The sequence below is a fragment of the Phocoena sinus genome, chromosome 3, assembly GCF_008692025.1.
Source record: "Phocoena sinus isolate mPhoSin1 chromosome 3, mPhoSin1.pri, whole genome shotgun sequence".
NCBI classification, from domain to species: domain Eukaryota; kingdom Metazoa; phylum Chordata; class Mammalia; order Artiodactyla; family Phocoenidae; genus Phocoena; species Phocoena sinus.
This window is the reverse complement of record NC_045765.1, coordinates 24134459-24191528: the sequence shown is the minus strand read 5'-3', so window position 1 is coordinate 24191528 and position 57070 is coordinate 24134459. Positions and strand designations below refer to the sequence as shown.

Sequence of the window (57070 nt, the reverse complement as noted above, 5' to 3'; positions counted from 1 at the left end):
CGAGGCAAGGAATACAACTTTGTTCAGAAAGCCAGCAGACCGAAAAGATGGTGGACTAGAGTTCCCCCAAAAACCATCTTACTGGGGTCTGGATGCCAGTTTCTTTTATAGAATCAGAGAGGGAAGTAAAGTAAAAAGGTACAGAGAGAGGGAAAGGCGAGGAGGAAGTAAAGTAAAAGGGCCATCAGTCTTGCAAAACATCTCCTGGAGTGGCGGGCCTCCGGGAGGGGATGTGTTAGTTTCTTCTCTCTTGCAGCCATTCACAGGTGGGTAGGGTTCCCTGAGGCAGGCCATTATGTATGATTATAATAACAACGAAAAGCAAAGCCTAAAGTCAAAGAGACAGATCCAACATGGAGTCAAAATTGGCTCTTCCCTGTTACACTGGGAGCGCAGTCTTGACCGCTGGACCACCAGGGAAGTCCCGGGCCAATGTGTTTTAAGTTGATGTAAAACCGTTAAGGTATATGTGTGTCATTTTTATGATTTCTCCCTTGAACCAGTTCTTTCAATTACCTAACCAAGTGCAGACTATCGTGTTTTCGTGCAAGAGGATTTCTCAATCAGGGCTCATGGCGCAAACCCAGGGAGGTGTAGGTGACGGTTTGGGGGCTGTGGTGGTTCAGGCAGAAAAGGCTTCTCCTGGGGAGGTGTTGCAGCTGCAGAAGAGGTGAAGTCGGAGAGGTGCTTCGGTGAGGAGCGACCCTCACGTGCTGAGCTCACACTGCTTGGGGTCGAGGTGGGGCTGTGAACCTTGGGAAGAAGTGGGGTGTGGCAGTGCGGCTCATGCGTGGCAGCTGTATAGTTCTTATAACTAAAAGTCACAAATTTGTATTTTGTTCTTGCCCGAAACAAAGGTACACATTTTCTCAATGTGCCAGGGCACTGGCGGTCCTGATGCCTTTTTAAGAAGCTGCTTCCTTAGCTGCTCCAGCAGATAGATGTCGCAGTCCAGAAATGTGAGGGGGCCTGTGTGGAGAACATTCACCCAAGACCCGAACCTCCCCTGCCCCCCAGCAGTTGTCTTCTGTCAGTTTTGTGGTGATGAGGTCATGCACTTTATTCTGACCAAAATAACTTATTTTTATCTCAACTCTGGTAGTAATAGCTACTGAGAGTTAGGCATTCTCCACGTGCCAGGCAAGGAGTGCTTGTTCAGGTCTTGTCTTTTTTAATCCTCACAGCAATCCTACAAGGTGGCTGTTACCTCGTTTTTAGGAAGAAGAAAACAGAGATTTAAGTAACTTAGTCACAGAGCTAGCACGCGGTGAAGCTGGAATTCAAACCCACGTCCGCCTTGACTCCAGGGTTATGGAGAATTGTATGGTTCTGGCTTACTCGCCACAGTCATCTCTGTCAAAAGGCTAAACCGACCCCCCTACCTCCCCCAAAAAAAGGGGGCGGGTGAGAATTGAAAGTAGTGAGGGTACTGTCGTTTTCTGTTTTCTTCCTTTTAAACAGCCTGCAGGACTTCCCTGGTGGCGCAGTGGTTAAGAATCTGCCTGCCAATGCAGGGGACAGGGGTTCGATCCCTGGTCAGGGAAGATCCCACATGCCTCGGAGCAACTAAGCCCATGCGCCACAACTACTGAGCCTGCGAGCCACAACTGCTGAGCTCATGCGCCACAACTACTGAAGCCCACGTGCCTAGAACCCATGCTCCGCAACAAGAGAAGCCACTGCAATGAGAAGCCCGTGCACCGCAATGAAGAGTAGCCCCCGCTCGCCGCAACTAGAGAAAGCCCACGCACAGCAATGAAGATCCAACGCAGCAAAAAAATAAATAAATAAAATTTAAAAATAAAAAATAAATTACAAACAGCCTACAAAAGAAAGCCAAGTTGAACATTGGGGATCTTCTTAAGCAAAAATTTAAAACCCTTACAATATGATTTTAATTACACAAATAATACATGCTCATAGCTCCACTGAAGGAAAGGCAGACAAGAGCAAAAAGGGAAAAATTAAAAAGGAAAATTAAAGTTACCCATAATCCCACTAATCAGGGATCATCATTGTTAATGTTTTAGTGATATTCTTCCGTAAACAAAATCGGATCATGCTGTTAACATTATTTTGTAGTTTACTTTTTTCCTCACATAATGGACGCCTTCCAATGTTAATAACAGTGGATCGCCTCATTATCTTATTGGCTACCAGATAACAATAATCATATTGAATATCTCATGGTGGATCACATTCAGCCTCTGCTCCCATCTCATTCAGAATCTCTTTTCTCACCTGTAACAGGGACAATTTAAAGGGTTGTTTAGCAGAATAAATAAGGTAATGTTCGTAAAGCTGTTAGCACAATGTGTGACAGTAAAATGCTCAGCCTAATACAACTAGCCATTATTATTCATTCATTTAAGAAATAATAATTTCTGGGAATTCCCTGGTGATCCAGCGGTTAAGACTCCGTGCTTTCCTTGCCGAGGGCCCGGGGTTCAATCCCTAGTCAGGGAACTGAGATCCCACAAGCCGCGCAGCGTGGCTTAAATAAATAAACTTTTTCTTTTTTAAAGAAATACTTTCTACCATGTATTAAGTGCTTACTTTGTGCCAGACGTTGTGCTGAGGTTTCATTGAATCCTGACGCCAAACTGATGAGGTGGGTACTCTCATTATTCCCATTTCACAGATGAGGAAAGTGAGTGACCAAGAGGTTAAATATCTTATCCAAAAGCTCCAGAGCCGGGAAGTGGTGGATATCCAAACCCAGGCAGCCAGTATCCAGGGCTCTCACACTTTCCCACCACATCACCCTCTGCCTTGGAGACATAAAAATATTTTCCTGGCCTATCCTCTGAGCCCGGCACTGTGCTAGGCCCTGGGGCTTCTACGCCAGTCCCTGTGCATGTTTCCAAGGTAGGCATGAAGCAGGATAGTAGCCAATTCTCCTAAATCCTTATTAGAATGACAGAAACCCCGGCTGAGGTTCTCTCACCATCTTATCTGGCGATGTCCTTGTAGCTGTCTTAATTCCGTTGAGCCACAGGGGGCAGAGGGTAGGGGTAAAGAAAAGCCTTACTGCCCTGGTTGAGAGTGAACGATCTTGATAATCTTGGGTTGAAATGATCTACCCTCACATGGCTGCCCCTCACCAGTGAGGCCCTGTGCTCCTTGGGAGCAGGGCCGGGACTTCACTCCTCCCCGGATCTCTTTGATCTAGCCCTGTACCTGTGGCTCCACGTAGGTACCAAATAAATGGTGAATAAATTAATGAGCAAATGGATGAATGTGTGGGTAAATGACTTAATGAATGTGATAGGGAAGTAATGAATGAGCCGAGAAGGAGCCAGTGAGCAAGTGAATGAATGACTGCATGAATGAATGAATTCGTCAGGGGGCTTTGGTCTGATGAACACTGTGAGGGCTGCTCTGAGAAGCCCTCTATGACCATCTATGTGCACTCGGTCATAATGGCGTCTGCCCCTGCCATGCCCATGAAAAGTGACTTCCTTTCTCCCCCCCACCCAGATTCATTGAGATATAACTGACCTATAATATTCTGTAAGTTTAAGGTGTGCAACGTGTTGATTTGATACACTTACATACTGCCTCATGATTACCACAGCATTAGTTATCACTTCCAGCACCTCACATAATTACCATTTCTTTTGTGTGTGTGTGTGTGGTGAGGACATTTAAGATCTTCCTTTCTTATGACTGTTCCCCCCACGTCCTTACTCTTGGAGCCTATAATGGGTGGTCTTTCAGTTGCTATTGCTTCAACAAATTTCACCCCACTTACTGCTGCTACCCTGGCTTCTGCAGACAGCCCAGGTGGAGCCATCCTCCCTGAGTCTGAAGGCCAGAGGGCTCCAACACTGACCTCAGGGGATCTGGAATTAAACCTTAAACAGCACCCAGCACGTCTAGAGATCAAGCCAGATGCCATTGTTGATCACGAGTGTGAGTAAATGCTGGTATTTCATAATTTCATCACCATATGTTAGGGAACGCCCGTAAACTGGGAGAGAACAGGGGACCTGCCTGAGTCGGGCAAGTCTTTTTTTTTTTTTTTGGCTCCACCGCGGGCATGCGGGAACTTAGTTCCCTCACCAGGGATCATCGAACTCGTGTCCCCTGCAGTGGAAGCACGGTGTCTTAACCACTGGACCGCCAGAGAAGTCCCATCTCTGCTATCTTTCTATCTGGCGTCTGGTACAAAGTAGGCGCTCAACACATATGAATTGAATGAGTCAATCCATTCAATGAATCCATTCAACCAATCACTGAGAGTCTCCCGCACAGCGGAGCCGGGATTGGAGGCCTCTCATTCCCAGAGGCCGCGCAGAGGGACTCTCAGTCTGACGAGAGGGGTGGTGCCGGCGACACTGGGTTGCCTACCCCAGACGGGAGGCGGAGCTCGGGCACCACCAGGCGGGGCGAGGCGGGGACAAGGTGGGCAGGGCGGGGTGGGCGGGGCCGGAATGAGTGGGGCGGGGCAATAGCTACAAACCCGCAGGCGCGCTGGTCTGCAGAATCCCGGCTGCCCTAGCCGGCTTTTAAAGAAGACCCTCAACGGAGTTGAAAGGGGAGAGAGAGCACAGCTTCGGTTAGCACGGCGCATTGCACGTGCTTACATCAAACACGGAAAGCTTACAGTTTGCGTCATTGGGAGTTAATGGCAATAGGCTGACTCTGGTGAGGCCTGTCCTTAGGGCTGTCCTGGAGCAAGGCCTCCGCTCTCTTTATAGGTGGCTGTAATTGAGCGCTATGCGCCAGACACTGTTCTAAACACAAGAAACGGATTAACTCATTTAGTCCTCGTAACAACTCTATGAGTCATCTACTTAAGATCATCCCCATTTCACAGATAAGGAGCCAAGGTCCAGCAACGTGAAGAGGCACTTGGGTTCAGGTCTCACTGCAACTCCAGCTCTTCTAAAAAGGGCTAGAAGACTGGGGTGAAATGTTTGTTTTGTACGCGGGCCTCTCACTGTTGTGGCCTCTCCCGTTGCGGAGCACAGGCTCCGGACGCGCATGCTCAGCGGCCATGGCTCACGGGCCCAGCCGCTCTGCGCCATGTGGGATCTTCCTGGACCGGGGCACGAACCCGTGTCCCCTACGTCAGCAGGCGGACTCTCAACCACTGCGCCACCAGGGAAGCCCTGGGGCGAAGTTTTGCAAAGCCAAGTGGTTGGTTTGTAATGACGCTCAAACATGCGTGCGCCTCAAAATCTTTGGTGAGGGGAAGTGCTTGCTCTAAATTCAGAGACCCAGATCCCGACCTAACGCTGTCTGATTTTTCAGGGTTGTGGTGGAACACAAAAATCTGCATTTTGAACAGGCTCCTCGGTGATTTTGAAGAAGCAAGTTAGCCGACTGCATTTACAACAATGTTAAATCATGATGTTAAATCACCCCTACCATACGCCTAGACGACCTCTGCGGAGGGTAACAGGGGCAAAGAGTTTGGGGTAGGAGAGGGACTACTGATAATGTACCTATTAAAAGAACATCAACAAGCTTTTATTGCAGGCCCTACAAAAGTGCCCCTTCTCCCCAGCGGCACGAAGTCACCGGGTTCCAGGCATGACTCCCGGAGCCGCCTAGCGCTCCCGTGGCCCCCGAAAACGAGGCACTGCGATCCCACCCCATGCCGGAGGGGGCGCTATTCAGTTTCGTTCCGATAGGAATGGAGCATTGCTTTCTTTCTGCGCTTGCGCGGCAAGGAAGCCTCACTTCCGGCCTTGTGCGCCCAGGGTCTGAAACCTGCGGTCGCCAGGTAGGTGAGTGTAGGGGCCGCCTACATCCCTGGAGTTGTCTCTGCGTGACCCCCAACCGTGCAGTCCGAGTCCTCCTCCCACAGTTAGCCTCAAGGTCCCAGTGCCACCTTCGGCCCAGATCCGTTTAGTCAAGCATGTGCTCCCCACGCACGCTTTGCTCTGTGTAACACCCAGACCCCTCACATCCTTCGTTTTCCTTCAGTCGCCTTCTTCCGAGGCCACCTCCCTAGAGCCCTTGCGCAGGGATGGGAGAAGTGTCCCGGATGCAGAGAATGCCCCGGTACCCCATTGAGCGTCCCTTCGCTCTCTCCCTTGCCTTTCTTTGCAGACCGTCACCATGAAGTTCAACCCCTTCGTGACCTCGGACCGCAGCAAAAACCGCAAACGTCACTTCAATGCCCCCTCCCACGTGCGCAGGAAGATCATGTCGTCTCCACTCTCCAAGGAGCTGCGGCAGAAGTACAACGTTCGCTCCATGCCCATCCGCAAGGACGACGAGGTCCAGGTATGTGTCCTCCGGGCTCTGGTTACCCAGCTGCGTGGCGCTCGGGCGCCGCCTTTGCCTGAGAACGTCGAGTGTGCTTGGACGTGGAGGACTGGCAGGTAATGTGACCCTGCAGATGTGTTAGACCGGAGATGGGGCCCAGAGTCACCAGAGAGCGCCTGTCCAGCCTAATTTAGAGCATTCCAACTCAATTCTTTAATAATAATAATTTGAGAAGTATACTGTCCCAACCAAGCAAAACTCTTGTTTTCTTATTTTGTCTGCGGAGGCCGCTAGTTTGCCAGGCGTTACCCAGGGTGGCTGTTTGAACCAGACTTTGCAGGGGAATGTTTTGCAATAAGAGTAAGGTCTTGTTATCATTGAGTTTAGTGGAAGCTGGGCACTTGATGGTGCTGGACTTGGCAGGGAGAACGGAGAAGCAGCAGCAAGTCAGAGGCCTGAAATTGTGAGAGTACGGCCCATGTGAGAAAGTATAAGCCCTCTGTTCTCTGTGACTGGAGCTTAGGACTAGGCTGTGTAGTAGAGAGGGCAAGTGAGGGTGAGCAAAATAGACAGGGGCTCTGTTCATTCCTTGAGGGAATATTTACTGAGCACTTACCAGGCAGTGTTCCCTAGAACACTAACAGTGCACAAGATCTACAGGCCCCTCTTAAAACCTCAGCACTATTGACTTCTTGGGCTGGATAATTCTTTGTTGTGCTGAGCTCTCCTGTGTACTGTAGGATGTTTAGCAGCATCCCTGGTCTCTCCCCACTAGATGCCAGTAGCACCTCCTCATAGTTATGACAAGCAGAAATATTTCCAGGTATTGCCCAGTGTCTCTGGGGAGCAAAATGCACCCCTGCCACCCTCCCCCAGTTGAGAACCATTGTTTTAGAGAATAAAGTAAGGGATTTGGTGGATCACCTAAGGCACTGGGACTCTGAAGCTTTGAGGAGGAAAAGACTGGAAGCAGGGGATAAGTTAGGCTGAGATTGTGACAGGAATAGCATAGAAAAAAATAATTCAGAAGTATGGTTCAACCTCTTCTCTCCTGGATCCTTCCCATCAGGCATGTTCTAGAATGGGGGGGATTGCAAATGCCTCTAGGGTCTAGTTAGGCAAATTAAAGGAAGTGGGCTCTTTTAAGGGAGATAGTCATATACCCTCTGCCCATCGCTGCACTAGGGAAATGAAGACTCTTCAGTTACGTTCAGTTGTTGTCAGATTCTTCAGTTTTGCAAGAGACCTGGAAAATCTGGATTCTTTACTTTATAGAAACTGCTTTTGGCTGAGATCACCAATAACCTCTTATTTATTTATTTATGTATGTATGTATTTACTTATGGCTGCATTGGGTCTTTGTTGCTGCGTGGGGCTTTCTCTTTCTTGCGGTGCGTGGGCTTCTCTTGTTGTGGGGCACGGGCTCTAGGCGCCTGGGCTTCAGTAGTTGTGGCACATGGGCTCACTAGTTGCGGCTCGCGGGGTGTAGAGTGCAGGCTCAGTAGTTGTGGAGCATGGGCGTAGTTGTTCCACAGCATATGGGATCTTTCCGGACCAGGGCTTGAACCCGTGTCCCCTGAATTGGCAGGCAGATTCTTAACCACTGTGCCACCAGGGAAGTCCCCACCAACCTCTTTATGACTAAATTCAGTGGTCACATCTTGGTCTCACTGTCGTTGACTTTTGTTTTTGTTTTTTTTCTGGCTGCGTTGAGTCTTTGTTGCTGCGCGTGGGCTTTCTCTAGTTGCGGCGAGCAGGGGCTACTCTTCATTGTGGTGCACGGGTTTCTCATTGCCGTGGCTTCTCTTGTTGCGGAGCACAGGCTCTCAGTGCGTGGGCTTCAGTAGTTGTAGCACGCGAGCTCAGTAGTTGTGGCTCACGGGCCCTAGAGTGCAGGCTCAGCAGTTGTGGCGCAACGGCCTTAGTTGCTCTGCGGCATGTGGGATCTTCCCGGACCAGGGCTCGAACCCGTGTCCCCTGCATTGGCAGGCGGATTCTTAACCACTGCGCCACCAGGGAAGCCCTGTCCTTGACTTTTTCAGCAGAATTTGGCATAGGTTGCACCACCTTACTTCTTGAAATAGCTTCTCTTTTTAGCTTCTGTGACACTTCAGGCTCACAATTTACTTGCAACTTCCCAGACTCCTTTGCTGGCTATTTCTCCTCTGCCTGGTCCCTAAATGCTGGATTTTGTCACAGGGCCTGCACCTGGTCTTCCATTGGCTGGCCTACATGGTCTACCTAGGTGGTAATATTTATTCCTAAAGTTTTAAATGTCTGCTCTGTGCTAACACCTCCCTCTTTTACATCCCAGTCCAAACTACTTTTCTGACCACAGAGCTGTAGATCTAACTGCCTGCTGAACATCTGTATTTGAATATCTCACAGACATCTCAAGCTTCTTATGCATGAGATCCTGATATTCCCGCTGCCTCTAAAATCTGATTCTCATCCCATCTTTCACACCTCAGTAAGTGACACTTCTATCTCCCCACTTAGGTATATCATAAACCTTTAAATTATTACTAACTTTCCCTAACCCCTCTCTTCTAATCTATCACTAAGTCTTGTTGATTTTACCTCCAAAATACCTCTTGAATCTGACCACTTCTTCATATTTCCATTTTAGTTCAAAGCATCTGTCGCTTCCACTGTTACTGTAGTCCACTCTCCACAGAGCGGCATTGTTTGCAAATCAGATCCTGCTTAAAACCTATCCGTGGTGCTTGATGTGCTGACTGTAAAATCTAAATCTCTGACAAGGCCCTGCGTGAGCCAGTCCAGGTCTAATTCTCTGACCTCATCTCATCTTATTATCCCCCACATGCTCTGTCCTTCAAACACATTGGTCTTTTCAGGTCCTTAAATGCACCTAAATCTTTTCTCCCTCTGCGTCTTTGTCCAGAATGCTCCCTCTGCCTGGAGTGCTCTTCTCCCCTTTACCTGGCTAACTCCTCCTTTTGCAGGTCTTATATTAATGTCAGTTCCTCAGAAAAGCCTTCCCAGATACTTTACTCAGTATTTTAGTATAGCATCCTTTATTCTTTTTTCATAGCATTGAACACAATTTGAGATCATTTTTTAAAAAAAACTGAGGCATAATTTACATACAGTGAAATGCACAGGTGAGTTTTGGCAGATGTAAAACCATGTAGCGTCACCCTAATATGACGTAGACCATTTTTTATCATCTCAGTATCTTCCCATGTGCCCTGTTCCAGTTAGGATTATATATTTGCATGTTTACCTCTCAGCTGCCTACTACCCATCAGACTAAGCTCCGTGAGGCCAGAGAACTCTTCTTTTTTGTTGCCTGACCTCAGTGCAGAGCCTGGCACACAACAGGGGCACAATCAATATTTATTGAATGGATGAAAACTGTTGACGGGTTGGAATTGGAAGATGAGATAAAGAAAAGGAGCGCAGGGGCTTCCCAGGTGGTACAGTGGTTAAGAATCCACCTGCCAACACAGGGGACATGGGTTCGAGCCCTGGTCCGGGAAGATCCCACATGCCACGGAGCAACTAAGCCCATGTACCACAACTACTGAGCCTGCGCTCTAGAGCCTGCGAGCCACAACTACTGAGCCCACGTGTCACAACTACTGAAGCCCATGCGCCTAGAGCCCGTGCTCCGAAACAAGAGAGGCCACTACAGTAGGAAGTCCGTGCACCGCAACGAAGAGTAGCCCCCGCTCGCCGCAACTAGAGAAAGATGGTGCGCAGCAACGAAGACCCAACACAGCCAAAGATAAATAAATTAAATAAATAATTTTTTTTAAATGTGTAAAAAAAAAAAAAAAGACAAGGAGGGCAGGGGAGAAGGAGCTGCCGTTTTTTTAATGCCTGTGGGGTTATGAATGGTTTCTTTTTTAGATATGAAGAAAATGAAACTCAGGTAAAGTAATAAAGAATAATATAGAAAATGAGTGTCTGAGCCAGGAATCCAGGTCTCTTAACTCCAAAGGCCATACTGGGTAAGCACTTCTCTGACCAGGAGAATAAAATCGTCCCAGCTAGGTTTGTTAAAACTGCCTTTTCTCTCTTGGGATCTTCTAAGTCTCACCTACCTCTTTCTCTGAGCAGTTGACTATGCCTCCTGTTTTACAGAGGAAATTCGAACTATTGTCCAGGATGTTGCACAACTCCCGGCTCCACACCCTCTGGCTTACCTGCAGTTGCACCCCTCCCATCTTCATTCTCTCCTGTTACAGTGAAAGAGAAATCCCTGTTTCTGTGTAAGCTATCCTGCTGCCACTGCATGTGACATCCACCACTCTCTTACTGCCCTCTTGAGATCCTTCTATCCATTATCCCCCTTCTCTACAGTTTCCTTTACCTCTTCCTCCATACTTGTTCCTTCTCATCAGCATTTAAACATATTCATGTTTCCCCCTCTTTAAAAATAGAAAATTATCCCTTAACTTCCCATCCACGTTGAACATGTGTCCTCTCTCTCATCCTCTTCAGATCCAAGCTCCTTGGGTCAGTCTTTTTTCACCTTCGTCTTCTCACCTCCGGTGAACTTGTTGCCTTATCGTAACGGCTTCCATCCCACTGCTCCACCGAAAGCACTGTAGCCGTGACCACCAGTGACCAGCTTGTTGTCATCTGTTACTTTATCCTTCCAGTAGTTGACCATCCTAGGGCATTTGGCCTTCTTGTCTTGGCTACTCTAACACCACACTTCCTGGTTTGCCATTCTTCCTGGCCACTTCAGTCTCTTTCGTAAGCTCTTCCAAAATGTTGGCTTTTCTTAGATTTCTACATTCCTGTACCACCAGCTCCCTAAGTAAAATCAAGCTTTGAGTTGCCATCTCTTTGGATGACTCGCAGGTCTTTGTTACCAGCCCAGTTGGCCTTCCCGCTGTGTATGGAATTTTCATGTTCCATGCCTCTGGGAAAGGCACATCCATCCATCCAGTTGCCCAGCCAGACTCTGGAGGTCATCCTCGCCTCTTCTCCCTCACCTTTCCACAGTCGATTGAGTCTTATCCTGTCTCCCTCCTCTCTGGGTCTAGCGTTTGTCCACTGCTGTTTATCACGGGTGTCCCTTTGACTCCTTTTATTAACACCTTTCTTCAATCAGGATGATACTTAATAGGGGCTTTTTCACCTACTTTTTCCATGTGAGGGTCTCTGGTCACGTAGACTGTGGTGGATCTTCAGTGAGGCATGCGTGGCTCTTGTCTTTTCAACCTGAAAATCGCCTTGGTGAGTAAGCTGAACAATATAGGTAGACATTTTAGGAGTATTGGGATTCGCCAATTCTTTACATGTGGTATTTCCTCTGTGCTTATATGGCTACTGTTTAATAGGCTCCTGCCTTTAGGGAAACCATAATAATCTAGTTAGTTTTTGAGTAGAATTGGAGCATGAGCTGATTTTTAGTTGCAAAAATAGCCCACAAGATTTTAATTTAACGTTTTTTTTTCTGACTATAAAATATTTGTATTAATTGTAGAAATCTTGAAATTTAGAAGAACATAAGTTAAAAAATAGTCATCAGTAATTCTCCTTCCTTCCTAATGGCAACCATAATTGACATTTGGATATATCGTCATCTCATGTTACATGCCATATACAAATATGAAGCATATACACATAAGATTCAGACTATATATATAGCCTTGTATTCTCCTTTTTTGTCTAAAGGTCATGTCTTAAGCATTTTCCTTGGTCATAAATTGTTTTTTGAAAACATGGGTTTTAGATGGTTGCCTGAGAATCTCAATATAATTTTTTTTTTAATTGAAGTATAGTTGATTTACAATGTTGTGTTAGTTTCTGGTGTATAGCAAAGTGATTCAGTTACTAAGTATAATTTCTTTAACCATTCTCTGTTTAGATCTTGAGAGTGATTATATATTCTTTTTATTTTACTTTTTGTAAAAAATTGAGCTATAATTGATGTATAACACGTATTACTTTTAGTTATTTATTTTTAATATTTATTTTTGGCTGCGCTGGATCTTCATAGCTGTGCGTGGGCTTGCTCTAGTTGCGGCGAGCGGGGGCTACTCTTCGTTGCAGTGCATGGGCTTCTCATTGTGGTGGCTTCTCTTGTTGTGGATCGTGGGCTCTAGACGCATGGGCTTCAGTAGTTGTGGCACACGGGCCCTAGAGCGCAGGGAGTTCAGTAGTTGTGGCATGTGGGCTTAGTAGTTATGGTGCACAGGCTTAGTTGCTCCACGGCATGTGGGATCTTCCTGGACCAGGGATCGAACCCATGTCCCCTGCACTGGCAGGTGGATCCTTAACCACTGGACCACCAGGGAAGTCCCTAACGTGTATTAGTTTTAGATGTACAGCGATTATATCTTTTTACTCTCAGGATTAGTCATGTGATGACTATCTTAGTTCAAGGAATGTTTTGTTCAGGTAAGAGAAGAAAAAAATACAGGCAAGGAATTTTCCACCTGACTTAGAATAATACAAAGCAGATTTATACCAAAAAAAAAAAAAAAAAAACCCCAGCTGATTTTGATTGAATCAAAATTTGACTGAATACAAAAAGTTCTATTTTTAGCCTGTGTGTTGCTGATAATTAGTTTCCTCACTATGATGTTCAAGCATTAGAAATGGGGAGAATTCTCTTTTTTATTTTCTCTCAGGTGGTTCGAGGACACTACAAAGGTCAGCAGATTGGCAAGGTAGTCCAGGTGTACAGAAAGAAATATGTCATCTACATCGAGCGGGTGCAGCGTGAGAAGGCTAATGGCACAACTGTCCACGTGGGCATTCACCCAAGCAAGGTATGGCCTGGGACTGCGCAGTGGTAGTGGGCGTGTAGCATAGCATTCCTACTAGAGTTGTTGGCTGTTGGTACTTTCTGCACAGGCGGCCACGGTAAGGACTTCCCTGGGAGGAAGGCTTGGTTGGTTCACTGGCTTAGTGATATCATGAGGGATCCAGTTCCTTTCCCTGTCTGTTTTGTCATCCTTGGTGAAGGCCCCGTCTGCAAGCTGGTAGCAAGAGTGTTCCAGGCATCACTTTCCCACTAGAGAGTGTCCAGAGGGAGAAGAGAGAACACCTCTTCCTTCGGCCCTCACACCCACCTGGTGGAATATGCTGTTCCTCCTTTAACCTCCCATTTTATACGTTGTATTGTAGGGTCTCTCCTCCAGAGTTTCAGATCCTTAAGGGCAGAATGGTTGGGTCTCACTCATCTTTATGATCTCTGTATTGCCCAGCAGCTGGTGGGAATGCAGGTATTTTTAAAACAATGCATTTTGCCAGCCAAGGGCAAATTATACTGCCGACATGGATAGACAAACCATCCATGTGGGTAGTATAATGTTTCACAAGCTAAATGACACTTCGTACCACTAAATTATCTAAATGGTCTTCTAGAGCCACAAGAGTTAGGAGCTGGGCATTGGGTAGCAGAAGAAGGAACCCAAGCTACTGTTGTCGAGGGAAGATCTGCTGTATAAGATTAATTGTGGTTGTAAGTCCTTTCTCCTTAAAAAAAAAAAAAAAAAAATTCAATATCTGTTTGTTCTCTTATGCTAACAGGTGGTTATCACCAGGCTAAAACTGGACAAAGATCGGAAAAAAATTCTTGAACGCAAAGCCAAATCTCGACAAGTTGGAAAAGAGAAAGGCAAATATAAGGAAGAACTTATTGAGAAAATGCAGGAATGAATATAACCTTTAGTGCAACCACGGTTTACCTGTAGATTCTTTTGCCTGGTGTGTATTCCTTTGAAACTTTTCCAGGTGTCTCTGGAACGTTTCATTTCCTTCCTATTTCGTTATTGATATGTGGCTCTGTATATCTACTTTAGCTGTTTCGATTAATAATTTTATGAATAAAAATTGGACACGTTTTCTTGTTCCAAAACATATTTATTGCCTTTTAGATAAAATCCATCTTACTTTCAATTCCCCACCGCCAGTCTTTCACATGCTTAATCCACAGGGCAGCAAAATACAGCAGCAGTGAGGTTAAGACAGCCCTGCTCCTGCCTGGACCCTCACGCCGATGGGGCAGACAGGACAGGGCTCTGGTCCCTGAGGCAGAGGTTGTCCCACTCGGTGTAGGTCCGGCTGTGAACTGGCACGCACAGAGGGCAGTGCTGCTCAGCACTCACACTCAGGCCTGCCAGTCTGCTCTCTGGCCAGCTTCCTCTCCCTCACACCCCAACCAAACCCAAGGGCGTGCAGCTCACTGACCCAGCTGCCCTGCCGAAGTCTTGACCTTGCTAGTGCTATTTCCATGTGACTGAAATGCCCTCCTCTTTCCCGGGGTTCAACTCAGAAAACTGACAGTCTACAGGCAAGACTTGGTTTACAAATAGATTTTGCTTGTCCTTCTATTGTTTTCATAATTTAAAATTAATTTCCAACATTTAAAACTTATGAGATCACAGAGGAAATCCAGATCTTGTGCTTCATCTAGCTGCATGAGGCCCTGATCCTGGGCAGCATCGGTTGTGTGGAGCCAGGGTACCCTGTTGTCTACCCCCAGTGGCATCTGAGTTTTAGACTCCGGGTCTAACTTCTAGTCATTCTTTAAGATTAGCTTCAGAGCCACATCTAAAATCCTCCCTTGCCCCTGGGATAATCTATTGATGAATGCATTAAACAGCCTTTTACGGCTCGCTAGTAACACAGGGTTTATCTGACGCTCTGGTGTTTCTTAATAAATGTTGATTGAATCAGTTATTTCCCATTTTGACTGGTGAAGAAAATGAGTTGAGGTTAATTGTCCAAATCCCAGAGAGCCTAAGAGATAGAGCTGGGATTTGAACCCAGGCCTCGGTGCATCAGAGGACATTCACCTCCCACAGCCATCTGCCTCCGGTGTTCCTCCTGCTCTTAAGTCAGCCCTTCACTGGAGTCTGACAAGAGCCTACACACTTATATGGAACAGAGAAGAATTTACGTGTCTGTAGCAGTAAAAGCATTAGTGCTTAGTGGGAAAAGCATTGTCACCAGTGGTCAAGCTCCAATCCCAGCTCTACCACTGGACAGTCAAAGGCCTTTGAGCAAACAGCTCATCTCTGAGCTTCCATTTTCTCAGTAGTAAATAGATGGTAATACCTTCATTGCCTTCCTTTCTTATGTTAAATGCAGAAATAAAATGCCATGATCAAATGGGCTCTTTCTGAGCACACTTTGATAGTGGGAGTGTATAAATTCTAATATCGCTATTATTGTTCAATTAACTTCTATTTCAAGTTCTGACATTCACTTTGCACTCAAAGAAGGAATGATTTTTCACAAAAGATTGCTAAGAGCACAAACCACAGAACTCAATATGCACGCTCTGACTGTGGCATTGATTTAAGAGTAGGCGGAATGATACTGGCTCCGTAGCCAGACGGATCTTGATTCAAGTCCTGCTGTGGTCTTCAGACAGCCATTTTTATGACCCTCTGTTTCTCTAGTCTATGTAAGAAGCTGGAAATGCTGATCTTCAAGGCTGAAAATTAAAGTAGCAGTCCATCAGATAGATCCCCCTGATTTTAGGAGTCACGTGGGTGGTTGCTAAAATAGTCTCCGCCTCTTGCCTGGAGATTCTGTGATACAGTACGTCTGAAGAGAGAACTCTTCAGGTCTCGTGTGCATCTGTTTTTTTCACATGGCCCTTGTATGATGCTTATGACTAGGTAAATTTGGGAGATTGTGGATTAGGATGTATACATACACACAGCACATAAAATAGAGCAGGTGCCCAAAACATGGTGGCTGTGTTAGCACACTGAACCGTACGTCTAGGGAGCATAACAAGTAGGTCAACCAGCAAGGGCTGTGGTTTACTTTTCTGATTTGAGGTTTTGTCTTCATTCTCGAACAACACATGTTTCAGGGCCCCAAATTTGCATAAAGGTCAGATTTCAAACGATTTTATTTGTAGTAGGATGACATCTTCCGATGCCTGGTCTGGGCCCTAGGCTCCAGCCATTACACTCACCATGAAACTTAAATTATATTTCCTAAGAGTTATATTTGGTTTCTTTTCAGCAACTTTGTTCAATACAAGTGATAAGAGCTTTGAGAGCTGTAATCTCCCCCAAGTCACACCAGGCTTTTTATCATCAGCCATGTGAATAATAGTGCATGATCAACAGTGGGAATTTGACATCAACTGAGAGCTCTAATCCCAGCTCAGTCAGCTTCTAGCTGTGTGACCCTGGGCAAATGGCCAAACCTCTCTGGGCCTCAGGTTTGTCATTTATAAAATGGAGATGAAGAGTACCTACCTCTGGGACTTCCACTGGTGGCGCAGTGGTTAAGAATCTGCCTGCCAACGTAGGGGACATGGGTTTGAGCCCTGGTCTGGGAAGATCCCACATGCTGTGGCGCAACTAAGCCCATGCGCCACAACTACTGAGCCCGTGTGCCACAACTACTGAAGCCTGTGCGCCTAGAGCCTGTGCTCCGCAGCAAGAGAAGCCACTGCAATGAGAAGTCCGTGCACTGCAATGAAGAGGAGCCCCCGCTTGCCGCAACTAAAGAAAGACGGTGTGCAGCAACGAAGGCCCAACGCAGCCAAAAATAAGTAAATGTATTAAGAAGAAAGAAGGAAGGAAGGAAGGAAGGAGAAAGGAAAGAAAAAAAGGGAAAGAAAGGAAGAGAAGAGTACCTACTTCACAGAGTTGTCAGACTTACTACTTGAGATACTGCGTGTAAAGCACAGAGAACTCAGCAAATGTTAGCTATTGTCTTTCTGAGGAGATGGGCAGTGTGTTTGTCTGAAGGAGCAGAGGGAAAAGTTTTTTTCCAGGGAGTTTGGATAAAATGCTGGTTCTTGAACAAAGGGGGAGGGTTTAAAGGCATCAATATGGTGTTTGGGCTGCTGCAGGAAATGGGGACTGCAGAATGCCAGCTGGGTGGGCCTGCTTATCAAGGTTTTGGCCTGGGGGGTTTTAGCATGTTTCCTGGAATGAGTTTGAATTAAGCAGTTTCCTACTGACCTTTTCATCAAATTTGCAGATGTCCATTTATTTGAGTGAGTCCCCTTGTGCTATTTTGGGAAGACTCCAAACTTTTAAACTTCACATAACTGATTCTGAATGTCTGCTTTCATAGCGCACTTGGGTTGAGATGTTCAGCTACAGAGGTTTTCATGTGAGTTGGGTCGGCAAATAAGTAACCAAATCTTCTGGGAACCCGGCAGGACTGTACTAACCGAGAGTCCTTCATACTCTGCTGATGCTACAGCCTTAGAGCAGTTCCAATCTGGTAATGGCTTGGGTCTTTGTTCATTGTTCTTTTAAATTAGTTTTTTTTTTTTTTTAAAGAAGTAATACTTATATACATAGTACAACATAAAAAGGTACAAAACGGGCTTCCCTGGTGGCACAGTGGTTAAGAATCCGCCTGCCAATGCAGGGGACACGGGTTCGAGCCCTGGTCCGGGAAGATCCCACATGCTGCGGAGCAACTAGGCCCGTGCGCCACAACTGCTGAGCCTGCGCTTTAGAGCCCACAAGCCACCACTACTGAAGCCAACGTGCCTAGAGCCCATGCTCTGCAGCAGGAGAAGCCATGGCAATGAGATGCTCGCGCACCGCCACGAAGAGTAGCCCCCGCTCGCTGCAACTGGAAAAGGCCTGCACTCAGCAACAGAGCCCCAGTGCAGCCAAAAATAAATTAAAAAAAAAAAAAAAAGGTACAAAAGGTATACAGTGAAAAGTAAGTTTCCTGGGAATTCCCTGGTGGTCCAGTGGTTAGGACTTCGTACTTCCATTGCAGGGGGCATGGGTTCAATCCTTGGTCAGGGATGGTTGGGGAACTAAGACTAAGATCCCACAAGCCGCTCAGCATGGCCAAAAAAAAAAAAAAAGGTAAGTTTCCTTGTCACGCTGACTCTCAAGTCACTAAGTTCTCCCCAGAAGCAGTCACTGTTTCCAGTCTTTTATATCCTTCTAGAAATATTCTGTGCATATATGATTGGGTTTTTACTCAAAGTTTGATCCGTAAAGAAGTCTTCATGAGAACAGCAGGTCATCCAAATTTAAGTAACTGTATGAGGTTGATGTATTTCCTGAACACCATAATTACAATATAAACATGCACCAGTAATACATATTCTGTGTCCATCAGAAATAATGAAATCAACCACATCCTAGCCTATCCCCAGTAGGAGGGCAGCTAATTCTGCAACAGGTTTTAAAGGTCTCCTCTTAGGCCTTAGATGTCTCTATCTTGTTAAGTAATGTATAATTTAAGGTTTTTTTGTGTTTTGTTTTGTTTTGGTTGACTTACTATTTGAAATAGGAGAGGTAGCATGGCTTAGTGGGAAGAACAGGAGCTACGAAGACCTACATTCAGATGCCAGTTTTGTCACTTAAAACAGCTAGACTTTGGGCAAGTTACTGTGGGATCTTCCCGGACTGGGGCACGAACCCACATCCCCTGCATCGGCAGGCGGACTCTCAACCACTGCGCCACCAGGGAAGCCCTGTAAAGTGGATTTAATAACATCTATATTAGGTGTTGTGAGCACTGAATGAGACAGGTAATTCAAAGTACCTTGTTTAATGACTGGCACGCGGCCATTGAGAAATGGTAGCTGCAATTATCAGTGGTGTCTGCCGGCAGTGTACGTTCCCTACCTATGTGCAGAGCAAACAAGTAGTGAATTATGCTGGAATTTCAGCTTCTCCACTAACTTCCAACGTTCTCAATCAACTTGGAAAGGAGCTTTATGACTCCGTGGCTTTGTAACCCTGCATGCCTGTTTAGGGTTCCTTGGGGTTTGCGTTGTAGTGTTTTATAATCCACTCTTGTTTATTTCATCCTACTGAAGTTGCCTCCGAGAATTTTCCTCTAATTTAAAAATTATTGAGGACCCAAAGACCTTATTTATGAGGGTTATATCTATCGATATAATTTACCATATTAGACATTAAAATTTTAAGATTTTTAAATCATTAAAAAATAATAAACCCAAAACATGTTAACAGAAATAACATTTTTAAGGAAAATAGCTATCTTTTCCAATACAAAACAAAAAAATGTTGCAAAAAGAGTGACATTGTGTTACATTTTTGCAAAATTCCTTAATGTCTGGTTTGGTAGAAGGCAAATGGATTCTTACAATGCTTCTGCATTCAGTCTGTTGCAATATGATGTTTTGGAAGCAAAGGAAGCAAATTCAACCTCACACAGATTGGTAGTTAGAAAAGAGAGGGCTTGGTGGACCCCCTGGGAGAGTCTCAGGGACTCCCCAGCAGTCCTGGGACCGCTGCCCAAAGTCTGGTTTATTTCCTGCAGGAGACTTTAAATGCCTTGAAAGCAGAGAATATTTCTTCATTCAGAGGGTCACTGAATGCTAGTTCCTGGCCTTCTCCACAGTTTTCACTTGGAACACGTGATAAAATGTTTTGGACAGACTGACTGATAGAGGGAGCTATTGGCCAATACTAGCCCACAAATATAATACCGAGATTAAAGATTTTTCTCTTTCACAGAGGCTGAAACAGATTTCCACAGAACTGGTGTCTGAACAGCCACATCCCTGTGCTCCCCAACATCTGCTTCTCAGAGAGGCTGCCAAGAAGGCAAGGCAAAAGTTAGACTTACCAAGATCAACTTAAAAACATCCGCATTTATTTTTAAAAGGGGAAAAAATTTTACAATAGCCCAAAAAGTGGAAGCAACCCAACTATCCAACCACGGATGAATGGAGAAACAAAACGTGGTATATACATACAGTTGAATATTATTCAGCCTTAAAAAGGATGGAAATTCTGATACATGCTTCAACATGGATGAATCTAGAGGACGTTATGCTAAGTGAAATAAGCCAGTCACAAAAAGACAAATGTTCTATGATTCCACTTATATCAGGTATCTTGAGTAGTCAAGCTTAGAGAAACAGAAAGTAGGATGGTGGTTGCCAGGGGCGGGGGAAGGAGAGAATGGGGATTTGTTTAGTGGGTATGAAAATGTTCTGGAGATCAGGTGCACAACAGTGTGAATACTTAACACTATTGGACTGTACACTTAAAAATGGTAAAGAAGGTTAAGTTTTATGTTATGTATATTTATTTTGCCACGATTAGAAATAAGTTTTTAAAAAAAGAAATGGGAAGAAAGAGCAAACTTTTTTCTCTAATTTAGTTCTGGCTGATTTCACCCTTTCTTAACTATTCAATTCAGTTGTACAAGTGTTTATTGAGCACATTCTATGTATAAAGTGCTTCTAAGGAACAAAGATCAGTTAAACAGTGCCCATAATCAAGGAGTTTGCCCTCTAGTAGAGGGTTGGTTAATTTATACACACAAACAAGTAGAAGGCCACAAGACATGCAATAACAGAATGAAAATAGGTCTTGGTGAAGGTGATGCCTGGACTGGAACTTAAGGACAACAGAATTTCTGTTGAGACTGAGTTGTTGCAGGGGGCAGGATGAGCACGAAGGAGACCAACTAGTTTCCTGCCTTGTCCTTCAGGTAAAGGCTTGGAATCGCGTTTCAAGAGATATTAAAGATCTTTGGTCCAATTTCTCATTTAATCCAGGAATCCATTCTAGTTGAATAAAGAAAGAAATCAGGAGGCAATTCCAGGTAAGGAAATGTGACTATTGCTGGGAAAACATGGTCCAGGGTAAAGCACATTGGATTGGTTTATAGATTTGCTTTCCATCTTGCTTCTGCCTGAGAGCTCTGTCAACCTCTCTGAGAACTGGGTTCCTCTGTTCCAAGGTTGTCACACACTACAATGAACATATGTGAAAATCCTTGGCAAGCATTTGAAACTCCATGTTACCTTCTCCTTACTACTCTGGCTAATTTCTACTCCTCTTTCAAGGCTCAGCTCAGGACTGGCTGGGATGGAAAAGTTGTGCACTATGGTCCACTGTACCCAGTGGCCTGCTCACAAGTCCATCTCACCAGCCTGTGAACTCCCTGAGGGGAGGCGGTGTCTGTTTGATTTCTGTAACCCCCAAACTTGGCACAGTGCACAAGTCATTCAGTAGGTAAGTAGCTAAGAGCACTGGGCTTGAAAATCACACCGTCAAAGGTTAAATCCTGGCTCCGCCACTTAGTAGCTATGTGACTCTGGCCAAGATCCTTAACCTCCTCCCTGGGCCTCAGTTTCTTCAACGGCAAAGTGGGGATAATAATGAAAACGACTTCATAGGCTGTCGTGAGGTGTTTAAAATAAACTCAAGCACTTAAAGCTCATGGCCCAGTGCCTGGCACACAGGACTTCTGAACAGAAACTTACTATTAAGTTCTTTATATGTTTGTTGCATAAGATAAAGCTGTAAATACCTACACTCTTTTCTTAAAAGGGTCACCTTCGTATCAGAAAACATTGCTGAGCTCCTGGTGACTTACCCCTACCTCTGGGGCTCTGGGGTGACGTCCCTCCAAGGAGCAGGAGCCCCAAGACCGGCCGGGGGAGGGCGGGGCTCTGTCTCCCGGTCCCCGGCGGGGCGGAGTCCGGCGCGAGGTCACGTGGGGGTGCGGGAGGCGGGTCTTTGCGCGCGCAGGTCACGCGGCCGGTGTTGACACTTCCGGGTGGGACCACAGTGAGGCGGCGGGGCAGGGGCTGGCACCTCCCGCAGCAACTATGGCGTATACGGGCCTCACCGTGCCTCTCATCGTGATGAGCGTGTTCTGGGGCTTCGTCGGCTTCCTGGTACCCTGGTTCATCCCTAAGGGTCCCAACCGGGGGTAAGTGCGCCAGGCCTGCCTGGGGAGGGACGCACGGTGAGGACCCGCAGAGCCGGGCGGGGGAGGGGGCGATTCCGCACCGGTCGGAGACCTTGCCCGGGTGATCCTGCCCTCCAGTCAGGCCCCGACCCCCGTGCAGCCCCTCGACTTCCTTATCGCAGCAGCCTCAGTGTCTCCCGGCCTGAACGTGAGGAGGGTGACTTCCGGCGGGCCCTCCTTGGGAAGGAGTTGTAGGGGAATTTTTTCTCATCACGTCTCTGTGTGGGGAGGGTGCAGTCGGAAATGGGTTTATACCGACTCAAGGAGAAGTTGGGGTTCGTCCCTAGACGTCTGTCGCCCTTTTAGCCCTGCCGTCCACCCAAATGAGGCCTCGTTTGCCTAAACTTTAAAGGAACGGATCAAATAAATAAAACAGAAATTGATCTCTCTGCCTCACAGGCTGTCGCAGTTGCAGAGGACAAGCTTGTGCGACAACGTTGAGCCCAGGCCTTCCATCTAGTGGGCGCCAGGATCTAGCTGGGGCTTGATCTAGAGCGAGATTAATTATCAAAGAGTCGGAGGTATTGTTTAGAAACCCCTGCGTCATACCTTTCCAAGGGCTCTCCAGCCCTTGTATGTGAGTGTAACAAGCTCTTAGAATGATTGGTTAAGAAAAGACTTTTTTCCCCCAGACTTCTTTGTTAGAGCTTTATCTGTTTTGTAAGTAAACTTTTTTTTTATCGTAGTATGAAACAGAGTCTATCTTCAAAGGGGCTTTGGAACACCCTCTTTCTGGTTCCTCTTTGCCTTTTAGTCATTTTTTTCTCAGCGGCAAGATCATGTGGGGTGAAACTTAGACTGAAGTCACAGATTTGGGGGAACACCATCTCTTGTTTTATTCTTTGAAACGAATTGGTGGCTTCACAGTGCTCTGCATGCAGAGTAGACATTCAGTAAAGAGTTATTGAGTGGATAAGTCTATTGCCTTTATTAAAGGAAAGAAAATGCTATTACTTCCTTAATGTTTTGTGACCTGAACCCCTTTTGCTCTCTGGAATAAACTGTGTTAGACCTGTTACTTCCATCGAGCTTACAAGTAAATCATAATTTGTTTAAAAAGGAAAAATGGTGGATGAATTTCTGTCATTTCACTGTATTAGGTTCCTCTTCCACACCCCACCCCTAGCATCAGTTATATAGGGTCATCTTTCCAGCCTGTAATAGATGATTTGGAGTGTCAGAATTCTGGGGTTATTAAAACAATTTGTATTAACCAAATTTAATTCCTTGGGCTTGTTTCTCCTACTGAAATTAGAGAACAACATGGTACTCCTTTGTTGTGTTTCTGTCTTCAGCTGTTTCATTACCCACTGTCTGCCTTTCCAGCCGTCATACTCAGAAAACATTTATTAATGTTCTGGTAGTGTTGACCACTCCTTTCTTGAAGACCCCCATTTGGGGCCCACCATGCCCAGCCTTGGGTCTTGATGCCACTGGTGTTACCCGGGGTAATGAAACGCCTCCAGTGGTCCATGGGCTACTCAGTTTCTAGCCCTAGTGTCACTATTCAGGTTTGACCTGCTAGTGATATGTTATCTGGATCTAATTCATAGCCTCCACCTCAGTCCTTGTATTTCCTGCTCTTGGCAGGATTGAGCAGGTCTTAAAACACTAGGTGTCTCCTTGGAGTTACTGTATTACACTTTGAGAAACACTGCTCCCGGCTGGATGATCCCTATGACCTTGGATAGTTTAGTTAACTTTTCCATGTTCCTGTTTCCTCATTGTAAAATGGAAATATTAGTACTGAATTAGTATTCGTTCCCCTTTACCTTCTGAAAAGACTGCAAGTGATTTTTTTTTTTTTTAAATACACGAAGGAGCTGAATTGATTCAAGGACTATGGTGAATTTTTAACGCGGGAGAGCATTTCTGATTTGAAGGATTAAAAACATCTTCATTAAGGAGCTAAGTAAAGGTGCTGTGTGAGAAGGGAAGAAAGGAGACTTTGCTGTTAAATCCTCTTCTCTGAGACCCCTGCACATCAGAATGCAGAAACCTGGGTGATTAGGAGGTTTTCAGGACCTCATGAAGCTGGGGGAAAAAGGGAGCAAAAGGGGAAAAACTCTTCTGAATCTATGTATAACCTAAAGCAAGCCTCTTACTCTCATCTTTTCTACAACTGAAAAAGGGCTGGATGAAATGAAGTCTGTACCTGGAGTACTGGTTCCTGACCGTTCCTATTTTTCATGATTTCCCATTCTCCTCTTAAGGAATCCACAGATTCTCTAAAAGCTTCAGATTTTTTCACAGTGGCGCCCTTAGCAGTAGTCGTGGGGGAGGGAATGGGGACAGAGCACGGGGATTAGTGTTACAGTTCAGTCAGCTCCAATTTTTTCAGACATAACATTTTTGAACATTCAGAAAAATAGAGTAGTACAGGTATTGTATAACACCACCTAGATTCAATAATGCTGACATATTCATATTTGCTTTATATTTGCTTTGTCTATGAATCCAGGTGTGCATACATACATACATAATTTTGCTGAATCATTTGAAGGTAAATTGCAGTTATCATGACACTTCACCCCTAAACGCTTCAGCAGGCAATAACTTAGAAGAAGCACATTAGGAACCGATATCTTAATTAAAATTTTTTTTTTCTTTTCTTTTTGGCTGCGTTGTGCCGTGCAGCTTGCGGGATCTTAGTTCCCTGACCAGGGATCGAACCCGCACAGTGGAAGCGTGGAGTCCTAGCCACTGGACCACCAGGGAATTCCCATGAGAGAGCGTTTGATATCGAACTATTAATTAAGTAGTACAAAGGGGCCTCAGCTGTTTCCGATCTCTGAGTTGGTCTTTTGGCGAAGGGAAAGACTGAGGAAGGGATTCCAGGTTGGGGCAGGGGAATGGAAGAAGATGAGCAGAAGCTTGGGATGGAGAATAATAAACATGATGTGCAACCCCCAATACCCGTTTATATATGTACTATAAGGTACATGTTTTGAAGAATGTGCCTTCAGGATATATCCAGAGTCTGACCAGTTCTCACTACAGGCACTGCTACCAGAGTGGTCCATTGGTGCAATTCCCCACTAACTGGTTTTTCTGCTTTTCCTTTTGCTTTCTCTTCCCTAGTCTATTTCCACCCTGCAGAGAGATCCTATTAGAATTTGGGTCAGCTTTTGTCAGTCCTCTCCTCAAATCCCTCCAAAATAGCTTCCCTTTTCCTTTCAGAGGCTACCAGATACCTCTGACCTCACTTCCTACCAGGCTGTCCTTGCTCAGCTCAGCCACACTGGCCTCTGTCCTCTTTGAATGCCTGATACCCTCTCACCAGGAACCTTTGCTTTGCTAAAGTTCAGGGGTTTTCATCCCTTTTGTTGACTCCTCTCTCCCCAGAGCCTGGTGCATACAAGTCACTCTGAATCTGTTGAATGGACAAGCCAATGTATTAACCACAGAAAATATATGCACGCACACAGAATTTCTAAAGGATGAGTTAAACATAATATACATAGGAGTTCAGATATTTGCCCCCTGCCTTCTAGGAGATAGTCTTTCTTACTCTATGGGGTGTGGAGACCCCCTCTTTGGAAGTCACGCCTGTGAATGATGGGGGGGGCATTGAAAGGTGATAAGCTGCAGAGTGATGTAATGAAAGGAATATTTTAGAAAGATTAACCCAAGGTGATTGTAGGAATGAATGAAAGATTGTATGGATAGAATGAAAGGGAAGGAAGAAAGTTTTGAATCTGCCAGCAGTTAGCCAGGCAGACCTGATAAATTTTGATTTTAACGATGGGAATAGAAAGGAAAAAAATCCACATAAGGAGAGCTGCTTCAAAGGACTAATCCACAGCATTTGATGACTGGAGGTGCAGGGGAGGCATGAGTAAAAAGATGACAGATTGGAGGGGTGGGTCAGATGGGTGGAAATGGCAGAGCTTCTCTGGAGTAGGAGATTTAAATTTGGAAAGAGAAATGCGAAAAGAATATCATGAATTCAGTTTTTTAAACGTTGAAATTCAGCTGATCAGAGACCCCGGTTTAACTATTTTTCAGACAGGAATGGAGATGGGGAGAGGTCAAGGCTAGAAAGTCATATTTTGGTAACACGGAAGGGCTAAATCGGACTCCACATTGGATCTGTTTCTTTGACTTTAACCTTTGCTTTTCATTGCTTTTGTTATTATAATCATACATAATGGCCTGCCTCAGGGAATCCTGTCCCTCTGCTAGCCCTGCTCACCTGTGAATGGCTGCAAAAAAGAAGAAACTAACACATCCCCTCACCGAGGCTGGTCATTCCAGATGTTTTGCAAGACTGATGGCCCTTTTACTTTACTTCCTCACCGCCTCTCCCCCTCTGTTCTGCCTTTTTACTTTACTTCCTCACCGCCTCTCCCTCTCTGATTCTATAAAAGAAACTGGCATCCAGACCCAGAGAAGATGGTTTTTCGGAGACACCAGTCTGCCATCTTCTCGGGCTGCCGGCTTTCCCAATAAAGTCGTATCCCTTTCCTCAACACCTCGTCTCCGATTCATTGGCCTGTCGTGCGGTGAGCAGAGCGAGCTTGGACTTAGTAACATTTTTAGCAGTATAGTGTCATTTCATATACCAAATAGGGCAGTTACTTGGATGTCAAAGCTATTACCAGTACAGCCTTTTGTGTTCAGTTTCAGATGGGTTTGGATTAGACCCCTAAACTGTGGCATCAGTACACATTCCCTTAAATACAAATGTTAATGACTTCCGTAGAATTCTGCTGTGTGCACCCCAGGGCACCCTGCTGTCTCTGGTGTTTGAACAGATTCAGATGTATTTTTCTGGTTGTGCAATCCTTGCCAGGTTTGATCACCTGGTAAGGGAACTTAAACCTCCTGCAAAGTCTGCATAGTTTGCTAGTTATCTAATGCTTGCACTTTTTTTTTTTCTCCAGAGTTATCATCACCATGTTGGTGACCTGTTCCGTTTGCTGCTATCTCTTGTAAGTAGTTTTTTCCTAAAACAATAAGCAGTTATTCCTGGTATTTATCGTATGTGTGAATAAAAGTTAAATAAGTGGAGCATGATTGTCATGAAACTTTACATTTTTGTTTCACTGGGGCTTGTTCCTGGTGTAACATCTAGAAATAGTATCCTAAGGTTGAAAAGAACACTTTTCCTATGTTCAGTATATTTACCAAAGAACTGTACAGATGCTCAGTTCTTCTGGCAATACAAGTGTAATTTATTTGGCACAAATTTCAATCATACAATTAGCCAGAAATTGTCATCGTACTGCTTTATATTTTACTACTGTGAAGTATTTGTGCCTACTCATTTCACTTAAATATCTCACTGTGAAGCCAATAAAGCCATTCTTCATTATGTATTTATTTATTTTTGTCTGCGTTGGGTCTTCTTCATTGCTGTGCGTGGGCTTCCTCTAGTTGTGGCGAGTTGGGGCTTCTCTTGTTGCAGAGCACAGGCTCTAGGCACGTGGGCTTCTGTAGTTGTGGTACATGGGCTCAGTAGTTGTGGCTCATGGGCTGTAGAGCGCTGGCTCAGTAGTTGTGGTGCACGGGCTTAGTTGCTCTGCGGCATGTGGGATCTTCCTGGACCAGGGCTCGAACCCATGTCCCCTGCATTGGCAGGCGGATTCTTAACCACTGCGCCACCAGGGAAGTCCTGCCATTCTTTATTATAACTTTTGTTTTATCTCATGAATAGAAGTTGAGCTAGAATTGTGATTGAGTAGAGTAAGGGTAATTTTTTTAAACAATTCATTATACACTGTATCAAAGTATGATAATAATTGGCATCTGTTCGAATAGATTATATAAACTTGAATGAAAGCTTTAGGATATGTGAGGTAATTTCTCAACATATATTTTTGGAATACTGTTAAAATGGCAAAACTGCATTTGAACTATTATTATTTTTTATTTTTTTGCAGTACACGGGCCTCTCACTGTTGTGGCCTCTCCCGTTGCGGAGCACAGGCTCTGGACGCACAGGCTCAGCAGCCATGGCTCACAGGCCCAGCCGCTCTGTGGCATGTGAGATCTTCCTGGACCGGGGCACGAACCTGTGTCCCCTGCATTGGCAGGTGGACTCCCAACCACTGAGCCACCAGGGAAGCCCTATTTTTTTTTTTAATTAATTAATTTTTGACTGCATTGGGTCTTCATTACGGCACGGGCTTTCTCTAGTTGTGGCGAGTGGGGACTTCTCTTGTTGCAGAGCACGGGCTCTAGGTGCACAGACTTCAGGGGTTGTGGCTCGTGGGCTCTAGAGTGCGGGCTCAGTAGTTGTGGCGCACAGGCTTAGTTGCTCCGTGGCATGTGGGATCTTCCTGGACCAGGGCTCAAACCCGTGTCCCCTGCATTGGCAGGTGGATTCTTAACCACTGTGCTACCAAGGAAGTCCCAGTTGAACTATTCTTTCTTTTTTTTCTTAATTGAGATATATTTCACATACCGTAGAATTTATCCTTTTAGGGATTGCTTGTTAAGAGTTTAGAGCCAGCAATTCTCTTTCCTTAAAGAGAGCTTGCTAGCTTCCTGAGACTTCCTTATATGGAGAGTATTGGTGATGGCCAGCTCTTGCTTAGTGCCCACATGTGGTAGGAAGCAGCACTCTAATCCTGTGATGAAAGGCCGTGGCTCTGAATCTATGAATTTCTTGTATCCTGGGACTTTTGCACTAAGGTTTTTCAAAGAGGTTTGTGGGTATGAGCCAATTCTGGTTGTTGGCATAGATCAAAATCTGCCCCTGACAAAGAGTTATTACCATGAATTTTGGCTATCTGGCCATTTGGTCACTTGCTTCAGTGCAACGTGAAGTGTTTAAAGCTGAATCATATAGCACTATAGAAGTTTGGCTAAATGATGATGATGTTGTTTGACTGCCGTGAGACGAGTGTATATGTGATGAGACTTTATGCAGTTGGCTTGTTTAGTCTTTTCGTTTTAGTTAGAAAGGTAAAAAAGAGGCCTTTTCAGGTAATAGCTCAGCCCCCAGAATGGAAGTCTGACAATAGCGAATAGAGGGCATTCTTATCCTAGCTGTGTTTATAAAGAGTAAATGAGAAGAAGTACATGCATCATCAAGAATTCCTCGTTTAAGTAGGGGTGACTGAGTACCAGCCTATCCTACCGGATCTCCTCTTGAAATTCCAGCAAGGGAGCTCTTAATCAATCCAGGAGCCAAGGAGTGGTCCTGTAATTGAAAAAGCCTTTGTTTTCATTCCTTTGATCTCTGCTGCATGAGCAGTAAGGTTAGTGGTGGGGTCTTAAAAAAAAAAAAAAAGACAAAATTATTGAGCAGAGGAATGACTTGAGATTAAACCAAGATGAGGTTAAAATGTTTTGTGACTTTCTGGTCCTCCATCGTCTTTGAAATCTGGTTAATTTTCCTGTTATTCTCTTTTTTTTTTAGTGTTTTTTTTTTTTTTAATAAATTTATTTATTTATGGCTGTGTTGGGTCTTCGTTGCTGTGTGCGGGCTTTCTCTAGTTGTGGTGAGCGGGGGCTACTCTTCGTTGCGGTGCACGGGCTTCTCATTGTCATGGCTTCTCTTGTTGTGGAGCACAGGCTCTAGGCACGCGGGCTTCAGTAGTTGTGGCACGTGGGCTCAGTAGTTGTGGCTTGCGGGCTCTAGAGTGCAGACTCAGTAGTTGTGGCGCATGGGCTTAGTTGCTCCGCGGCATGTGGGATCTTCCCGGACCAGGGCTCGAGCCCGTGTCCCTACATTGGCAGGCGGATTCTTAACCACTGCTCCACCAGGGAAGCCCCTGATACTGTCTTTAAAACAGGCAGGAGACCTGTCAGTCTCATGCCTCCTATCTTCACTTTCAAGTATAAAATAAAATAATTGAACTTGGTTGGAAATGGTGTCACTTTGAGTATTAGTGACTTAGTTGAGGACAGTCTGTGAGCCCTTACCTCTCTTGCTGTCTAGCTTTTTTCCTTTGTCCCAATGTGCTGGTGACTGCTCTATTGTCAGTGGGTCAGTACTGTCATCGATGTATTAATAAAGTTAGTTAGTACACAGTGTTCCAACATTAAATGCTTCTGGAGGCCATTTTATGGGGAAATGAGCTGGGTGGTATAGACTTTATGCAATTGTTTTTTTCTTTTGTTTCTTTGAAACCTGATCATATATCCTATTTAGCGAAATATCTGCCTGAAGCATACAGGTGGAATTCAAATCCCAAGTATTTTACATACCTTATTCCACAAAGGGGTGGGATTTCTGTAACAAATTTAATTTGAAATTCAAAGGACACTTTACTGTTTGGCACTAGTACATATAGTTTCTTGAAAATACTTCATTTGCGATTAAGATACCCCCAAAGAAACTAGATTTCCTAAACAAAGTCATGTTTTGAAATACATTCATAGACTTTTGAATTGCCTTCTCTTTGTGGCACTTTTTCCCTCCTTCCAGTTTGTTCTAGTTCAAGGTTAGATTCCGCCAGCCGAACCTTGTTTGAGCTCTGAATAAATCAGGATCTCTGCCAGTACAACCAGCTTGTGTTGCTAGCTCAGCAGAGTAAAGTCTGAATGCTCTACATCTGGTTTCCTCTCTAAGGCACAAGATCACTTTTGTTTCTTAAGCATACAGGCCTTTTAGTTACTATTCTATACTTTCTCTTGGTCTTTGGTTAGTTGTTAATGTCGGGCTATGTTGTAGCTTACCCAGAGTTACAAAACTCACATCCTAGGGGTAAAGTAGAAATTTAGTGTTGTATTGTGAAGGTACAATTGCTTCTTGGAAAACATGCTGTATCTTTAGCTCTTGACTAATTGTAAATCTTACCAGCAGAGTGATATAGGAAAAAAAAATGTTGACTAGGAGACCAGGAGACCTTGGTTCTGCTAGGCTGAATAATATTTGGCCTGATTATGTTGTAGTGTGGTTTGGTAAATTTTTAAATAAGATGCTGTGTGTGAAAACTTATAACAAAGGATAAGAAAAATATAGTATTATCAGCGATTTTTAAAAATAAATTATTTTAATTCAAATAACTATATGTTACTTGTAAGCACAGTTTGCTTACATTGCCTTTGTAGCATTCATTTTATTGGGCCTTATTAGAGTTCATTCACTCAACTTATTTATTGTTAATAATAATATATACTAATAGTACTATAATGAACCTACTGTGTCCCAGGCACTGGATATATAGCAGAAATATTCTGCCTGCCCTCTTTTTAAAATAAATTCATTTATATTTTTAGTTTATTTTTGGCTACGTTGGATCTTCGTTGCTGCGCGTGGGCTCTCTCTAGTTGTGGTGAGCAGGAGCCTACTCTTCGTTGCGGTGCACAGGCTTCTCATTGCGGTGGTTTCTCTTGTGGCGGAGCGCAGGCTCTAGGCATGCAGGCTTCAGTAGTTGCGGCACACGGGCTCAGTAGTTGTGGCTCGCGGGCTCAGTAGTTGTGGTGCACGGGCTTAGTTGCTCTGCGGCATGTGGGATCTTCCCGGACCAGAGCTCGAACCCGTCTCCCCTGCATTGGTAGGCGGATTCTTAACCACTGTGCCACCAGGGAAGTCCCCTCCCTGCCCTCTTTAGGGAGGGGAGACAGACAGCAAAACAGAGAGCCAGTGAAGCCGCCAATCACTTCCCAAAGAGGTTTCCTCATCTACTCATTCTCCCAAACCCCTACTCTGTGGCCCCCAAACGAGTCCGCCTCACTCACTTCTCCAGCCCCCTAATACTGCCCATCACACAGGACCTGCACAGCTTTCAGACACTTTCCCCTAAGTGTCTAGGAATTTGCAGATACACAGTTGAGCCCAACCTTGCTTCGGTCCTGCCTCTAGAGCCAGTTTGGGGACAGGACATGATTACCTCCCAGGGCCAGGGTTCTTCACTTTGGTTTCCCACCAAGTACCCACAGCTAGTCAGTTTCTAGAATGTTCTTTACTATAGCATGCTTTGTTTTGTTTTTTAAGCTTTCTGTTTTTGGACTTTTAAAACTTACTGTATGCTCTCTACAAAAGTAGAATAATGTAATAAGTGAACCTTCACGTGTCTGTCATCCATGTTGAAAAATTTATCAACTCATGGCCAATCTTGTTAAATCCCCACACACTTTCCCTTTCCACCCCAGATTTTTTTTGAAGCAAATCCCAGCCATCAGTTTATCTGTAAATATTTCAATATATGTATATCTCTAAAAGGTAATCGTTCTTTTTTCAAGTATAGTCCCAAACCATTATCACACAAAAAATGTTAATTCCTTTATATCATCAAATATCATTTAAATTCCTGTAGTTGTCTCATATACTTTATTTATATATTTATTTTACAGTTTGTTTGAATGAAGATGCTCATAAAGACCCTGCATTGCGATTAGCGATGTGTCTTTCAAGTCTCTATTGGTTTCTTCTCCAAATCTCTTTTTTTCCTGGCATATTTTAATAGGAAAAAACCCAGATTGTTTGCCCCATAGTTTTCCAGAGTCTGTGTCTTATTAACTGCATACCCATGGTATCATTTAACATAATCCTCTTTCTTCTGTATTTCCTGTAAATTGGTAGTCATACTTAGGGGCTAGATCACATTCAGGTTCAATTTTTTGTTAAGTCTGTTTTATAAATGGTGTTGATATTTTCATCAGGGGTACATCACGTCTGATTTTTCTTTGTGTTGTTGGCATCACTGATGATGTTCTATTTCTATAACTTCTTATTTATTCATTAGCTAGAATATGTCCATAAAGATGTACTTCATCAAGTATTTTGTTATTCAGATAACTGAAAAACGGTTCACAGGGGAAAGCTAGGATATATGTGTGCTGTTCCCTCTGCTTACCTGTTTCAAAATAATAAATTGTTTCCTTAGCATCTTCCAGTGGTGAGTAATGATTTTTGTTTTGTGTTAGGATCATTATGATCTGATACAATTAAACATATTTGATGTATTTCAGTCCAGTATAATTAGTATCCCTTTGGTGTTCAAATTGTCTCAGCTTTGGCCAGTAGAAGCACCTGTATATGACCTTCTGTTAGCTGGTTGGTGGGGTCTGTCTTCACCTCCAGCTTTGAAGCTCCTTCAGACAGGAAATGTGTTTGGCGTAGGTGAAATGTCTATCTTGTCTCTCCATAGATTGGTAATTTTTGTGTGTCTCTCTCCTGTCTTGTTTGGTGATGTCTGCTAATAAAAGGAAATAGCGGCATCAGTCCTGGAAAACAGTGGGTAATTAAAATTAAATTTGTTCCTGAGATATGAAGTCCTCCTGCCCTTCCTCCTTTCAGCTTGGAACTCAGGTGGATAGCCAGAGGAAGCCATGTTCTGTTTTAGCTAATTTGCTTGTTGCCTTCGTGGGTTTTTCTGTTTGTATCTCTCATTTATAGTTGTCTGTTTGTTCCACAGCTTTGTTACCCATCTTCCCCTAGAATTCAACCAGTAAGCATTTCGTAGAATACCTACTCTGTGCCAGTTCCTGGGTTTGTGATAGAGAACCACGTCCCTGCCCTCCTAGAGGTGACAGTCCAGTGAAGGGAGTCAGACAGGCAGGTTAACTACAGTAGCAGCAAAGTTGTTCTTGATTTGTAGTAGACAAGGTGAGAAGGTGCTTTAAGGAGCCAAACAGGGTGCTGTGATAGAGAACAGTGAAGGGGTGGGAGGGAGGGAGGGTTTATTGAGAGCGCTCACAGAAAGCCTGTTGGAGGAGGAGTCAGCCATGGGGGCAGCTGGAGGCCCGGTCTTCTGCAAACACGAAGGCACTGAGAGGTAAGGAGCTTGGAATGTTCTGGGAGGGTAGTGTGATGGGGTTTAATAGTGAGGCGAGGAGTGGTAGGTTTGGGATTTAGGTGAGGGCCAGGTCATGTAGGATTTTATGGGCTTGGGGTTTAGGTTTTATTTTAAGTGGATAGGAAATCTTTTCAGATTTTAAATAACGGAGTGATTTGGTCAGATGACCACTTTGGCTGCTCTGTGGAGAGCAGACTGCTTGGAGGCCAGAGTGGAAGCAGGGCCACAAGTTAGGAGGTTACGGCATTCATTCAGGTGAGGAATCTTTGTGGTTTGGTCTGAGGTGGTGATAGTGAAGATAAAGGGGGTGCACAGATTTGAGAACCCATTTGAGAGTAGAATTTATTGGTCCTGCAGGTGGAGGAGGTGGGAGGAATCAGCGGTGGGTCCTTGGTTTCTGGATTGGGCCATTTACCAAGATGGTGAAGACTTGGGACAGGACAAATTTCAAAACAAAACTTCAGTTGAGTTCGTGCGAAGATTGAGATGCCTGTGAGCCTTCTAAGAGATATCAAATAGGAAACTGGACATAAGAAGAGAGATTGGAGGCCATACGAGTGCATGTAATTGCCTAAGACAGTGGTTTTCTATGAGGCTGGCATCCAGTAGGTAGAGGCCAGGGATGCTGCTGAACATCCTACGCTGCACAGTGCAGCCCTCCTCCCCCCAGTGCAGAATTATGCAGCCCCAGATGTCAGTAGTGCTAAGGTGGAGAAACCTGACCAAAGGGAAGGATGGCGAGAGAAGAGAAGAGAGGTTAGGGCCAAACCTGAGGAATGCCAACATTTAGGTGTTGTAGAGATGAGGAAGAGCCAGCAAAGGGCAAACTCAAGCCTCCTTTGTCAAATAAGGGGGAGTGACTGGGACAAATGAGAGGGTAGTAAAGTCAGTAGGCACGCATACCCAAGCAGAAGGCAGTTCTTCATGAGAGTGGGAGAGAATTGTCTGCAGGCAGCAGAGGGAGCAAAGAAGTTACTGATGCCATTGCCAAAGCCTGAGCTGTCTGTTGTAAGAATAAGCAGCCTTCTCAGCTTGAGAGAGCCTCAGGGGGGAGCCCGGCTTCAGTGATGCTGGAGTTGGGGAAGTGCGAGAATAGAAGGTATGAGTGGCAGATCACTGACCAAGTTAGAGAGAACACAGTGCAAGGGTTTGGGAGAAACAAAAGGGAGCGAAGTTGGATCGAGTGTTGAGAAGAGCAGAGCAGTCTGGGAATGGGATTTGGGTCATATTAGATGGTCCTAGGAGGTCTGGAAAATTTTTTTCCGGCAAAAATTGAGGTAAGCAAAGATATGGTGGTCACTGCGCCATTTGTTGAAAAGACTTGCCCTTCTCCATTAAATTGCTTTGGCATCTTTGTTCAAAATGGTTTGACCATATATGTGTGAGTCTATTTACAGACTGTCTATTCTGTTCATTGATCTGTTTGTCCAGCCTTATGATAATACCACACTCTTTTGATTACTATAGCTTTATATTGAAATCAGGAAATGTAAGTCCTCTGTTTGTTCTTCAAGTTTATTTTGGCTATTCTAAAATAGCCATATACATTTTAGAATCAACTTGTCAGTTTCAACAACAACAAAAAAACCTGTTGAAATTTTAATTGGGGTTGTGTTGAATCTGTAGATAAGTTTGGAGAGAGCAAACAATATTGAGTCTTCTGATAATGAACATGGTATATCTCTTCATTTATTTCAGTTCTCTTTTCTTTGTTTCCTTCTCCTTACTTTGGGTTTAATTTGCTCTTTTTTTCTAGGCTGTTAAAGTGGAAACTAAGAGCATTGATTTAAACTTCCCTTTTTTTTTAAAAAAATTCATTTATTTGGTTGTGCCTGGTCTTAGTTGTGGCAGGCGGGCTCCTTAGTTGCAGCTTGTGGGCTCCTTAATTGTGGCATGTGAACTCTTAGTTGTGGCATGTGAACTCTTAGTTGTGGCATGCATGTGGGATCTAGTTCCCTGGCCAGGGATCGAACCCGGGCACCCTACATTGGGAGCACGGAGTCTTAACCACTGTGCCACTAAGGAAGTCCCTCCTTCTTTTTATTATTTTTATTTTGTTTTATTTTTTTTGTTTGTTTTATTTTAAATTTAATTAATTTAATTTTTTGGCTGCATTGGGTCTTCGTTGCTGTGTGTGGGCTGCATTGGGTCTTCGTTGCTGTGTGTGGACTTTTCTCTCTAGTTGTGGCAAGCGGGGGCTACTCTTCGTTGCGGTGCGGTAGCTTCTCTTGTTGCGGAGCACAAGCTCTAGGCACACGGGCTTCAGTAGTTGCAGCACGTGGGCTCAGTAGTTGCGGCACATGGACCCTAGAGCATGCAGTCTTCAGTAATTGTGGTGTGTGGGCCCAGTAGTTGTGGCTCGCAGGCTCTAGAGTGCATGCTCAGTAGTTGTGGTGCACGGGCTTAGTTGTTCCACGTCATGTGGGATCTTCCCAGACCAGGGATTGAACCCATGTCCCCTGCATTGGCAGGCAAATTCTTAACCACTGTGCCACCGGGGAAGTCCATCCCTCCTTCTTTTTAAATGTAAGTGTTTGATACCATAAAATTCCCTTTAAGCATCACTTTACCTAGACCCTACAAATTTTGATGATGCTGTATTTTCATTTTCAGAATTGTGGTGTTTAATTTCCACATATTTGGCACCTTTCTAGGTATCTTATCAGAAGGTATATTATGTAAGATTTCAGTCTTTTGAAATTGGGATGTATTTTATGGCTTAGCATATGGTCTTATCTTGATAACCATTCCATGTGCACTTGAAAAGAATGTATATCCTCCAGTTGTTGGGTAGAGTGTTCTGTAAACATCAGGTCAAGGTAGTTCGAATCTTCTTTGTCCTTACTGATTTGTCTTGGTCTGCTTTTTTTTTTTTTTTTTTTTAATTTTTATTTATTTATTTATTTATTTATTTATATTTGGCTGTGTTGTGTCTTCGTTTCTGTGTGAGGGCTTTCTCCAGTTGCGGCAAGTGGGGGCCACTCTTCATCGCGGTGCGCGGGCCTCTCACTATTGTGGACACTCTTGTTGCATAGCACAGGCTCCAGACACGCAGGCTCAGTAGTTGTGGCTCACGGGCTCAGTTGCTCCGTGGCATGTGGGATCTTCCCAGACCAGGGCTCGAACCCATGTCCCCTGCATCGGCAGGCAGATTCTCAACCACTGCGCCACCAGGGAAGCCCTTGGTCTGCTTTTATTAATTACTGAGAGAGGGTGTTAAAATCACCAGCTATGATTGTGGATTTTTCTATTTCTCTTCTTAAAAGAAAGATCCTTTTTTTGCTTCATATGTTTTGAAGCTCTGTTATTAGGAGCATGCATATATATGATTGTCATGTCTTCTTGATGAATTGACATTTCTGTCATTATATTAATAAGATATCAATCTTTATCCTTGGTAATACTCCTTAACTCAGTTTTTACTTTGATCAATAACCATACCACCTTTCCTATGCTCATTGTATCTGTGTCTTTATATTTAGAATGTGCCTTTTCGAAGACAGTAGGTGGTTTGTTTTTACTTTTTTATCCATTCTGACTGTCTTTGCCTTTTGCCAAATGGATATTCCTTATACAATTAATGTAACTATTGATATAGCTAGGTTTGGGTTCACTATTTTGTTAATTGTTTTCTGTTTGTCTCAACTCTTTTTTTTGTTCCTCTGTCCTTTTATGCCTTTCTTTAGGTTAATTGAATATTTTGAGTATTCTGTTTTAATTCCTCCAATGGCATTTAGCTATACTTTTGTATTTTTCTTTTTTTTCCCTTTATTTTTTTGTATTTTTCTTTTTTAATGTTGCTCTAGAGATTACAACATGCATTCTTAACTTTTCACAATCTATTTAGAGTTAATATTGAACCATTTCAGGTAAAATGTAACAATCTCGCAACAATGTGATTCCATTTACTCCCCATCCTTGTGCTATTTATCATATCTTTTACATCTTTATATGTTGTAAAACCCTTACTACAGTGTTACAATTTTTAAAGAATCATATGTCTTATAAAGAAATTAAGAGAAAAAAGTCCTTTGTATTTGCCTACATATTTATCATTTTTTAAGTTTGTCATTTCCTTTTGTAGATTGGATTTCCAGCCTGAAGAACGTCCTTTAATATTTGTTACAGGATAGGTCTGACTACAAATTCCCTCAGTTTTGTTTATCTGAAAATGTCTTTATTTCACTTTCATTTTTGAAGGATTTTTTTCTGGGCTGACAAGATTTCTTTTTCTTTCTTTCAGACAACTTTAAAGGTGCTCTTCCATTATCTTCTGGTCTCCATTGTTTCTGTTGAGGACTGGCTGTAATTTGAATAATTGTTCTTTATGCATTCTTTGTCCTCTGGATGTTATCAAGATTTTCGCTTTATCTTTGCTTTTCATCATAGTTGCACTGTGATGTGCAAACGTGTGGTTTTCTTTGAATCTATTCTGATTGGGTTTGCTGAGCTATTGGATCTTTAAGTTAATGTTTTCCACCAAATTTGAGAAAATTTCAGCCTATAGTCTCCTTTTTTTCCTTTTGCTCTATTCATTCTCCTTCTGAGACTACACTTCCACCTATGTTAGGCTGTTTGATTTTTTTTTTCCAATATTTTTTCCCTGTTTCTTCAGATTGGATAGGTTCTGTTTTTCTCATCAGGTTCACTATTTCTGTCATCTCCAATCCTCTGGTAAATCCATCCAAATATTTTTCAGTTCATATATTACACTTTTTAGTTCTAGAATTTCCATTTGGTTCTTTTTTAAAGTTTTAACTTATTTTCTGAGATTCCCAATCTGTTCATTCTTTATAGCCAATTTTTCTTTTAAGTCCTTAACCATACTTATAATGCTGTTTTGTTTTGAGTTTGTTTTAGATCAATAAACACCTTTGTTACATGAGCTAACATAAGAAGGAGGAGGATTTCTTTGCTTTTCTGGGCCTTGATTTTCCTCAGATAGAACTCCAGCTCCTTGCCCTCTAGTACATAGCCATTTGCAGGCCACACCTACTTTAGAGACATTACCTTTTAACTGATTGTCTGTGTCATTTTGGATTCCTTTGTCCTTGATTGTTGATTACATTTCTTGGGGTTTTTGCATGTGTGTTTTTTACTAAATGCTAGATATTGTAGATGATAGACATTCTGGATTCTACTTTGTTCCTCTGAAAAACGATAAATTTTTTCTAACAAATGGTTAAATTATTAATTGATCACCTTAAACCTGTGGAGGGTTGGTTTTACACTTCGTTGGGCAGATCTATTTCAGTTTTTGCCCTTAGAGTGAGTTCTCCATTAAGATGTGGCCCTTCTGAGGTTTCAGTGGAAAGTCTGAGGTGTTTACCAAGCCCCTCTAACTTCAGACTCCAAGTTCTCTTTCGCTGTTGTACGCAGCAGTGGAAATCTCTGCTCTGTTTTTTCGGCCTTCTGGGTGTTTTCCACCAGTCCTTGGCATTTGCATTCATGGTTCAAGGATGAGCCAAGGAGTTAAGGGGAATTTATACACAGGTTTTGGGGCTCCCCTTTGTGACACATCTCTTTTTGTGGTTTCCCCTCTTAATTTCTAACTGCTGGCAGCTCTGAACTTCATCTGTTGATACCTCAAGCCAATAAGACTGCAGGGTTTTGCTAGAGCTTCACACGGACTGGACAGTGTCCTCAGGGGAAATGCTGTATAAAACTTCCTTCTTTCAAGGACTGAATCCCTTCTAGTCTCTACCTGCTTTGGGCACTCTTTAGTACCATCAGTTAGTTGTTTTTCATATTTTGTTCAGAGTTTATAATTACTATCTATAGAATGCGTCTGATATAAGCCACTCTGCTACTACCAGAACCAGAACTTTACCTGTTGACTTTTTTTATTTTCAGATATTATATTTTTCATTTCTATAGAAGTTCTTTTTGCTGCTTTTATAGTTTTGTTTTCCCTCCCTCCCTATCCCCTCCTTCCCCCTCTCCCTCCCTATCCTCTCCTTCCCCCTCTCCCTCCCTTTCCTCCTTCTTTCTTTCTCCCTGCATGTGTTTTAAGTGTATCTTATTTCTTAAAACATAGTAGACAGTTTATTTTTAGTGCGTATCTGATCATTCCATTATCTGAAGTCTCTTCAGGTTTGTGTCTGCTCTTTTCTGTCTCTCACTCATGGTGTCTTGTTTCCATATGCATTTAGTTATATTTGACTGCCATCTGTCCATTTTCCCTGTAGTGTGTTTTTGAGTTTTTTCTTTTGACTGTGCCACACGGCTTGCAGGATCTTAGTTCCCTTACCAGGGATTGAGCCTGGGCCCTCGGCAATGAAAGTGCAGAGTCCTAACCACTGGACCACCAGGGAATTCTCTGTTTTCCCTATAGTTTTATATGTATGACTTCTTGGGGGCCTGGTATGAGGGTGGGCTCTTCCAGAAAGTATTTACATTGCTTCTGCCAGGTGCCTAAGGCCATCATGAGTGTGGCATTAAATTAAGTAAAATTCTTGGTATGTTCTTTTTTAAAACCATGTAGTTGGCAAACCTTCATGAAGACCAGTTCTCAATGGCAGTGTTTTTCTCCTTCCTTCTTGGTGTTTGTATTTGAGACAGTTGATTTTCCTAGCATTCCCCTTAAGGGGGTCGTTTGATTTTTCCTTATCTTGAGACAGAACCCTTTGGGGTCTTAGCTTTTTTGCGGTGTGTGGGTGAAACTTTCATTAGACTTTCTACCTTCAGTGGGCGCTGGGTTTTGTCTACCGTTTTTCATGCCCTTCGATGTCTGAAAATAAAAGCTGAAGTTAATCTGGTTTAGTTATGCTCTCAAAGTATGGAACACAACCTGTAGTCACTTTATTTTCCTCTCTGGGTACTTGCCTTCACTTAGTTTTTTGCTCTGAGACTTGCTTATATTTCTCTCATGGATTCATGTAAAATATTTGGATGTCTTGACTGTTGATAGTGGAAAGGAAATCTAGGTACCTCTAGATATTATTATCTACTATATTATCGATTATCTACTATATCTATTACCTACTATATTAAAAGTTTATTTTTCTTACTCTGACCATATAATCTTTTCATTTATAATTTGGCAGATAAGAGAATTTGAGCTGGAAGGCCTAGTATAGAAAGTATGGAGAAAAGAAAGGAAAAGATGATTCAACTTTAGAGCTGGCAAAAATAGGGCATATTCCTATTTTTGTATTGTAGTAGTGCAAGGGCCATAGAAGAGATACAGTTGGCATCAGGTTAATGGAAAGTAAGTTTATGCCTTCTCATCTGGAGCTTGGGGTCCTCTTCCAAACTCCCATGGCTGTGGCAGAATTAAGTTCCTTGTGGTTGTAGGACTGAGGTCCCATTTCCTTGGCTTGGGTATTAGTTGGGGGCTGCTCTCAGCTCCTAAATGACACTCACATTCCTTGCCATGTAGCTCCTCCATCTTCAAAGCTAGCAAGAGAGAATCTTCCTTTGTGTCAAATCCTCCTCATCCTGTAGCAGTCTGGGTCCAATAAGTAGGTAGCAACCACACAATAGATTAAACACAGGAAGTTTAACATAATTATTCACTATGGCAGAAGAGTTACTATAAGATAGAAGGAAACTCCATATGGTACCCTAGGGCTCAGGGAGAGTACCCAAGCAAGGACAAACTTGGAAAGAATTCAGACCTTGTTGGAGAAGGTGTAGTTCAGCCCACCAGATAGCAGAGAAGTTCATTAGTTTGGCCAGGCTGGAGTTGGTCTGGAGTTGCTGGGCAAGCAGTTGGCCACGCTCTAAGTGCAGGTAGCAGAGCAGGCTGGAGAGATCAGTGGCCAGGTAGTGGGAATTCTTGTGCCAGTGTGATCAGGAGGACTTCAAAGCATGTAGGCCAGGTAGGGGCTCTGGTTTTCATGTCTAGCGGGCTGCAGAAAGGTTATTTCCAGGCCAAGTCTCTAGAACAAAGAGCAGCCATGTTCTGGGCCAGAGCCTGTGCAGATTCCACCAAATGTCCTCATACCCACTCCCCCAAATTCTAGCCCATGCTGTGTCCCTCCAGCTACCTCTACTGAGAAAGCTTAACATCGTGCTCACTTTAAAGGAGAAAAAGGGATTCAGTTTTTTATTACAGAGCACATATTAAAGGGTGCGTTGCAAGATGGTTGGCAATGAATTAATAAGTGATACACGCACTTCAAATGGCCTTCATCAGAAAGAGCCCTGTCCCTTTTAGGAGCTCACCTGATTAGGTCATGCTCACTCGGGGTAAATTCTCTTTCTTTTTTTTTTTAATTGAAGTATAGTTGCTTTACAGTGTTTCAGGTGTACAGCAAAGAGATTCAGTTATACATATACATATATATATGCACACACATATATATACTTTTTCAGATTTTTTTCCATTATAGGTTATTACAGGATATTGAATATAGTTCCCTGTACTGTACAGTAGGTCCTTGCTGGTTATCTATTTTGTATATAGTAGTGTGTATCTGTTAATCTCAAGCTCCTAATTTATCCCTCCCCTTCTCCCTATGGTAACCATAAGTTTGTTTTCTATGTCTGTGAGTCTGTTTCTGTTTTATAAATAAGTTCCTTTGTATCATTTTTTTTAGATTCCACATATGAGTGATATCATATGATATTTGTCTTTCTCCGTCTGACTTACTTCGTATAGTAATCTCTAGGCCCATCTATATTGCTGCAAATGGCATTTTCATTCCTTTTTATGGCAGGGTAGTATTCCAGAGTGTGTGTGTGTGTGTGTGTGTGTGTGTGTGCGCGCGCGCGCGCACGCACACATCTTCTTTATCCATACATCTGTTGATGGAAATTTCCCTTAAAGCCAGCTGTATCTTTTTTTTTTTTGAGGTATACTTAATGAATAATGTTATGTAAGTTTCAGGTGTACAACATGGTGATTCACAATGTTTAAAGGTTATTATAAAATATTTGCTGTATTCCCTGTGTTGTACAATACATCCTTGTAGCTAATTTTATACATAATAGTTTGTATCTCTTAATTCCCTACCCTTATATTGCCCCTCCTCCCTTCCTCTCCCCGTTGGTAACCACTAGTTTGTTCTCTATATCTGTGAGTCTGTTTCTGTTTTGTTATATTCACTAGTTTGTTTTATTTTTTAAATTCCACATGTAAGTGATATACAGTATTTGTCTTTCTCTGTCAAGCCAGCCGTATCTTATAATCTAATCACTGCAGTGACTGTCCCTACATATCCACCATCCCCTGTTTATACAGGGTGTGTACGCAAGGGGATGGGAGTTTTGAGCAACATCTTAGAATTCTGCCTACTGCAGAGCAGGTGGGGGCGGGAGAGGAGGTGGAGATGAGCATGACTCAGTGCAGCATGAGAAACTCCTTTGTAAAGTAAAATAGGTTGTATTTCATTCTGTGGCTTGAATGCATTTTTAGCTGTATCACAGAGAAAGAGAAGGAATAAGTAGTATTTATTGAACACCTGTTTGTCAGCTACTACACGGAGCACTTTCATATATTATTCCTTTAATTCTTTTTTTTAATATAAATTTATTTATTTATTTTTGGCTGCGTTGGGTCTTTGTTGCTGTGCCTGGGCTTTCTCTAGTTGTGGCGAGTGGGGCTACTCTTTGTTGCGGTGCATGGGCTTCTCATTGTGGTGGCTTCTCTTGTTGCAGAGCATGGGCTCTAGGTGCACAGGCTTCAGTAGTTGTGGCACACAGGCTCAGTAGTTGTGGTGCACAGGCTTAGTTGCTCCGCGGCATGTGGGATCTAACTGGACCAAGGCTCGAACCCGTGTCCCCTGCATTGGCAGGCGGATTCTTCACCACTGTGCCACAGGGAAGCCCTTTTTTTTATATATATTTACTTATTTATTTGGCTGTGCCAGCTCGTAGTTGTGGCACGCGGGATCTTCGTTGCCGCATATGGGATCTTAGTTGCAGCATGCGGGATCTAGTTTCCTGACCAGGGATCGAACCCGGGCCCCCTGCATTGGGAGTGCGGAGTCTTAACCGCTGGACCACCAGGGAGGTCCCTCCTTTAATTCTTAGTATCTTGAGGCAGGGATTATTATCTTCATTTTACAAAAGGGAAAACTGAGGCTCGGGGTTGTAAGCTCACTTGCTTGGAGTCACTCCACTAATATTTGATGTAGTTAAAATTAAAATCCAGCCCTGTCTAATACTGAATCCCATATTTTCTAATAGTGTATAATAACACTGCTGCCCTTGAAAGAATTTGCGTCATTGGATTGGGATAAGGATATTTGACAGAGGTCATCTCGGTAGAGACAGGGCAAGTCACTTCTCTGCTGTTTCTTAAGGAGGTGATAGAGGTTACTCCTATCATGGCCCTCGCTGGAGGGACAGCAGATCAGAAGTTCTAGCCGGACTTCCCTATTCCAGCAGGGAAGCTGAGCAGTTATCCGCTTGACCTGTGCATCACTGGGAAGTAACCATGCCTCTGTTCCCTGTTCTCATATCTGAATGTGGAACAAAAGAACAAAGCAGGATTTGAGAGAGCTCTGTATATAGCCTTTTCTGTGGGGAGGACGTATTTTATGCTTGAAGAATTCTAATAACCAAGAGCTGAGCTCAAGATAAGTGGCCAGGAGTGTTTGTAGATGAAGTACCCTCTGCCTCTCTCTTCCAGAGCATACTCTGCCCCCACCCTTGGTTTGTCTCTCACAAGCTCATGAGCCCCTGGGGGCAGGGTGGGGGGGGTTGGCCCCTCAGCTGATTCCTCTGAGCATCCTTAGGGCCTGACGATGGAGCATGGCATTGGTAAATGATTGTGGAATAAAAGAGGAACTCCTAGGCTGCCTGATGTGTTTCATCCTTAATACCCCATGGAAGCAGCCTGGTATCAGGGACTCAGAAGTCCTGGTTTCCCTTTCCAGCTCTATCCCTGATTCGCTATGGGAGTATTAAGCTCCCTAGGACATAGTTTCTTTGCTGTTAAAATGAGGACCGTGAACTTGACCTCTGGTGCATTCCAGCTCTTCAGTTCTCTGAAAGATGTTACCGTGCCATAGCTGCCTCGGTAGTTTGAATAAGCTCAGGTTAGTTATTAGGCTGGACTTCAGGTTGTGGAGACATGTGCAACAGTTTGGGCAAATATGAAGAGTACATTTAGTTCTGTTTTCTTGGACATGTGAAATAATAGATTCATTGGAATATGATCTCTTTCTCCACCCACTTCCATCAATTCAGAGTGGATTTTTTTTTTTTCCTCCTTCCAGTTCTCCCCACTGTTTATCAGCTTTAAAGAAAAATCTGAAGTCAGGCAGTAATCAGAAGGGCAGACGAAGAGCTCATCTGGTTAGAGGGGTGAATTTCCTCCAGGACATTTCAAATGAACTGACCTGGGCTGTTTCCCAAGGAATTTTCTTGAACTTCGGTTTGTTGTTGTTGTTTTAAGTAAGATGTTTCACTTGATTTGAAACATTAAAAATAGTACGTAAAATTAAATTCAAAAAAGTTTCCGAATACTGATCTGAGCAAGCAGAGTGGACTTCGTTCTTGCTTCTGGATATTTCTTCTTTACCTCAGGTACCAAAGGCTCATGATGGACTTCATCTATAGTTAGCAGATGGATTCTTTGTTTCCTTAACTCCCAGACAGTTTAGATTTAGCTAAACTGATTGATGCTTTCTGAACTGTTGTCAGTTAAAATATTTCAGAAGGTAACTTTTGTACAGAAGGTAACTTTTGTAAGAACATTAGTCTGACCTGATTTTGGGTTCAGGAGCTGCTACCACCTAATTAGTGTTGTGACCACAGGCGAATCATTTCACCTCTCTCTGCCTCAGTTTCCTTAACCATGTTGTGGGAGAATTAAAAGAAAGATCATTTGTGAAGTCTACCATCACTTTTTTTTTTTTAAAGCTCCCTGGGTGATTGTAATGTGAAGTCAGAATTCAGAAGCATCGCTATCCCACATCGTACAAAGTACTGGGAGATGGTGTTTTTATTCAGTATTAAACATTTTTGGTAACGAGAGGAGACAGAGGCGAGGCTCTAACGTATTTTTTATTTAGCATTTCTAAGCACTGGCCAGTATTTCAGTCTGTCCTGAAAGGACGGACGACTGTTTGTACTGTCTGCTTCCATTGCCTGCTGGGATCGGGAAAGTCCTGGGTCTGTGTGGAATTTTCCATGACTCTCAGCTCTGCACCATTACTGTTCACTGCAGTCACAGCTCTTCAGTGTGTCTGCCTGTGCTCCCCTTCTCTTTCTTTTTTTCAGGTAGATGTTAAACCTCAACTACAAGTATGGGTATTTTGTTTGCGTCAAATGTTGTAGTTCTAAGGACAGATCAGAGAGTCTCATCTGAATTTTTTGTTTATAAAGTGAGTCAGCTTGAGGTAGCTGTCTTGGCTGGATGTCCTCAGGTGTCACGTTTCCTGTCACAGAACCACCTTCTGTTGGGCTGGGGTGGGGAGGGGCGGGTACATTGTTTCTGTAGGTGAAGCTGCTGTCGCTGCTAGATTCTCCAGCAGTCTGATCATTGGTGATCAGAATCAGCTTTTCGATCCTTTTATTGGAAGAGTTCTAAATATTACAGCAAATGGAAGAAAAGAGATCCAGCCAGATAATGGTTGCGTTTGGCTAGTTCCCCTCTTCTAGGGGAATTTAAAGTCCTAAAATTGTAGAAGGAGACTACAGGATAGCTGAGGCAGGGTAGCTCCTTTCCCTTAGAGAGCAGTTCTCTGTATCCCACGCAGAGAGGACAGCGGTATCAGATTATGATGCTAAAATCCATCCTCCAAGATCAGTAGTGGATGGAGTCTGGGCCCGTTTACCAGACCCCCTCCCCCCAGATGAGAGCAATTCTAATTTCTAATTTAAATAAAAACTCATGTATTTTGAATAGGAATTAAAGGCACTGTGTGTTCTGCTTCATTCTGTGCTCGCCTGAAGCGGTAACTTCTTCGAAAGGCCTTCCTGACCACCCCATCAAAGGAGTACTACCTCCATCATTCTCTCTTCCTTCGCCTCACTTTATTTCCTTCCTGACATTACATTCCGTAAGCTTTGTGAGGACAGTAGCATTTCATTTTCTCCTTTGTATTGCTGGGGCCTGGAGCCTGGCAGGTGCTCATTAAATATTGGTTTAATAAAGTAAAACATGGAATGGTTTGAATAGCCAGCTGTTTATTTGCTGTCTTTCTCTTGAGCCGTACGAGTTCTTTATATATGTTGGATATTAGCCCCTTATCAGATATATGATTTGCAAATCTTTTACTGTCTTTCTTTTTGTTCTTTGCTTTGGTCTCAGTTCAGTGATTCTCAAACTTCACTGAGTATATGAATTCCCATATCAGATACAAAACCATTTATTCAGAACTTTGTGAGCAGTAGAAGAAAACTTTAAAGACAGTTTTGGCTATGTACTGTTTTGCACTTCCGACCCTGAGGTACATATGTAACACCATCATACTTCCTCCATAATCGGTCTGTGATACAGAGGAATACCTTGTTACTTAGATCTGAAGTAAGCAGGGGGAGTTAGATGCCCATTTGGTTCAGCTCCACTACTGCCCAAAAGATATGTAACACGTTTTAGTGGTGATGGTGATGAGAGAAGGGGTGCTCAAGTGATATAGTCTAATTGGGAGACAGTGGGCTGAAATTTCACCTTGGCTATACCAGTAAAACTGGATGTGTCATTTTGGTTGTGGGTCTTAGCATTTGGAGAATGGATAAAGTAAAGTAAACTGATTTTTCCTGAGCCCAGAAGTTGTGATGATGATAAACTGAGATTAGGCAAAAACACTCTGAGGTGACGATATCATATGAATTCAGGAAATCTTGACTACTTGGACAGGGAATTAAGAAAATGAGAGAAAAGACAGAGACATACTATGATGAAGCCTCACTGCTTTGTCAGTAATGTATCAGATGAAGGGAGGGTGTGTTCTGTGAAGGCTTTTCTTACAAGACATGCTTCCATTAGCACAGTGTGCTTTATGAACTTTAAGTGTGTTGAAGGTTTGGTCTGAACAATAGATTTAAATTCTACTAAAGCACTTTTCTCATCCTAATTTAAAATGGTCCCGTTCCAACATGATTTCACCACTTTCTGTTGTCCTTCCTCCCCCATTATTTTTTTAGTTGGCTGATTGCAATTCTGGCCCAACTCAACCCTCTCTTTGGACCGCAGTTGAAAAATGAAACCATCTGGTACCTCAAGCATCATTGGCCTTGAGTAAGAAGACCTGCTCGCCAGTGCTCAGTCATTGAGGTGACTATGCCCTTGACCTTTCACATCAATGTTGTCAGTCGGTCAGCTAGAGTTTGCCTGGACTTTTCCTCATTTTAACACTTGGCAAGGGCAGACTGCTGAAAGCAAACACAATCTGAATTGCAGAAATAGATTTGGAACTTAGGCCATTCACTTTTAGCAAAGGATTTATCCATAAGATTCTTTTAAACTGTATTCTTACCCAGCCAGTTAAATAAATTATGTTTGCATGTGGTCTTTCGGACACAGATCGGGAATGTGACTATGTGTACTTGGTATTTTGAGATTTAGCAACTTTAAGTGGCTGACAGATTTTAGATGAAGGGCACATGTGAATGCTTTGGACAGACAGAGACAGATGCTTTTTGAAAATTGGTCTCAAAATTGCAAGTTTCATTTGCTTCTGAGGATCAGGGAAGTAAGGAGTGGTGTAGTGGAATGATTTATTCACTGGCCAAGAGTCAGAAAGCCTGTCAGTTCATTTGTTCTTCAGTCTCCATTATTATGTTAACTGGAGGTTAGCGCTAAATGTTTGACTAGATTCAGGTTCAGCTTTTTTGGCAAGGGTACTTAAGTGGTTCTGTGAACTTCATATTGCCTTATATCACGAGAGACGTGATGTCTGGCTGTCTGGTCGTTAGAGATGCCAAGGTGATCAGTGGGTTCTGGTCCCTCCAGGTGTAAAGGTCTCTGTCAACCTTTATCCAGTGATTGTATCCATTGATGATCTTAGCCTGAATGAAGCATTGCAGTAGAAATTGCAAAAATGGTGATTTTCTAGTTTTTGTTATTACTTCCATATTTGATTAGGTGAAATATTTCTATAAAAAAATGAACTTTTCCTGGACTTCCCTGGTGGTGCAGTGCTTAAGAATCCTCCTGCCAATGCAAGGGACATGGGTTCCATCCCTGGTCCGGGAAGATCCCACATGCCACAGAGCAGCTAAGCCCTTGCACCACAACTACTGAACCTGTGCTCTAGAGCCTGCGTGCCACAACTACTGAGCCCGTGTGCCGCAACTACAGAAGCCCACGTGCCTAGAGCCCGTGCTCTGCAACAAGAGAAGCCATCACAGTGAGAAACCCGCACACCACAATGAAGAGAAGCCCCTGCTCGCCACAACTAGAGAAAGCCTGCACGTAGCAACGAAGACCCAACACAGCCATAAATAAATAAATAAATATTTTTTTTAAAAGATGAACTTTTCCTTATCAACTAGAGTTATTTACTAACCTTGAAATGTAGAGCATATAAGAAAGGTGGGATACACACTTAGTTTTTTTCTTTTAATTTTCTTTTCTTTTTTTGTGGTACGCGGCCCTCTCACTGTTGTGGCCTCTCCCGTTGCGGAGCACAGGCTCCGACGCGCAGGCTCAGCGGCCATGGCTCACGGGCCCAGCTGCTCCGTGGCATGTGGGATCTTCCTGGACCGGGGCACGAACCCGTGTCCCCTACATCAGCAGGCAGACTCTCAACCACTGCGCCACCAGGGAAGCCCTCTTTCTTTTTTACTTTATTTATTTTGGCTGTGTTGGATCTTTGTTGCTGCATGTGGGCTTTCTCTAGTTGCGGCGAGCAGGGGCTACTCTTCGTTGCAGTGTGCGGGCTTCTCAATGCGGTGTCTTCTCTTGTTGCAGAGCATGGACCCTAGAGCATGTGAGCTTCAGTAGTTGTGGCACATGGGCTCAGTAGTTGTGGCGCACGGGCTTAGTTGCTCCGCGGCATGTGGGATCTTCCCAGACCAGGGCTTGAACCCGTGTCCGGACTCTTTAACTACTGTGCCACCAGGGAAGTCCCTCTTTTAGTTTTCAAAGTGAGTAACTTGGTGCCCAAGTTACTTCTGGGGTATTCAATGAGGTTTTCTTTTCTTTCCTTTTCAATTTTAATCAATTAAATGTTTATTATCCTTTTGATAAAGTTCAGTTGTTCTTTCTTTGGCCCTGTGGGCACCTGTCTAGACTGGCTTCTATGTCCCTTTGATATTAGTCTTTGATAATTTTCTTTCTGGCAACATCAAGGTGTCCCAGACCTCTCTTGTATGTTTCTTGACTTGGAATCAGCTGTTCCTCTAATAACTTTCCCACTGAAAGGATTCCCTGGTTCACTAGTCAGTCCTCAAGCCCAGTTGGCCCTGTTTTTCTTTCAGTGGAAGTGGTATTTATAAACCATGATCTGATTGCTAGGTGCATTCATTTCTGTTGGGGTGTTGTTGCTTCTAAGCCTTTACAGTGGACAAAGCCAGGAAGTATGGATTTTTAAAAAGGAAAAAAAATAATCACGGGTTCATGTCAGTATTTCTAATTCAGATTTAACACTACAGGATTTTCATTTGACTTATTCAGTTTTATACTTGAATATCATTCACATATGCTGAAAATCTTGGCTCCTAAAGACAGTAACTTAATTTGATTATCATATAATATATATAAAATAGTTTCAAAATTACCCCAATGTAACTACTAACTATTAGGTTATTGAATGCAGTTTAGGATTTCTTTGCTGCTTTATTTGTAAAGAACAACATGCTGTTTTCTGTGGTTACTTGAAATTATTTCCTCTGGTGGTTATCAATTTGTTATACAGTTAGGTTAAGATGATTTATTTTGTGTTCAATTTATAGTAATTTTTTCTTTTTTTTGGCTACATTTTTTGGAATATGTAAAACATTTCCAGAGTCAAAATTTTAAGTAAGCTATATTCATAGAAGTCTATATCCTTCCAGTGTTTCATTGTGCAGAGATAAGCAAATACATAGTGTGTGTGTGTGTGTGTGTGTGTGTGTGTGTGTGTATCCATCCTTCCCTGACACACACAGCTGTTACAGAAGAAATATCATATTACATATGCTATTCTGTACCTTGCTCTTTTTCACTGAACAATATATCCTATCAGTGTATAGAGATCTTCCTTAATTCTTTTTATAGCCATTGATATCCTTTTGCATTATTTCCAGTCTTTTGTTATTATTGATAAAGCCACAGTGCCATCCTGTGCGTATGACATTTTGTATTTTTACCAGTTTTCTTTAGATTAGAGTCCTTGAAAATAGAATCTCTGTGTTAAAGGTATAAATACATGCCCTTCTATAGGGATTGTACCATTTTTGCATTTCTACCAACAATGTATGTGAATTTCTATTTCCTCACAGCCTGGATTTTTGCCAGCCTGATAGGTAGGCAGCCGTTTTTTTCCCTTAGAGTTCTGCCTGCCTAAAGGGGTTTTGATTCCCTTTTATATAGATTTTTTAAAAAAAAAATCTGATTTATATATATATATAAAACCTCCCCGCCCCCTCCTTTTCCCCATCAGGTTCTGTTTTATGTCCTTCCTCTTTAACTATAGTGAATGTTAGGAGGTGGTATTGATTGGGGTTTAAAGCTGAGAACCTCAGGCCTCTCAGAGTGAGATCTTCATTCTAGCATTGCCTTTCACTTACCTTCTCTGAGCCTCATTTCCATCTCTCACCGTAAGTAAATGGGGCCCACAGTGAATAACACTGTGTTTGTGGATCTGGTGTCATTTGCCTATTTTTTTCAGTTTCATGTGTCTGTAACCTGAATGATGAATTCCTAATGTTTGCACTCTGGTCCACAGCACAAACTAGGACTGCTTGAAACCCTTATGTTAACGGTTGTTCCTTTAAAAGCAGAATGGCAGGAAATAGAGCACAGCCAGTTAGCCCTAGTTGTGAACATCATGTCACATTGATTCCATGTTTGAGGTAGTGATTGTGGTAGTACTGTACCTCTAGTCCTATGGAGTTATCACATCAGGAGATCTAATCTAACCTAATCCTAACATTGGAGCAAACAGAACTCTCTTTAAAAAAAAAAAAAAAAGTATTTATTTTTGGCTGTGTAGGGTCTTCGTTGCTGTGCGTGGGCTTTTCTCTAGTTGTGGCGAGTGGGGGCTACTCTTCATTGTGGTGCACGGGCTTCTCATTGCAGTGGCTTCTCTTGTTGCGGAGCACGGGCTCTAGGCACGCGGGCTTCAGTAGTTGTGGCTTGCGGGCTCTAGAGCGCAGGCTCAGTAGTTGTGGCACATGGGCTTAGTTGCTCCGCAGCATGTGGGATCTTCCGGGACCAGGGCTCGAACCCATGTCCCCTGCATTGGCAGGTGGATTCTTAACCACTGCACCACCAGGGAAGCCCATAAACAGAGCTCTTAAGACAGGACTTCACTTTTCTTGGTGGTAAAATTCAAAGAATGAGCTAAATTCCCTTTAGAACTTTGAACTTTTACACAACTGTGGGATGATAAAGGAGTGCAGAAACCAGATTTAGGCCTGTCCTCAGCTGGTAAGGAAAAGTGTTCAATTCTGTATGTGATTCTTTAAGAGGCCAGATTTGGAAAGTAGGAGATGTAAGCCAGGCGTGGTATTCAGCAGAGAAAAATGAGGAGCAGTCATGAAAGCTTTCAAATAATAATTCTATACAGATGAAATTGAACTGATCCTGAACAACACGGTTAAACAGCAAGCCGGTCCTTTGCTACTCTAAACACTTTAATTGCCATGATTTTCTTTCATATGTTGATAGGCTGAGTTATAGCACATTATGTTTATTGGCTGGAAATCTTACCCAATACTTCAAAGAACTATGTTCATGCCATCTCTGTCCCCTGCAACCTTGGCTGCCTCTAGAGCCTCGATTCCTGAGATGCTTATGGAACTAGCACATCAAGGTTGCTGTTTTTCCAATGTCCCATTTTCCTGCAGCTTTGGGGGTGTGATGCTTGTACGGAATCTCCTTGGAATGGCTTCAGACCAGTGTTCTGTAAGTTAGTTGGTTAACCGCATCATGGTGATATGTTTAGATAAGCCTATATGGTTTACCGCGGTCCTAAAAGGGCAGGCATTCTATTTTATTACAAAGTCTGGACCGGAGAGTTATACACTATTGGTAATTAGGCCTCTGCCCTGAGGAAGCTGTTTTTCTATGCATTCCAAAAATATTTGAGTGTCACGAGGTACATAGTACTGAGTGGGGATTTCAGAGGAGGCTGTGGACTCTGAAGGGGTTTGTGATCTGTTGAGAGGTTGGAACTAAGCCATACTTGTGAAAAGTTAAAACAATGCAAGGTGTTTTCTGGTTAAAAAGCCTGTCACAGTTTTCCCTGTCACCTAGAACCCATTCGATCGCTTCTTTCTCCTCTTCCTTGAATCCAGTTGAGCCACTTATGTCACTTGTGTCTGCCTGTCTACTCTGTTCCTCTGTCGGGGACCCTACTATCTGACCCAGTCACTGCGGCTCTGAATTACTGCAGTGGCTCCTCATCACTTCTGCCTGCCTCTACACTCAAGGTATCTACAAACCACCACCCTGTTTATCTTCCTGACATAGCACTTCCTGAAACACATCCTGCTTGCCCCAGAAACTTTGAGTAGCTCTCTGTGGGCTACAGCAGGGCTTTTTCTTAAACCCAAGGTCCCTGATTTTAATGGGTACGTGCCGCTTGGAATGCTGTATGTAACGTGTTGTCAGCACAGCTTGTCAGGGTCGCCAAAGGTCCCATGAGCCACAAAAGATAAGGATGACTAGTCTGCAGATTCTGTCCCACTTTCTAACTTGGTGGTCAAGGCCTGCCTAGTTTGCCTTCCAACCACCTTCGCCTCTCTCTGCACAACTTTCCTCCGTGACCTACTGGTTCCAGCCATACCATTTTCATGCTCTTGACCTAATTAGCTTTACTTAGCTTTTCCTGCCTCACTACCCTACCGCAGTCATTAATGTAGAAGGCCGGTTAGTAAACACACTATTCAGCGAACATTCTGGTTTCTTGTCTCCACTCGCCCATTCTCAATTCTTTCTGATGTTTTCTCTGAGTGTCCAGCTTGCAAGTCCTTGCACTTCCTTTCCTGGCCACTTGGCTTCCCAGAGATCTCTTCTCTCCTAAATGTATTTAGCTCTGCTGTTTTTGCCTTGAATTGTGAAACATTCAGGCCTTTATAGGTTGCTTAAATACCTCTTGTAGTTAATCTCCTACAATAAATACATACCTTACCATGAGAGTAAAGAAGGAATTATTTTGCGAAGTTATCTGAAAAGAAAAAATAAAGATAAAAATGAGACCTCTTCTTTTTTGTTTTAAAAATATATATATTCACTCATCATCCTTCCCTGAACAGATTTCTTGATTCTAGCCTTAATATTTTTATCTTTTTTTTTTTTTTTTTTTTTTTTTTTTTTTTGGTACACAGGCCCCTCACTGCCGTGGCCTCTCCTGTTGCAGAGCAGAGGCTCCGGAGGCGCAGGCTCAGCGGCCATGGCTCCCGGGCCCAGCCGCTCCACGGCATGCGGGATCCTCCCGGACCAGGGCACGAACCCTTGTCCCCTGCATCGGCAGGCGGACTCTCAACCACTGCGCCACCAGTGAAGTCCTAGCCTTAATATTTTTATGTTGTCTTTATTCTCAGTTTTATCTGAAAGTAGCTTTGTGATTCCTTTATCTTACAAAATGAGAGCATGGACCCTTTGGTTGAGTTCCCCACCTCCACCCCAGAATGGCTATTTCATATCAGAGAGATGATTAGAATATGTGCTTCTTTAGTTCACTCCAGAATCAAACCACAGGTCTTCGAGCATAATGCTCATTCACATTAATCTTAAACTGGTATCACTGAGCTTGAGGGAAAATTATTCTCTCTTTCCGTGTGGTTTTTCAAAAGTGAAGACCTGTTTTCCCCTTCTGTGATTGTTCATTCATCCAGAAAGGCCTAAACAGTGAGGAAGTCTGACCATATGCTCTTTTTTAAAAATTTTTGGCTGCGTTGGGTCTTCGTTGCTGCACGCGGGCTTTCTCTAGTTGCGACTAGCAGGGGCTACTCTTCAATGCAGTTTGCAGGCTTCTCACTGCGGTAGCTTCTCTTGTTGTAGAGCGTGGGCTCTAGGTGCACAGGCTTCAGCAGTTGCAGCAGGTGGGCTCAGTAGTTGCGGCATGCGGGCCCTAGAGTGAGCAGGCTTCAGTAGTTGTGGCGTGCAGGCTCTAGAGTGCAGGCTAAATAGTTGTGGCACACGGGCTTAGTTGCTCCGTGACTTGTGGGATCTTCCTGGACCAGGGCTCAAACCTGTGTCCCTTGCATTAGCAGGCGGATTCTTAACACACTGCGCCACCAGGCAAGTCCCCTGACCGTATGCTCTTCATAGGAACTTCACACACAAAACATTTGGATTCACTGCTTCACATATTCTCAAGTAAATTAATAATCTGCCTGGAACTCAGGTCTATGCAGAGGGCTGTTCTGCTGGCCTAAGGAAGAGAAGAGAAAATGATCGTGAGATTAGAGGAAAGGTTTCATGAAGCCATGGAAGAAACCGGTAGCTCTGGTCATTGCCCCTACCTAGCCTGCTACGGTTATTTTCCTTAGTACGTGGTAAAAATGGTCCTCTAATTACATCTTCAGTTGACTGTTTGCACTGTCCTGCCCTAGTGGGTCCCCAGCAGTCCGGTGCTTTCCACCATGGAGGGCGGCTGGCCTGCCCAGCTTGCTCCAGTAAGATTTACCAGCAGTCTCATGTCTGCTTCTGGGCACTTTGGCCCCGGAGCCTTGGGAAACCCGCCATTTAATCTCCCGGCACTGGGGATTCTCCAGGGTGCGTGCCCACTGGCTTGGGAAATCGCAAGGGCCCGTGTGGTCTCCCTGTGGGCTTTGTGACCTCCAGCCTTCCAGACCTGCCTGCTGCAGCCGTGCCTCATCCCCACTTAACTAGCCCCTCACTCCGCCTGCACCTCCCTCAACACCCTAGCAAATGGTGGGCCACAACCAGCTTGTTTTCTTACCCACTAACTCGAGGCTTGTGTGGAAATCACCTCTTAAAGACACTATTTAACTTTTATTTTCTCTTTATTTTTTCTCTTTAACTTCAAAAGTAGCACATATGGCTTTATTTATCAAGACGTTATACAATAAGCTTTTGCATGAAGGAGTTATGCGACCACTGTTAGCAGTCTGATGTGTGAAGATACCTATTTTAAATGTTTGCCAGCTCTGCAAAGGTGGTGTTGCAGCTTTAAGCTTCTAGAAGAAGGAATTCTCATTTGTCACCTACACTTGGGGTGGCAAGAACGGTGAGCCATCTCGAGTAGCAAGGAGCCTGCTCTTTAGGAGTCTGACGCAGGGACCAGCTTGCCCGCCTGTGGGAGCGGAAGTGCAAATACAGATTCTTGAAGCCCAAGGGAACTTGTCAGGTCCCAGTGCAACGGGTCTTAGTCAGCTCCACTCTTCCTGCTTTCTGTGATACCGTCAAACCGGGACTTGGGATCCTCAGTTTAGCATTGTCCTTGGTAACTGGACTTACTGTCACAGCCCCGCAAAACCTGCCCGAACTTGCACATTAACCGAGCCCACTTTCATTTAGGGGGCATCTTTGTACTTAAAATTACTGGCCTGGTTGACTTTCTTGGTGTTACCCTTTTGTCCTCCTGAGGTTGATGGAAAGGCCCAGTTACTGGAACGGTTTTGTTTTGCAGGTCACGAAGAGAACTCCTTTAGATGCAAAATCACCTCCTTACCCAGACCACCTTCCTTGACTCGCCCACTTTGGCTGTCAGCTGCCTTAAACGTTCCCACCACATTTGAATATCTTATTCTACAATGCAGTATTTTTTCCTGTCACCTTTTTTACACTTTGATGAATGATGTGCCTGTTGAATCTGAACTGTGCTGCCTCTATAAAATGTTTATGTACTGTTTGGAGATAGCAAGTGCTGTTCTTTGGAGAAATAAGATTACTCTCTCCTTGGAAACTGTGGATTTGAAGATGGCTCCTGCCTGCTCACAACATGAGAATCAGCGAAGTGTTTAAAAACTAATTACATGACAGTAAGACTCCAGTGGGGCAGTCAGTAGGAGAACATGTTCAGAGGGAAAATGTGTCCCACCAGAATTATACCAAAGTATATTTTCAGGATGAGTTTCTTATTTCTGCCCTCCTTTGGAATAAATTATTTTTCTGCTCTCTATGGAAATCTGGTTTTGGTGTTTGTTAAGCTCATTTCTGTAAGCTCTTCTGTCTCTGGATAATGCCTTTTTGAAAAATGATTTTGTAGTCCAAACGTAGCTTGGATGGATTAATCTGGCTGTGTAGTTTGAGATACCTGAGGAGTCTGGTAAGTACTGTTGTTAATCATCCGGTAAACACCTGAGTGCTTGTTGTAGCCACTGGAGGAATCAAAGATGTGGAAGTTGGGTCCCTGTAAATTCAAGAGCTGGAATGCTATTTGGGGGGGTATATAATTCAAGGCCCCGTTTGACCATTGTCCATAAAAATGTGGTCATGATGCTAAGCAGGTAGAGGG

At 43.6% G+C, this 57070-nt stretch overlaps 2 protein-coding genes across 3 annotated transcripts; both read left to right on the top strand.

Moving 5' to 3' along the window:
- Positions 1-5609: 5609 nt before the first annotated feature.
- RPL26L1 (ribosomal protein L26 like 1) lies at positions 5610-14109 on the top strand. 2 transcript variants are annotated; one of them, XM_032629173.1, is made up of 4 exons: positions 5610-5738; positions 6064-6240; positions 12837-12977; positions 13741-14109. In XM_032629173.1, exons 2-4 carry the CDS (start codon positions 6073-6075, stop codon positions 13867-13869), a joined length of 438 nt encoding a protein of 145 aa, XP_032485064.1. In that variant the 5' UTR covers positions 5610-5738; positions 6064-6072; the 3' UTR covers positions 13870-14109. The 2 variants fall into 2 exon arrangements, with proteins under 2 accessions (XP_032485064.1, XP_032485063.1); XM_032629172.1 differs by having other exon boundaries at positions 5647-5734.
- Positions 14110-21685: 7576 nt separating this feature from the next.
- On the top strand, positions 21686-56740 carry ATP6V0E1 (ATPase H+ transporting V0 subunit e1). The gene is made up of 4 exons (XM_032627459.1): positions 21686-21864; positions 26790-26837; positions 47643-47772; positions 56243-56740. Exons 1-3 carry the CDS (start codon positions 21761-21763, stop codon positions 47734-47736), a joined length of 246 nt encoding a protein of 81 aa, XP_032483350.1. The 5' UTR covers positions 21686-21760; the 3' UTR covers positions 47737-47772; positions 56243-56740.
- The last annotated feature ends 330 nt before the right edge of the window (positions 56741-57070 follow it).

Excerpts from the sequence above, each read along its gene's own strand:
- ATP6V0E1 (XM_032627459.1), top strand. The coding sequence starts at position 21,761 with ATGGCGTATACGGGCCTCACCGTGCCTCTCATCGTGATGAGCGTGTTC. Across the intron at positions 21,865-26,789 it reads CCTAAGGGTCCCAACCGGGG|AGTTATCATCACCATGTTGG; the intron begins GTAAGTGCGCCA and ends TTTTTTCTCCAG. Across the intron at positions 26,838-47,642 it reads TCCGTTTGCTGCTATCTCTT|TTGGCTGATTGCAATTCTGG; the intron begins GTAAGTAGTTTT and ends TTATTTTTTTAG.
- RPL26L1 (XM_032629173.1), top strand. The coding sequence starts at position 6,073 with ATGAAGTTCAACCCCTTCGTGACCTCGGACCGCAGCAAAAACCGCAAA. Across the intron at positions 6,241-12,836 it reads GCAAGGACGACGAGGTCCAG|GTGGTTCGAGGACACTACAA; the intron begins GTATGTGTCCTC and ends ATTTTCTCTCAG. Across the intron at positions 12,978-13,740 it reads TGGGCATTCACCCAAGCAAG|GTGGTTATCACCAGGCTAAA; the intron begins GTATGGCCTGGG and ends TTATGCTAACAG.